The sequence below is a fragment of the Caretta caretta genome, chromosome 2 (genome assembly GCF_965140235.1).
Source record: "Caretta caretta isolate rCarCar2 chromosome 2, rCarCar1.hap1, whole genome shotgun sequence".
NCBI classification, from domain to species: domain Eukaryota; kingdom Metazoa; phylum Chordata; order Testudines; family Cheloniidae; genus Caretta; species Caretta caretta.
The window spans coordinates 20589081-20661169 of record NC_134207.1 but is presented as its reverse complement, the minus strand read 5'-3'; the positions used below and the strand labels follow the sequence as shown (position 1 = coordinate 20661169).

Here is a 72089-nt window from a genome sequence, read left to right as displayed (position 1 = left end):
CACAAATGAGTTTGAGGCTGAGGGCTGTGTCCAGGAAGCAAAGGACTTCCCCATTCCTGCCATTGCTCACCTTGCCTCTTCCCCTACCAGGCCCTCTCAGAGGTCCAGGGAAGCCTGGGCCACTTCCAGATTTTGAGGCCACTAGCCATAATAAAAATAAAAAATGATGACACATGGTCTAATCTTGTGCCATCAGAACCAATATATTTTTATTAATATTTATGAGCACTTTAACTCTTTAAAATGACAAAATCTATATCAGTTAACAAAAAAAAGTATGTCTTTTACCAAATCACATCTCCTATTTACTTAAATTTGCAGCTCTAAGCTGAGAGAGTGTATCACATTTTGGTCCCATAGGGATGCGCATAAAAACAAGTTTTGAAACTTATCAAATGCCAAAAAATTAACAAGTGTCTAAATTTGAGGCCCCCTTTGAGCTTGAGGCTCAGCCCTAATGGCCCCCTTGGCCCCCCCTCTGATTGGCCCTGGCCCTTACATAAAAAACCAAAACATGCTACTAACAAAGCTGCTTCCAATGGGGAAGCCGCTGCTGAGAACAGCTGAGGAGCTGACCCCAAATTAATTTGCTTGTATGTTGTAGACCCTTCAGTGGTGCAAGCAGGATGGTACAGTCCAGTACGCCATACCAGGAAGCTATTTATAGCTGGTACGGCATACCAGAAAGACACAGGAGGAGCAGAACATGGGGCCACCAGGCGGCCCCACACCAGCAGCTCCTCCAGCGTGGTTGTACCACCCCCAGCCCTTCCACGCAGCTGCATGCCTGTGTCTCCTGTCCGAGGTCTATACAGCAGCCCCACCAGAGGACAGGGCTGGGGGTGGGGCTGGAGGCAGTACAGCTGTGCTGGAGGAGTTGCCAGCATGGGGCCACCCAACGTCCCCACATTCTGCTCCTTTTGCCGCTGCAGTTCCCAGGAGAGCTCTGAACTGCAGGACTTGCCTGGGAACCAGAGCGGTGAAAGGAGCAGAACGTGCAGTTCCGGCAGCACATTCCCATCTAGCACCAAGCTGGGGTTTTGGTTCACTTCTCAACATAGATAAAAGAAAACTACCTGCTGGATCATCATCACTGGGGTTTTCCTTTGTCTCCTAGCCACAGTCTCCAGCAAAAAGGAACAGTGTAAATTACAGTTTGCCACTATTTAAAAAAAATCCCCACAGCTTGGTAATTATGTGAAATGTAAAATCTTACTTGAGTATTATAGCATTTTCCAAGTAAACCTTGTCCAGTGTTTCAGTAACTACTGTACCAGTGACTATCAAAAAGGGATAAATCTTCTCTTGCATCTTACTGTTCAGTTCAGAGCATCAGTCTGTTCTGACCCACCAGCTCACTCGCATTCTTTCTTACATTAAAAAGCCAGGTTCTTATTCACAGTGAAGCTAAATTGGTACTAGATGGTAAATAAAGCACCTGAAATTTGTATGTCTGGAAAGTTAACAAAGCAGCAAAAATGCATGAACTGATATAGAGGTCATTTACGTGGTCCCTTCTGGGCTTCAACTCCACGGCTCTATTTGCAACTACAATTATCAGCTGACTTTCTGTTTTATTAAGGACTCAAAGCCACAATAATAATAAAAGCTATCCACTCCTATAGGCATATGGCTCCTACTCAAGCGTTAGTGTTTCTTTTCCAATTTAAACAAGAGTAGAGGCTTCCTGGGAAATCATAGCATGTCTTAAGATCCTGTTAGAATAGGTACAGATTTGATCTTATGATTTCTGGATTCTGCCATTCCGTTTTGGGTTGCTTTCACTCAAAATGCTTCTATATTCAAGTTAAAAATTTGATGAAATTTTCCCTTTTTTTGTTCTTTTTTTTTTTTTTTGCGTATAATTTTTTTTGGAATTCTCAAAACCAAAAAATTGAAACCTAAGATGAGCATCCATCCATTTGAAATAACACTAAAAAACCTCCTTGGTTTCTCTTATTCAAAATCTGAAGAAATTTTCTGGTAGTGAGAGGAAGTAGATTTCTTGTGGAGTATCATAGAATCATACAATATCAGGGTTGGAAGGGACCTCAGGAGGTCATCTAGTCCAACCCCCTGCTCAAAGCAGGACCAATCCCCAACTAAATCATCCCAGCCAGGGCTTTGTCAAGCCTGACCTTAAAAACTTCTAAGGAAGGAGATTCTACCACCTCCCTAGGTAAGGCATTCCAGTGTTTCACCACCCTCCTAGTGAAAAAGTTTTTCCTAATATCCAACCTAAATCTCCCCCACTGCAACTTGAGACCATTACTCCTTGTCCTGTCATCTTCTACCACTGAGAATAGTCTAGAACCATCTTCTTTGGAACCCCCTTTCAGGTAGTTGAAAGCAGCTATCAAATCCCCCCTCATTCTTCTCTTCTGCAGACTAAACAATCCCAGTTCCCTCAGCCTCTCCTCATAAGTCATGCGTTCCAGACTCCTAATCATTTTTGTTGCCCTTCGCCGGACTCCACATCCTTTTTGTAGTGTGGGGCCCAAAACTGGACACAGTACTCCAGATGAGGCCTCACCAATGTCGAATAGAGGGGAACAATCACGTCCCTCGATCTGCTCGCTATGCCTTTACTTATACATCCCAAAATGCCATTGGCCTTCTTGGCAACAAGGGCACACTGTTGACTCATATCCAGCTTCTCGTCCACTGTCACCCCTAGGTCCTTTTCCGCAGAACTGCTGCCTAGCCATTCGGTCCCTCATCTGTAGCGGTGCATTGGATTCTTCCGTCCTAAGTGCAGGACCCTGCACTTATCCTTGTTGAACCTCATCAGATTTCTTTTGGCCCAATCCTCCAATTTGTCTAGGTCCCTCTGTATCCTATCCCTACCTGCCACCGTATCTACCACTCCTCCTAGTTTAGCATCATCTGCAAATTTGCTGAGAGTGCAATCCACACCATCCTCCAGATCATTTATGAAGATATTGAACAAAACCGGCCCCAGGACCGACCCTTGGGACACTCCACTTGATACCGGCTGCCATCTAGACATGGAGCCATTGATCACTACCCGTTGAGCCCGACAATCTAGCCAACTTGCTACCCACCTTATAGTGCATTCATCCAGCCCATACTTCTTTAACTTGCTGACAAGAATACTATGGGAGACCGTGTCAAAAGCTTTGCTAAAGTCAAGAAACAATACATCCACTGCTTTTCCTTCATCCACAGAACCTGTAATCTCATCATAGAAGGCGATTAGATTAGACAGGCATGACCTTCCCTTGGTGAATCCATGCTAGCTGTTCCTGATCACTTTCCTCTCGTGTAAGTGCTTCAGGATTGATTCCTTGAGGACCTGCTCCATGATTTTTCCGGGGACTGAGGTGAGGCTGACTGGCCTGTAGTTCCCAGGATCCTTCTTCTTCCCTTCTTTACAGATGGGCACTACATTAGCCTTTTTCCAGTCGTCCAGGACTTCCCCCGATCGCCATGAGTTTTCAAAGATAATGGCCAATGGCTCTGCAATCACAGCCGCCAGTTCCTTCAGCACTCTTGGATGCAACGCATCTGGCCCCATGGACTTGTGCACGTCCAGCTTTTCTAAATAGTCCCTAACCACTTCTTTCTCCACAGAGGGCTGGCCACCTACTCCCCATGCTGTGTTGCCAAGCGCAGCAGTCTGGGAGCTGACCTTGTTCGTGAAGACAGAGGCAAAATAAGCATTGAGTACATTCGCTTTTTCCACATCCTCTGTCACTAGGTGGCCTCCCTCATTCCCACACTTTCCTTGGCTTTCTTCTTGTTGCCAACATACCTGAAGAAACCCTTCTTGTTACTCTTAACATCTCTTGCTAGCTGCAGCTCCAGGTGCGATTTGGCCCTCCTGATTTCATTCCTACATGCCCGAGCAACATTTTTATACTCTTCCCTGGTCATTTGTCCAGTCTTCCACTTCTTGTAAGCTTCTTTTTTATGTTTAAGATCCGCAAGGATTTCATTGTTAAGCCAAGCTAGTTGCCTGCCATATTTACTATTCTTTCGACACATCGGGATTGTTTGTCCCTGTAACCTCAATAGGGATTCTTTGAAATACAGCCAGTTCTCCTGGACTCCTTTCCCCCTCATGTTATTGCCCCAGGGGATCCTACCCATCAGTTCCCTGAGGGAGTCGAAGTCTGCTTTCCTGAAGTCCAGGGTCCGTATTCTGCTGCTCTCCTTTCTTCCCTGTGTCAGGATCCTGAACTCGACCAACTCATGGTCACTGCCTCCCAGATTCCCATCCACTTTTGCTTCCCCCATTAATTCTACCCGGTTTGTGAGCAGCAGGTCAAGAAAAGCTCCCCCCCTAGTTGGCTCCTCCAGCACTTGCACCAGGAAATTGTCTCCTACATTTTCCAAAAACTTCCTGGATTGTCTGTGCACCGCTGTAGTGCTCTTCCAGCAGATATCAGGATGATTAAAGTAGCCCATGAGAACCAGGGCGTGTGATCTAGTAGCTTCTGCGAGTTGCCGGAAGAAAGCCTCATCCACCTCATCCCTCTGGTCCGGTGGTCTATAGCAGACTCCCACCACTACATTACTTGAGTAATATCCAAGCGAGCCATCGTTGGGTGAAGTAGAAAATTTTCCTACAGCTCATACACTCTTACATTTTCCCAGTATTTGTACTAAGTGTTCTTTTCCATCTCTAATACCTGTTAATCTCTGATCTATGGTTTTTAGTTCAGTAATTATTAAAAAACAAATATCTATTCATATCAGTCTTTAATAAGAAAGGAAGAGGTCAAAACCCCAAATCTGAACAACTCTGACTTTTGGGCAGTTGTGGATTCTGATCCTAACTTTGGCCCAGATCCTCAAAGTTCGATAGAATTTCAGTGGGAGTTAGGCATCAAGATATCTTTTGAGGATCTGGGCTTTTGTGTCAGTCCCCTATCACTATATGGGATAGTGATGAGCTATACATGCCCCACACTGGACAGGAAGAGGTTAACCCCATACACTGGGTGAGGAAGCCTTGCCCCTGCTGGGCATGCTCCAACTGGAACCACAGTATAAAGGGGAGCACTCCAGCTCAGTCTGGGCTGACCACTGAAAAGAGAGGATGGGTGGTGCAGGCTCCTACTCGGGAGCTGCCAAAGCCCAAGACTGCAGAGGCCAGGCACACCGAGACTCAGGTGAATACCTGGCTGCCTGCGGAAGCCAACAAGAGGAAGGAGTTGTCAGGAACTTTGCTGGCCAGCAACTCTAGAGATCCAGAGGACCTGTGGACTACAGTACAGGAAGACAGGGTAGGAAGTAGCCCAGGGGAGCTAGACATTGATCTGGTTTTGAAACCGGAAACAATGTCAGCATGTTTCAGATGGACTCCCACTGACCCAATGGCAGATACACTTGTAGCTGATAGGGTCCTGGGCTTGGACCCAGTGAAGTAGGGAGTGTCCAGGTTGTTATCCTGGATTTGAGGGTTGTGTTACCCCATAATTTGATTAAGCTAATCACACCATAATGTGTGCATTCAGCCACCATTGAAGAGTAAAACAGAACACTACATAGTTAAGGGTTAATTTGGACAAGCAGGGCTTTTGGAGGTAAGGTCAAATACTAACTACAGGGAGGAGGGGAGAAAAGAGTCAAAAAATAATCAGACTGAAAGAAAATAAGTGGATGGAGACCTTGAGTTTGGGCACCTTTGATATAGAAGCTTACTATGGCTAAAATTGTTAGGAATGTTTTGTTGATATTTAGTTTATTGAAGTTAGGAGAAGTGATGACCCAGGAGGAGTCATTATGAGCTATGTGTTTTTTAAAAGCTAGTTATAAAAAGACTAGATAATAGAGGATACTTTGGAGCAGTTCTCTGAAGCTATCCTGAGACATTTTCCTGACACCATATTCCCCAGCAGCGAAGTGACCGGCCATCGCTGACTTGCTGCTAATTAGTTGATACCATCTCCAATTTTAGATAATTATTTGGGATGTTCTAAACCTATTGCTTATGTCTGTGTATGCTTAAATCTAAAAAAAATAGTAGTTTTAGGTAAGAGCACACTTACTTGTATCAATCTTTCATCAGCCAGAAGCACTGTGTTCACATTGATTTATTCCTGACTCCACCTGAAACAGTTAAGTTAGCACTGCTTTGGGTTCTGAAGACCCTGGATAACAAGGTCCCTCTACCCCAGATGCCAACCCACACTTGGGTGGCAGCTCACCGCTGCCTGGCCACTAGGCCATACTGTCCCGCTCAGAAGGGCAGACCTATTGACTTTTAAGCCTAGAGCCCCACCACCCTGCTGTGAAGGGCAGTCCTACTGACTCTGGCAATAGGCCCTACTGTCCTACATGGAAGAGTGGTCCTGCTGACTCTGGCCACTGGGGGCTATACTGCCCTGAATCCAAGGACAGTCCCCCTGATGGGTATACCTGACCTGCAACAGGGACCAAGCCAAAATTCCAGTTCTAAGTATTCTGGAATTCATGGACCATTCAGATCCAAATTCTGCAGCTCAGCCCTTCCTCTGGTTTTGAGTAGGGTTCTACTCTGAAAAATGACTGTGTAAAAATGGGGCCTAATCTGCTCTCTGTGTGCATTCAGAGTTGTATGTCTTGATTTTTAGTGACTAAAATAAATGTTTCACTTCTGTTAGCCCTGCACAGCCAGTGATGCAAAGACAAGGAGTTGACTATTCAGTTTTCTTTTTGTACATCAACAGAATTAAAATTAACAAGTGCCAGTCAGTTACATTTGTGCAACCCCACTGACAGTACTGGAGATTTCACAGGGATCAGCAAGAACATAATCTGTCCTACAAAACGTTTGTTACTGGTGGTGAGGATTATATGCCAGGAGATAGGAACTAGAGCTGGTGGGGAATTCTTTGATTAAGTGAGCTGTAGCTCACGAAAGCTTATGCTCAAATTTGTTAATCTAAGGTGCCACAAGTACTCCTTTTCTTTTTGCGGATACAGACTAACACGGCTGCTACTCTGGAATTTGTCTAATTTGTGACTCATTTGTCAAATCTGAAACTATTTTGAGGAAAATATTCGTTTTGATGAATTTCCCACTTCAACAAAATTTTGAAATGAAAAAAGTTCTTTTTGGGGTTGAAATTTAAAGTTAATTTATATTTTAAAATGTAAAAAATCTCAATGTAAATAAAACATTTTGGAATTGAAACATTTTGCTTGATTGATGCGATTCTCAGTTTCTGAACATTTTCCAGATTTTCACTTGTCATCTGAATTTGGGACTGGAAAAATTTTTGAAATCTTGAAAAAATTTGCCGGAGGGGAAAACTGTTTTCTGCTCAGCTGTAATAAAAACCCATCTTGAAGGGTCAGACTGCAGGCTGAGTTCACAATGTTAGCTGTTTGAAAAAAACATATTCAGACTTGTAAAGTAACCTATAAGTCATTGATAGGCAATAAACATGGAATCTTATATGCCACTTTTTATATTGTCACTTTTTCATAGGAGAGTCAGAGTTTAATAATAACTTTGTTTTTTTAAAAAATCACTTTAGAGAACCTACAGTTTGGGATCTAAAATACCGGACAGTGTCTCTTTAGTCAGTCTTATTCCTCCAACTTTTCTGGGCTGCACAAATGGATGTTTACACTTATTATTTTTATCTCCTCTCTTGTCTTGAATTATACTTGTGTGTGTGGCAATGCTTTAATTAAAGGAAGAAGTCATGAAGTAGAAGAAAAATTCTTCTTTGAATCCTGTCTGAAATAAAACTGTGCTTGGTGCTGCCAGCTTGAGATTAGATAGTTTAATGTATAACAATTATGACTATACTGTAAGTGCAACATGGATAATCCTTAAATGGAAAAAGCAGCCATAATTTGTCATATGTGGGTGTGTATAGCCTGCAGAATCTCTAGTTCACAGTAACTAACTAGGCATTAAATACTGTGTGATAACAGCAACCTATCCAATTCATGCTACAACATGCTGCCCTTACAAACTACTGTATGTCCTTCTTGCATAAAAGCAAAATGAAGGGAATATAAATATATCTGACAAAGTCATCAGGGATTAGAAAACAGAATCTAGCAATAAATATGGTAATTAGGTAATTTGAGTATTAAAGCACAGGGTTCTTTGAAAATGCAATTTCAGGACTGAGGACCGGTGGTGAAATTTGTACCATTAAGGAGAATTATGATAAAATTGAAACTTTTTAATGATATTTAAACATTTTTACGGGGAAGTTAATAACTTTTCTGTCCATGCTAGAGGAGTTTTAATGATGAAGCTGTGTGTAGAGGTTTTTTTACACACACACACCCCCATACATACAATCTCTAGCAGCTGACTTGGGGATAGCCTTCATCCCTGCTGCCAGCAAGCCGATGGGAGACCTATTCCATTAGCAACAGAGAACACGGGGTTTGTTGATTATTAAGAATTCTACTCAACAGCTATTTTTAAGAAATAGCACTCATTAATTTAATGGCTATGAAATGTTAATTATGTTTTGCCATTTCATAGATGGGAGTATTATGTTCTTTATTAATATCTGTACATATTTCAAATGGATTGTGTTTTCCATTATTATAATCTCAATAAATCCAGTAGACTTTTTTTATTTCCAGCATATACACGCTGTAGTTCTTAAACAGAGGTGGGATAAATGAATGAGGGATACTTGGCCTTAGTGCATAATACAGCCGTTTTTAGACACCACAAGTATAATTTCTCTACTGTTCCCCAATGAGGAGCAGAATCTCCTGATCTCACAACCAACGTTAAAAACTCTTTTAATAAAACAGTAGATAGCCTCTTAGGGAATGCACATGGTAATTTGCTCTCAAGGACAAAACATAGATGCTATGTACAGCCTGACAAGAATGTAGGGTTGTGTTTGCAGGATTTCCCTGCAGTGGTCAGGAAGATGGGATCTCTCACTTCAGCCTCAGCAGTGGTACCAGAGTCAGATGCAGTTGAGTTTGCAGCTGCTGTGAGTCTCCCAATGGGTGGGTCAGACAGTGAAAATGTAACTCCATGGATGTATCAGCCCCAGTCTAGCCTGCTTCATTCCCACAATCCCCTCTGAGAGCTGGGTTGGAAAGAGCCCTGGTGGAGCAAAATTCTGAAGCATACAGGCTGGTGTGGCCTACATGCATCCTGCTCTGCTCTTGTACAGCCAAACCTCACCAGTCCCTCTGTGTTCATGGCTGTTAAGGTTTTGTGGGAGTGTTAAATACTAGTGAAAGGTCCCAGAGTGGCAGCCCTTGAGAATGACATGCTCAATGAATCCATAGAACAGGGAGAGCATGGGCAGTGGACACGCAGACTTCCCTGCACACATTACTGCCATTTTGCTGCCACCAGAGAACCACCATTGGCGTGACAAGCATTGAAGTAGCTTATGGGTTGTCTTTGAAACCAGCATGCTTGTTGGCCTGTGTGGTGAGCTGGTGACAATTATTTGCAAGGAGGAAGGTCATGTAGCCTAATCAATGGATTGGTGTTTGGTTAATTTTTTAGACTGCAGTGGTCGATAAAGGTTTGGTCTTCTGAGCGCCTCCAGGTTACCAGCAATATTATTAGAACAAAAGTGTCAAGGATTACACGAGAACCAACTGCAATTTATCACAAGTCCGTTTAGTAACAAATCCACTCATCAGATAAACAATCCCACAAGCACTGAAGTACAACAGCAGATAGAGAAATAATGCAAAGCATTTCGCTCTGCAACTGGCACCACTCACATCTCCTCCTGGGCAACCCTGGAGTGTCAGTCATTATCTTCCTCATCTTCATTTTCATCCTTTCCATGTTCGTCATCAGCACCAGTTCTTGTCATTCTGGCAACTTCCACGGCACACAGGCCAGGTTATACTTTTTATAATGAGATACTCTGATGCCCATTGTGACTCATACATATGTATCAAGGTTTCAATCCCTTTTCCTTATCTTTACTTCCACAACCCACTAATTTTGGGGTTCCCTGTTTTTCATAGGCTAACATTCATTCCCCTTATACTCACTAACATGTATGTCACTTGATCACCATAACAACTTGTGGCTAGCAGATTGCTGGCACCCTTTGGTAGCAAAAATCCACAAAAATATTCTAACCGGCTTTAACTGGTACATTGTAATATCTATATCCTAAATATTTGCATCTATTTACTGTAACAGAACATTTATCAGTCAGCTATTCATGTCAATCTGTCTTTGGGCCTAGTTTGGCTAAGCTAAATATCATAGAATATCAGAGTTGGAAGGTACCTCAGGAGATCATCTAGTCCAACCCACTGCTCAAAGCAGGCACAATCCCCAATTTTTTTTGCCCCAGATCCCTAAATGGCCCCCTCAAGGATTGAACTCACAACCCTGGGTTTAGCAGGCCAATGCTCAAACCACTGAGCTATCCCTCCCCATGAAGGATATCTTACAGGCCTTATTGTTACCATGTTAATCAATACTTATATCTCACCTCTATATTCTCAATATATCCTATCCTTGGCTACAGCCACATTTGCATTTTGAGAGTGAGGAATTTGCTTGGTTGCGCAGGCCACACCCCCATTTCCCATCATTCTCTATCTCCAACACGGAATACTTTTCTGGCATAGGACTTCTTGGAGAGCAGAATATCAGCTTTATATCATTTGAATAAGAGGGACATACTACCAGCCCCTGAAACTATACAGAATTGCAGCCCAGAGAGCAGAATTGTTCAGTAGCTCAATAATGTTCAGATTCTGGAGTTGTACACTGGAAAATAGGGGGGATACTAAGTAAACAACTCAGTCTGGAAAATCTTCCACCAGGAAGAGGGATCAGTGAGGATATTGAATTACATCCTGGCCTGAGAATAATATGTTTTTCCTCAGCTGGATACAACGGGGGATTCATGCTGGTAACAGCTAATGATTCCCTTATGCAGGATTCAGAGAACAGACCTCTGTCAGAGATGGCTTTGTTGAAGGTTTTGGACAAATCATATTCTGGCATATGCAATAATAACTGTCTGCCACTCTGCAGCTACATAAACGTTCACATCATTGTGTGTTTAAAACTAATCCTGAAAGGCATTAGCTTCCATTTCCACACAGTCACGGACGGTGCCAACTTGGCTGATCCTAGACTCAGCAATGAAAGCTATCTACTGGGTGCTCTCATACAGGTTTCAACAGTTTGAATGAGACATTATTTCATGACACCACCTAACCATTCTCTCTCCTTTCCATTTTTTATTTTAAAACTCCCATGAACCAAGAAATTCCAAACACCTTTACTATCAACATATGTGTGCATGAGGAATCCAAATTTGGTATCTGTCCCATCTGTCAGTCAAACCAGTAGTCTATTTGATATTTTTTGGTTGGTGTGTGTTTGTGTGTGTGTGAGAGAGAGAGAGAGAGTTTTTGTTTGTGAAAATGCCATTTTACAAAAATCAGGTGAAATAATGCAATTTTGAGGAAATTAATGGGGTTTAGAATATTTATTTGTATTTACTTGGCTAGGAATAGGATGAGAAATCTGGGCTTCTGTTGACTTGTTGTCATTGTGGGGTACAGTGTGAGATTGTGTCATTCCTGCCTTGTAATTCAGGGTGCCTCACAATGCTTTGCTGTTATAGCTCCCAACCTGGGCCACTCATAAACAGCCTAACAGCATATGGATCACACCTTGAGTGTGTATATCCATAGCCTGGTCCAGCAGCTCTGACCCCAGCAGCCTGTCAGCAACACTCCAGTCACACTCTGGCTTCCACACTAGGTTACTAGTAATGCTGGTTACTACTTGCAAGGTGGCCCCCAACACACTCCCACTCCCGAATTGTCCCCAAAAGGTGTGTTCTCCATTGTCCAGCCCTCTCCTGGGCAGTTCCGATATTAGAGGGTCAATATTCAACAGAAAGGGGTCAATATTCAACAGTTTGCTATTTTACCTGGAGTTACCACCCAGTTCCATTTAAACATAACAACAGATTAGTGTTGATTAAAAAATAAAACAAGTTTAACTACAAAGAGAGAGAGAGAGTTTAAGTGAGTGCAAATATAAGGTATTAAAGTCAGAAATGGTTACAAGAGAAATAAAGCTAAAATGCTTTCTAGCAAGCTAGAGTGGTTCAAGGTAAAATCCACTACATGTTCCCAGCAACTTGGTTGTCCAAATTCTCAGATCAGGATTTCCCCCCAAAGTCAAAGGGCTGCTTCCTGTGTCTTTTTAGGTGAAATAGAGAGAGATGGAGAGCTGCCTTGAGATGTTTTCACCCCTCACTTTAATAGTCCAGTCATCCTTTGAAGTGGATTCTCAAAGCAAAGTTTATTCAAACAGTGAAGAAGGCGACATGCAGTCTGGTGATGAAGGTGGCTCCATCCTTTTTCTTCTCCCCGTGTATGCAGAAATGCAGATTTGCCTTGTCTCCTGCCATTTCCCCATCATGCTGTCTCAAGGACCTTGTTTACTACTTATATGTAAATTGAGGTAAACACACATTCCTTTGTTTAGAACCAACCTGTTTAGCAACTTTTGTCTAGTCAGGGCTGTGTAGGTTTGCACATGTGCTAACAGCATCATAAAAAAGGAATTCATAACTTTACATATAATGTTGCTACTTACATTTCACCATTATTTTATTGACCAGCAAATTATTAGTTTTCAAATGATACCTCAGAAGGCATATTTTATACAAAGATTATTACAAGATTGTGTAAAGTGTGAATACAGGGGTGCTTTCTGTCACATATGCATTACCCATTTCCTCTTGTTTTCCTGGTGTATCATTTGGCTGCTTCTTGTATTTGAATGTTTTATTATGATGATGATTCCCCATGAAAGTACAGGTTCAGAAGAATGAAGCAAAAGAGAACACACCACAAACATAAGCTTACTGGAAAAACCCCTGTCTATGTGCTATCTCAGGTACAGAGAGACCTGTCTGATTCCAGGGGATTCTCACACATACTTTTTAGCTAAAACATAGCTCCATTTGCCAAATCAGGCAGTCTCTAGGGGACTGAAGCTTCACAAACCAATGAATGCATTATGTTCAGCCATTTATCTAGTTTTATCATCTGTGACAGATATAATATGGCTCGTATTCTTTGTCTAATAAGGAAGCCAAGTAGAACATGTTTTGAGAAACGAATGTGCAATTTAGAAATAGTCTGTACTTGATTGAATAGTTTCAGCTCACTGTGTGCAACAGAGCGCAGCACAATGAGAAGAGCTTTTGTGCAGAAGCAGCTGACTTTCCACCTAGAAGCTGCCCCTTAATTTTGCTGGGAAGGAGCTGTATAGCCCCTATGCCCCTCGAAAAGGGTCTCTATGCTGGCTTTGAATAGCCTAGTGTGGAAATGGCAGTGTGGTTGTGGGACAGGAGGGGATGCAGTCAGTGGCCGCTGGTGTGAAGGGGCTGTTGGTGCCATTCCACCAGGTGGGCTGGAATAACAGCCACAATGTTAGTGCTCCCTGGCTTGGGAGCTGGATTTTATTTCCCCATCCATACTGCACTCCCCATCCAGAAAGCTTGAGCACTTAGGGGTGAATTTCACACATTATGGCGGGAAAGGTGCTCGGATACCACTGTGTTGGATGTGACACAAGAGCCTAGATGGAGACCGTAGAACTGCTGAGTATTATAGCTTTACATGCAGAAATGTCTCAAATGAAAAAAAAAGGTGAACAAAGACAGTATCTGCCCCTTAGAGCCAACCCTCTCAAGGGCACTGGGAGCTCGGAGCAGCTCCTTCAAGTTTTAGGGGCTTAAAGGAAACTAAATTGTAGCTGATCCTGTGGAGCACTTATAATTTCATACAGTTAAAGGCATTATAGTGTGCTTGGGTCTGATCCAGTTTCCAGGCAGTCCCAGAAAATTTAAGAAGTTCTAGCAAGATAATGCCAGCTTCTAGTTCCATCATAGACTGGTGCCATCATAGAATACCAGGGTTGGAAGGGACCTCAGGAGATCATCTTGTCCAACCCCCTGCTCAAAGCAGGACCAATCCTCAATTTTTGCCCCCAATCCCTAAATGGTCCCCTCAAGGATTGAACTCACTCACAATCCTGAGTTTAGCAGGCCAATGCTCAAACCACTGAGCTATCCCTCCCCTAATGCTGTGGGTCAATATTCAGCTCCCTTCAGTCCCTTTACTTACCTTCTTAATTGGTGCTGCCCTGTGCATTTCCTCACTGTCTGGAGGCAAAAGACACACTCTGACCACAGTTAGGACCTTGGCAGGGCCATAAGACCTGCAAAAGGCAGGTAGTCTGGAAAGCTCAACACTCCCTAGGACACTTAGAGCTAGGAATAAGAACTGTTCCTACTGAAATCCTTAAAAGTGTCATAGGCTTTGAACCAAGTGGCTTATAGCTCATTTACAATGTGAAGAGCTTAACATTCTGGTGCTGAAGAACTTAACTAGCAGCTCAGCAATCAACTAATTCAAACAGAGAACTTTGAAATCCATAGGACCAGAAACTCCCCTTGGCATACAGTTGTTTTGTTTTTTAATCTATAAAATTCCTATCCTCATTTTTTGACTTATAGTCCAATTACACACAAAAACAGTATGTTAAAAGAACATGACTAAACATGCAAAATCAAGCACTCAAAAGTTAGGAAATACCACAATTAAGGTCGCCTATGCAACACCCACCAGGTTCATTAGCAGGGTTGGAACCTTTAGATCCACCGAACAGGCCTCTGCCCTTCAGCTAATGGAGTAACTGATAGAAGTAGTAGGTTGTTAACAAGGTTCCCAGCATGAGAGGGGGATGAGACATTATGACAGAGTTTCACAGATGTTTGCTACCACAGAGGAATAGTGAGACCCAGGAATCTTGGATTCCATTCCAGGCTCTGGAGGGGAATGTGCTCTTGTGGGTCCAGACTCTTCTGCCCATTTCTCCCAATCTTGACCTTTTCTGGCCTCTCCCCTCAATCTGTCCCTGTCTGAGTCATGTCTGTTCCCCATCCCTGGCTCTTCATCCCAGTCCCATTCTCCTCACATAGCCAGTCCCAGTCTCCACACCTCAGGCTTCTCATCCCAGTCTCCATGTCCAGCCATCCCCAGTCTCATTCACCACTCTAGTATGTTGTCCCCAGTTCCCCACTCCCAGCTCCTTGTCTGATCTCTCTCTCTTCCCTCTTCCCCCAGCCACCAGTCATCTCCATACCCACCTTTCACATCCCCACTGACTCCCAGTCCCAATCTCCCGCCCTGGGCTCCTTTTCCAATCTTAGTCTTCTTCCCCACACCCATCAGTTCCCTCCCTGGATCCCAGTTCCTTGCCCATCCCATACTAATCTTCTGCCGCGAGGTCCCAGTCTCCCCCCATAATTGCAGTTCTAATCTCTTTACCAAGCTTGTCCCAGCCTCCCATCCCAAATCCTAGTCCCTTCTCCTCTCCTCCCACCAGCCTCCACTGCCAGTTTTCCTTCACCCAGGCTCCTTGTCCCCTCTGAATTTAGTCCAGAAAGCTTCCTCCTCCATGCTGCCTTGGTGGCAGCGGGGGGCACTGAGAGAACCAGAGGCACAGGCTCCCTGCTCTCAGTTCTAGTGCCTGGCCTTGGCCTGGCCCAGGGCAGTCAGGAACTACAGTTGCAGCGAAAGGCCTGTTCAGCTCCTATAAGGAGAGTGATCAGGTAAGGTGAGCTATTACCAGCAGGAGAGGAAAAAAAACCTTTTGTAGTGATAATCAAGGTGGGCCATTTCCAGCAGTTGACAAGAACGTGTGAGGAACGGGGGGTGGGGGGGTGAGGGGAGAGAAATAAACATGGGGAAATAGTTTTAATTGGCTCTGTCAATCTGTTTCTTCACTTCAGCAGGTGGGTATTGTAGTTGTAAGAATGCTTGATGGAGATCTTGTTGGTGTTTGTCTCTATCTGAGGGGTTAGAGCAAATGTGGTTGTATCGTCGAGCTTGGCTGTAGACAATGGATTGTGTGGTGTGGTCTGGATGAAAGCTGGAGGCATGTAGGTAAGTATAGCGGTCAGTAGGATTCATTTCTGTTTAATGATGTAGTCCACGTGTTCTGAGATAGTGAGGGATATGTTGCAAAGTATGTAAGTATTATTGTTGTTTAGACACCAACTTGGACTTCCAGTTCATGCACACCAAAACTCAGAAAACATTCTCACCGAAACAACTCTATTTCTACCCCTTTAATTCTCTTTTACATGTGTTTGTCACATGGCATTTGGAGATGTATACTAGCATACTGTATACTAGCATATTTTCCAGATGGAGAACTGAATCATTGGTTGTATGTGGCGTGACATATTCTGTAGCACTAAGTGAGATGACTTCTTATGATACAACAGTTGCTGTAGTGAAAGGGACAGTTTTCTGATCATGTCTAGTACAATTAGAATATGTTGAATGGTGAACATATACCTTTGTATGGCGATGAATATGGTCTTAAAGTATTTGTTCACAGTAACAGAGGAAAATTATATGATGGGGGGGGGATAAGTTGTGAATGCTTTTGTTACGGGGTCAGAGTTCTTTATTCAAAACATTTTAAATACATCTTGGGGTGCTCAGCCCATACTTTGGGCACCTACCCTGTAACTAAAAATTAGAGCATCAAGATAGACAAAGAACTGCCCACAAATATATCCCCCCCAACATACACCCTGCTCAACAGCCATAACAAAGAGGGTGGAAAGATGGGCTTTACAGCCTGCTGGGAAAGTTAACAAATCCAGGCTCTGGTGGATTAGATTGCAAGCCCTTTGGGGCAGGGGACTGTCTTTTTGTTCTGTTTGTACAGCACCTAGTGCCTCCTACATCAATGGGGCTCCTGGCTGCTACCACAATACAAATAATAACGAATGGGGGGAGCAAGTTCCCAAACTGAAGTCCCCTCATAGAGAATGCCTGGCAGCAGCTCCCTCTCTAGTGTCTCTGCTGATCTCTAGTGTAGCAGTATATCACAAAGAGAGAGTCAGTCGCTCACTTAACCCGGTCCCAAACCACTTAGTACTTTGTAGGTTAAAACCAACACCTTGAATTCTTCCTGGAAGCTTATTGGAGACTAGGACAGATCATGGATCGCTGGTCTAATGTGCTCCCTCTGCACAACTCCACTTAATAAGTGGGCTGCATTAGTGTCAGCTTCTAAAGGGTCCCAAGGTGTAGCCCCATGTGGAGCACGTTATAGCAACCTAATTAAGGTGGTCTAGGTGTTGGTCAGTGCAATTCTTCTGCCATTGTTGTGTGTGAATTGGATGTTAAGGTTGGGGCTTTAACTGATCACAACTAAACTTAACTATGCCTCTAAATGCACATTTATAACTCCATCACTAATACAAATATTTCTGCAACCATATGATTTCTATAATGTGTGGTGGATAGGCTGAGAGTTTCCAAATGTGTGCTATGGATCCTGGTTAAGTTTAGTTGTGTAATGTGCCTTGTGAATGTTTGCTTGGTTATATTGTCATTAACCAACTGTATGCTGTAAAAGGGTGATTGAATATGTAATCTCAGTTGGTCGCTTTCGCAGTGTTTAATGCTTAAGGGTGTTTAATTGTAATGTGCTTGTTATCTAGCATAAATATTAGAGTGATCACCAGAGAAACCATATGTTCTTTTTAGTGGGAATTATTAAAGCTATCTTATGCATGACATTCAAGTTACTGAGAGGATGATGTGCCGTATATGGAAAAGACTGTGGCATCTGCAATGGCAAAATGTTGCATACATACTAGTAAATACTTTTGCTGGGCCATGTGCAATTTTTGATTGTAACAGTCACAAACAGGAGAAAAGAAACAGAAATGGAGAGCACATATAACTATACTTTATTTCTTGCTATGCCCTCCCATTTTTCATCGGCTGTAAGGGTGAGCAACATGGGGGAGGGTAGGATTTTGGGGAGAAGAAGGGGTGCAGAAGCAGGGCCTCAGCGAAAGAGGTGGTGTGTGGGCAGTGGGGCCATGGTTCTGGCACGGGTAGCCCCTCCTCCCCACTGTTAGGAAGCTTCTGCTGCCCCTGATGGGGACTAGCAGAAAACAGAGCATGGCTCAGTTTAAATACTTAGGCAGTAAATGGCGTCCTTTCATTTCAGCAACAAAACATGTCCTAAAAGAAACTGGAAAACAAAGGACCACATTTTCACACCGTATAGGTTTGCAAGATGTGCAAACACGCACAAGTGACTAGACTGGCTTTGTGTGCAAATAAGCAGTTAGAAGTTGCACATACAAATGAGACATAAAAACTTTGTGCAGATCGTTTACCCAAGTTGTCTGACAATCTGGTTTGAAGTGTTTGCTGAAGGAGATAACATCTGTACATGTCGAAGGAGCCCTAGCCAATGGCAGGAGAGAATGCAAGGTACTTACTGATAGGGAAAATGCTGGGAGAATAAATATTTTGTGCCCACAAAAAGTAGGAGAAAAGCATTATTTTGAGACTGATACATTGCAGTGAACAAAGTGGTTCGGGAGCTTCCCTTCTCCAGCAATGCAGAAATCAGGCTGCTGAAGTTGAAATAAGCCTGGCTACTTCAGCTTGTATTTTGCCATTGTGCTGATAAGGAGTAGACTCACTAAATCCACAGATTTAGGTCAAAGCACATGGCCAAAGCAAAACGAACAATAGCATCTAGAAAAGAAGAAACTACCTCACCTTTTCTATGAGTCACACTCTTGTTAGTCACCTAATCCTATACAATATGTGGCTCCTTCCCCCATACCCTGAACTGTTTTTTTCCAAACCCATGTGAAATAGATCTTTTACTAAACCCTGTGACTAGGTACACTGAAGTCTAAGGGCCGCATCCTCAGCTGGTGCAAATTGGCATCACTCCACTGAAGTCACAAAGTTACTAATGTGAAAAATATGTGCAGGATTGGGGCTTGTGTATGTATACATACCTCTCTGTGTGTGTATGTGACACACAAATCCACTTTTGGCCTCTTCGCTGACCCATTAATACACTTTTACTACAAAGTTTTTTAACATTCAAATCCCCTGATCAGCTTGAAAGAGCTGTAATTTTTAAAATTAACCTGCTAGAAAAATGTTTACTTCTTTTCCCCAAAACATGGAACTTCCCCCCACAATTACACTGGCCTGCAGCACAGACTGGGTAATATTCAGAACTGCAACAGTGACAAGTTTACCATCTAATATTTCACATGACCTTTGGAAGCTAGAAACAGGGAAATTCCACTGAAAAAAGTGCTTCCCAGATTCCCACTAGAACATACCCTGCTTCTACCTTTGGAAAGCCCCAAGTCAGCATTGGACATTCACATCGATCACTTTTATATGCAGTAGATTCATTTTGGTAGTTTTTAGAAGTTTTTAAATTATTAATCATTTTCCTCTCGCTCTGACCCTACATTTGGAGTCATGGTAACTAAATCAGCTTGCTTCACAGGCAGAGGGGATATGAAAATACCAATAAAAATGTAAAATATAAAGTATATCTATAATAGTTCTTTGTAAAATGATGCATATGCAGAATAGGCTATAAAAACATTCATCTCTATTTTTGGGTGGCTTGTTTTACCACACTGGTAATGCAGTCCGCTATAAAAACCTTTATACAACGCCGTGCGAGCACAGGTTGTGTGTTTAGTAATTATGAGCCAAATTTGAGTGGCTGTACATCAGCAGCAATCCACTAAAGTCAATGTAGCTATGACAATTTACACCATCTGAAAATCTTCCCCTGTATAATAATGCCCACATAAAATGGGTATCCCTCTATAATGTGCGTATAGCAGTGTGAACACATGACCATACTGTATAATATAAGTTAGGATGGTGTCTACTGGGAGAGCAAAAGCAGGGACACAAATAGGAGTAGGAAAATGTGTAAAAGCAACCATCTCTCAAGAATCTGTTTCCTCTCTTGATTGCACGTTGGGGATGTTACCTAGAAACGACCTAGCATACTAGGTATTTATGCATTATTAAAAAGGATGGTACATAAATCCCCCATGAGGATTTAACACAAATGTTCTAGCTGCAGAAAGAGGTTTATGATGCCCACGCTTGAATGTCTCATAAAAGTGACCATGTGCTGAAATCCTGCACCTTTCTGTGCCAGCCCAGTACATGCACTTAGCAGTCACATTGCCCTGCATGCCTGGAAAAGACCCATTGGCATAATACCTAGTTCGGTTTGGTTCTGGAACCAGGCCTAGCTGGGATTTTTTTACCTCTGCTTGAAATCTTTGAAACGTTATTACAATGCAAGTTTTCAATAAAACGTACACAGCAGCTTTCTTCCAAAGCACATGACCAGCACATACACATACATGTTTGTCACATACAAACAGCCCCATTGAAATGCAGTTATGCCACTGCCCTAAAAGGCTGGAGGGAAGCAGCCATAAGGTAGGATACAGGGCACAAAATACAAAGAAAACTCAAGTCCTCCCATAACTGAAGAGAATCACGAGCATTCACACAGAGCAAACGGGATCTTGGTAATGACCTCAGGAACAATGAGTTTCGTGGCACTCAATTTACCTATCTGGGAAGGAAGAAGTGCTGAATTGGAACTTGTAATTCCAAGGAGCCTAAGCAATGTATGACCAATGCCTCATCCACTTAAACACCCCTCTAGCTGAGCTTTCTCTATCCATAAAGTCATGTAGTTTAAAACCAGAAGGGACCACCAGAACATCTAGTCTGACCATCACAGGCCACTAAACCCTACCCTTGCACTGAGCCTAGTAATCTGGATTAAACTAAACTATTATATACCCAGACAAAGCTAGAAAGCAACCCACACCCCATGCTGCAGAGGAAGGGGGAAAAAATTCCAAGGTCCCTGCCAATCTGACCTGGGGAAAATTCCTTCCTTACCCTGAAAATGGCGATCAGGATGAGCTTGAATATGTGAGTAAGATACACCTGACAAGTATCTGAAAAAGAATTCCCTGTGTGGCCACTCAGCACCGGGCCCCCATCTGGTGTCCCAGCTCCAGCCGTGGGCACCACTGATCCCCCGTGGCGCTGCTGAACACCTTAAAGAGTAAAGTGCACGAATTGGGAGCAGGGTGTTTTCAGAGCAGGGTGATGGTGGTACCCATCCACGGGCCAAGAGAGCCGAAGTTTCTTTGCCTTCAGAGTTGCAGAGCCAGTTTCTTGACTTGCAGGGTCTTTCTGAAGGGGTTGCCTGCAAGGTGCTTGTGAGTGCAGTGAGAGGGGGTTGTTTTGTTTATGTTAGTTATTAAGGCATTGGTGCAGCTGATGAATTATAGGTTCTTAAAATTGTTTTTAGCATTTCTGCCTGGAGATTAAGAGGCATCATGTGATAAAATGGGGGTAAATGACACACCCCCACTCTCTCCTCTGTGTAACTGTGTTGCCTTGCTCAGAACTGTGAGCCACTGTGGTAGCCCTTTCCCTTAGCAAGGGTGAGCTTAGCTGTTGCTGAGCTGTGTGGCAGCTCCCTGACACTCCAGCCTGTCTGCCTTGCCAGCAAACTCTTCAGGACTCTGCCAGTCTAAGCCTTGGCTTGCAGCTGACTATTAGCGTACCCCAGTTCCTGAGTTCCCCAGAGACGTCTCCTGCTGTGTCCAGTCCCTCTCAGTGGGCACTCACCGAAATTATTAGGTTTTCTGCCCCCAAAGAGAGAGTGCACACATGGGCCTGTTAAGTTAACTAAAGACTCGCACTTCACTTTAATATGCAGCTGAGGTGGTTCTGTAATAAAAGAAGAAGAAATTTATTAACAAAGAACAGTGATACTAAGCAGGAGAAAAAGAAACAAGACTGGTTACAAACAAAACAAATTATATTTTCCATTGACTAAACATTAATCTTAACAAGTTACAATCTTTGCCTAATTAGTTTTCTTACTCACATCAACTTCCCAGCATCTCCAGTCCTTGATGCCAGGGTCCCAACATTCACAGCATCAGATGGTGCTGTCCTATTTGTTCCCTCCTTGATGGATAACTAAAATGCCTTTTTGCTCCCCTTATATTACTCAAAGTCCATTGTCTCTGCCTCAAGAGCCAGGAAGTATTCTTGGGGTACAGACTCTGTTCCCCAGAGTGCTCCATAAGCTGCTGATAGTTTTGTTTCCCATATATGTAAATGTACTTTCATCATCCTCTGCCTGTTATCAAGCCAGTCAGAGAGAAAAACACACATTCATTTGTCTAGGGCAGGCTAGGTTAATGCACTGCCTCCCAAACACATTTGAGGAACATATTTCTAGAACATATACATAACTCTTTGCACACAACCTGTACATCCCTCACACAATGATTCTAAAGACCAGCATCTCACCGGTTTACATATGATACCTTACATGACATCTTTTAGATACATATTACCACAACAGTGGCAGGGCCAAATTTAGGGGCAGGCGACCCAGGCTGGGGGTGCACCGGGCTCAGGGTGCTGTTTTTGTCGTTAGCTACAAAAGGGAAAATAGAATGTTTGAAGTAAAATGTTTCAGGCATTCCGTATGTGGATTCATCTTTCACTAACCTCCTAGAATGTTCTGGACCTTTGTAGAATCTCATGGAACCTTCCAAACTTTCTGAGAACTGTATTTTTTGAACCCCTAGAATGTTGTCAGCCATGCCCTTGTGGGTATATAAGGGGTGGGGCATTGCCAGTCAGTCAGTGAGATGTAAGAATGAAATGTAATGAGAGCCCAGCTTCGATATGGTGAACCTTGTTTTATTGTGTAATTGTGAAAGTTTGTGTTTTAAGACTTGAAGGGTGTAAGTAGTAACTAATTAAGGGCATATTTAATGAGAAGCCAGAGATATCTATAAAACCTCTATCTATGCAACAGTGCTGTTACTTCTTTTGTCATGCTTAGCACGTAATGTTTAATGACTTTCTAAGATGGCGGAACATAGACTTTTGCTGTCTCTGGATTTTGCTCTCTGTTTCCCCCCCACAGAAAATAAAAGATGCCCCTGAAGAAGCCTTCAGGAGATCAGTATAGGAAGCGAAAAGCTCAACTGCAAACTAGTTTGCAGCAAGGGGAACATTTGATGGGAAAAATATCTGAAGCAGAATAACATAGACCAGGCTTTAGACAGTAGTGATTGTCTCGCAGAAGAAATTGAGGAGTGAAGTGTAAATTATGGAAGTCCTATTACTAAGGAATTAACAGATTTACCTGAATATTAGGGAGTTGAAATGTGAGGAAAGTGATGAAGAATTGTCCGGTTTTCCTGTCGGCATGAAGGAGAGTGTGATGATAAAGAAGAATGTGACTCACATACAAAGGAGAGTAATGACAAAGAAAAATCTGGTTTATGTGAAAAGGAGAGAAACAATAAAGAAAAATCAGCCTCGCATGATGACAAAAAGAGCAATGAGAAAAATTGCACACCACAAATCGGTATATCAGACCCTACTTTATGGCCAGTGATCCTAGACTCTGCCGATATTGATCATACAATTTTGAATGGGCTGGGGAAAATCGAGGATACGACATTTCCAGTAAATGAGCAGAAGTGACACTTCTGAAAGTCACATTGTGAAAGAGTGCTCGAGAATGGTGAGAAACTGAATTGCCGTTGGCTAGTTTACTCAAAATCAACTGACAAAGCATTCTGTTATTGTTGCAAAATATTTGACAAGAATGCCAAATTGTTGCTTGTGCTTTCCACGTACAGTTGCTGGCATAACTTAGCTGATGCTCTGAAGCAATATGAAAAGTCACCTGGCCATTTTATGGCCTACTCCATATTGCCTTATATGACAAGTCAAGCTGAATAAATGCATAGATGCAGAAAACCAGTGCATTATTAATATAGAAACCCAGCATTGGTGGAACGTACTCAAGCATCTGATCTCAATTACCCTCTTCCTTGCAAAGAATAATTTGGTTTTCTGGGGCTCAATGGATAAGTTGTTCACTGAACATAACAGTAATTTCCTCAGTTTGCTATAGCACCTTGGGAAATACGACGATGTCATGCATGGGCACCTACATCGAGTAGTTCATAAAGAAGCTATGGACCATTACTACAGCAAAACAATTTAAAATGAATTGATTGACCTTATGGCCAGGAAGGTGCTTGAAGCTCAGCAAAGCAAAGTCCTACACTGTAATAATGGACTGCACTCCTGTCATTAGTCACAGTGAAAAGATGTCATTTACCACAGTGGTTCTCAAAGCTGGTCCGCCGCTTTTTCAGGGAAAGCCCCTGGTGGGCTGGGCTGGTTTGTTTACCTGCCACGTCCGCAGGTTCGGCCGATTGCAGCTCCCATTGGCCGCGGTTCGCTGTTCCAGGCCAATGGGGACTGCAGAAAGCGGCGTGGGTCAAGAGACGCGCTGGCCGCCCTTCCTGCAGCCCCCATTGGCCTGGAGTGGTGAACCGCAGCCAGTGGGAGCTGCGATCGGCCGAATCTGCAGACGCAGCAGGTAAACAAACCGGCTCAGCCCGCCTTTCCCTGAACAAGTGGCAGACCGGCTTTGAGAACCACTGATTTACAGTAAGATTTGTTGACGACGAGAACAGCTGTATCCAAGTAAAGGAACACTTTTTCTGTTTCTGGTCTGTGGATGACTCTCCTGGAAAAGGCCTAACAGAACTGTTTATGAATGTTTTGAATTAACATCAAATAAAGCTTCAGGACTGCCGCGGCCAAGGCTACTAAAACAGCGCAAACATGAAGGGAAGTGGCATCTGGGCAAGGATCTTTGTTCTGAATCCAAGAGCTTTCTTTATGCTTTGTGACTGCCATTCTCTCAACCTGGTTGTGTCTAATTCAGTGTCACCTTCTTTAGATTCAGTATCTCTCTTCAGAGTACTGCAAAGGATATACATCCCGTTTTCAGCATCAGCTCTCAGGTGGAAGATCCTCACAGACAATGTTACAAATCTGACCATGAAGCTGCTAAGTGGCAGTCTCTGGAAGAGCCACAATTACAGTGTAAAGCTAGTCAGGTACCAAGTGACTGATGTTTATGACGCCCTGATGGAACTGGTGCAGTCAAGTAAAGCTGAGGCTGGAATCTGACACCAGGCACAAAGCCTGGCAAACCAGATCACTGACTTCAAATTTCTGGTCTCAATTGTTTTAATAAAAAGAAAAGGAGTACTTGTGGCACCTTAGATACTAACAAGTTTATTTGAGTATAAGCTTTCATGAGCTACATCTCACTTCATCAGATGCATTCATTGAATTCATCTGATGAAGTGAGCTATAACTCACGAAAGCTTATGCTCTAATAAATTTGTTAGTCTCTAAGGTGCCACAAGTACTCCTTTTCTTTTTGCGAATACAGACTAATACGGACTAAAACGGCTGCCAATTTATTGTCTTATATGACAGGTCTAAATCATGCATGCAAATCGTGCACCAAAGTCTTGAAATGGGCTACAAATGCAATAAAAAAATAAGGTGTTCAAAAGTTTAACAAATGGAGGGGGGTCACCGAAGACTCTCCTCACTTGGGGCACCATTTGGTCTAGGGCCGGCCGTGGTCTCAGGCCTGAAGTGAGTTAGAGTAGGGTGGGTCCTCTGCTAGTTGGTGTTGAGGGTCCCAGTGACCCAATGGAAATACACTGGCTTAAACCTGGGGTAGTGGAGTGGATCACTGTACTCGAACGGGAAGGTTTTAAGGGGAGGCCCCACGGTGACTCAGCATCGTGGGTGGTGGTAGTTCCAGAAAGATGAGACGGCAAAGCGCCTGATTTTCCCCCACCCACCTTTGGGAAGCTGTGGGGAGGAGACATAGACTGCAAGAGTGGTATGAGCGGATTTGAGGAGAGGAAAGGAGAAGCAAATCTAGAAAGACTTCTGAAAAACCGGTGGGGGAGGCAAGTTTGAAGCAGACAGATAGATAGATGGAAACCAAGGAAACCCAGCTTTATGGAGTGAGAGAGTGAACAGAAACATAGCTCGCTGGTGACATGGAGATAAGCCACTTAGGCCGTCTGCTCATGATTTATTCGTCAAGTCAATTCACCTTAGATATGCTCAGTAAACCTCTGCTGTTTGGAGGTTTTATCTTCAATACAATCTCTTTGGGAAGGTTTTTTTTTTTTTAAGGCTTTAGGAGGAAGCATCTGCTCCAGCCAGTGGCTTGTGTGTTTACTTAACAAGTAGAGGTCACCTTTCTACCTGAGCAGATTTCTTATCGAGCTTGACGCCTCTTTTCCCAGTTAGCAGCATGACAAGACAAATTGAGTTGAAAGTTCATGTGAATAGAAAGGAAAATAATGGGATCTGTGGGATACAGTTAATCAAACAGGTAAAAAAAAATTTTTATTCCAAACCTAAAACCGCATTTTGTTTGTGGCCCCTTGACACAACCAGCACCACTCAGTGGTAATACTAATGATGGCTCTGCAAATGTCCTAGGACAGCTTGTGTTCTGTAAATCGCTGCGCACATGTTCTGTGGTTTTTACAAACCACTATCCATCATACATACAGACTTGACTGTAAATGATATAAAGTGTGTATATATACTTAATTGATAGCTTCAAAGCAATATAGCTGTTGCCTTCTATCAGACCGCATTAAAGAAAAAAAAATCCCAGCCATGACAAGGGCTGAGTCATCTAGAATTTGGACCTTACCAGAAATATCTATAACCTCAGTCTTTAAATTTCTCCCTGCATTGAGGGAGGCTGGAGCACAATTTGGACAATCTCTGAAGCGATTAAGTTGAATCCATATGCAAAGACAACTGATTTTTATTTCTGTCCTGTGCTGCTGCACATTTCCTGTATTCTGTCCCTTCACTGGCATTGGACCAATGCCAGCAAATGTAATCAGGGCCCTTCCAAAAAAATCACAAACTGCTATATGGAAAATGCAGCTTAGCAAGTATGCTCAGTACATGGAGTTGGCATTTCAGGTGGGGGGGGGGGGAGGGGGAGGGAGACAGACTGAAAAGTTGGTGCCTTCTTCTAGCCATCCTACCTGAGAACTAATAAACCCAAGGGGAAGAGAGAACAATGGTTAACAACTTGAGATGAACTTAATTCTTATTGTTATTGAAATAAAACTTTGTGCTTCCACCATGTCTTTTTATTTAAGGAGCTCAAAGGCTACCACAGATATCCCTAAAACTTGCCAATAGCATTAGCTAACTAGATAAGTATTTGTTGTTAGATAACATTAGTGCAAGGTATTTCTTTTGCAGGGGAAGACTGCAAATACTTAGGTATCCTACTTATCTCTGGTAAAATTGGCAGGTGTTCAAAGAAGAAAGCACTGAAGAAACCATGCAAGTTCAATGTATTAGTCACAATATAACTGCAAGGTAAAATGGTACCTGTTTTACAGATGGAGGGAGATACATGGAGGTTAAGGTCCAAACTTTTAATAGTGGCCTCCAATTCTGGGTGCCTCTGTGTGTGGGAACTCAGCATTAGAGATGCCGAGCACCCGCTGCTCCAGTTGAAGTAGATGGGCCCTGTAGATGCTCAGCAGCTCAGAAATCAGGCTCTCATATAAAATTAGGGATGCAGAATTAAAAGGAACTGCAGGAAATGTGGCTCCCAATGATTTGCCTAAAGTTACACAGTAAGTCAGTGACCTAGTGAACCCAGGGATCCTGCCCACCAGTCTCTCTCTCAATCAGAAAACCACACTAATTTGGAAAGCCATGCAATATACTTCATAAAAGGGATTCCCTCTGGAAAGGTTCCAAGGTACTGTTGAGGTATCACAGTGAAGTAAGAATCAGTGTCCTGTGACTTCACAAAAAGAAGGTCCGTGTTGAGTAGTTTGTGTGCTGAAAGCCAGCCCCGCTAGCCTGAGCAGTGAGTACATTTGTCACATTCAGCTGTGCATTTTACTGATCAGAGCACAGTTTCATTTACAAACTGTACATATAGCATGACTGCAATGCAGCTACTTCTGGAGTGGAGAGTGCCTACCATCCGGCATGCTGACCACAGCAGAGAAAAGGAATTTTTTTGCCCAAGGACACTGGAGGAGCAAACTCTGCACTTCTGAAAAGTGCTGTAAGATCTCTGGTATCCAAACCAAACTTGAGCTTCATTTTTAAGCTCATCTTTCAAAGATTCTCATGCTGAAACCTGCAAGGAACTGAAATTATTTACCTTACCAGGCTGGAGTCTCAGAGCCAGATCATCAATTGGTATAAATCTGACTTACACTAGCTGAGGATCTGGCCCTAGGTGCTTAGAAGGCTAAGACCTCAACCAGATTTTTTTATTCTTTAACTTTCAGTTTATCTTTAAAACCTTTGGGCCTGATTCTGCCATAATTTACACTAAGGTAAGGCAAGAGCAACTCCATTGAGTAATACAAGTAAAAAAACAATGTGGGACTGGAATTAGGTCCTGCATTATCAAGATTCTAGAATCTACATCACGGTTAGAAGATTATTTAGCCTCATTAATTTGTGACTGCTCCTTTCTTTTCACTTAGAAATGTATTTACAGGGATGCTGTCAAAACCTAAAAAATCCTAGTTTCAGAAATGTATTTCCTTCCCTGTGCTATTCATAACCTTGTAGATTATTGCACTGAAAGGGTACTTTAAATCTAATTTATTTTGCCACTAATGCTGATTGTTTGTTTGGATGAAAGGGAAAATCAGTGTTGGCAATGGAAACAAATGGTGTACTTTCACCCTTATTGCCAATCAGTGTCTAGTCAGTTTCACTTTCAGGTTCTCAGACACACAAACTGGTGCTACAGCGTTTGGCTTGCAAAAGGTATGTGTAAATCCAATCAACAATGCTTTTTTGATGGAGTTAAAAATAACTAAATCAGGGGATCTTTGTTGTTCTAGGAAACAGTGGTTTCTTTTATAAAACCTTAGTTTATCTGCATCTAAAATTTGGTATTGTGTCTACCTCAGTATTCCCTTAAACTGATAAAAGATATTTGTTTTAGGTATCCCTGGATTTTAATTGAAAGGAGATTCTAATTTGTGCATGATATCATGTCATAATTTACCAGCATATTTCACACAGTTGTAATTTGTTCTCTGCTACAACTCAGCAAACTGAAGAATGAAATCAAACTGTCCAAGCCATCCTCAGTCAGCTCTAACCAGCACAGGCCAGCTGGGCTCATGCTAGCTAGCCACAAATGAGAAAGAAGTTGGCTAACCTACTACAAACAGTCACAATGACTCCGAACTACGCAGGCAGTACCATGCACACTTAATTCCACATGGCACATTCCTCATACCATTGTTATCACCAGCCATTAACATTTACTTACTCCTAAATTAAAAGATGCCAAGGAATGCTTGTTAAAGAATGCCAGGATAGTTATATTTGGCATCGGAGAACATTCTGGTTTCAAGTTTTTAAAAAAGCGCCTCTGTTTAAAACGAACACTCTCCTTAGCTTTGAAAAATCAACTCTTGATAAAACTTTGTCCAAGCTAACAGCATGCACCTGTGACTAACTGGCTGAAACTATTCCTGCAGTAAAGCCTCTCAAAAGAAAAGGTTAAAGGCATCCCATTTGTTGAGTACTTGACACACATAAGGGAATTGCTTCCCTGGCCTAAATTTTTTCCTCTGGATGGTACCTGAATTACAGTGAAGTACTTCAGTGTTAGCTACAGCGGAGATCAGATTACAAGGCAAAGTTAGTGCCTTAGGCCCAGTTCCTTATTCAAAGGCCAAAATATTTTTAAAAATTCATCACTGTAAGCTTAAACTTTATGAAGTTTCACCAAAATAAATGAGTGAATTTTATAACAGTTTATATGCAAGCTAGACCCTACTCAGATAAGATGTAATTGCCTCTTAATTTGAATAAGTCACTGATAGTTAAGGATGTAAAATGACACAAGACTTTTCAAATCATGCTAAGTAGTGCAGACCTGTGACCACTGGACTGCTCTGAAGTAGCTGGACACGCCAGTCCTCAGCCTGAAGCTTAACTCCTGGGTGAGGTGCTGTGTCCTAGCCCCACCCCACTTCCATTTTGCAAATGCTCCTTGTATAAACAACTGGGACTAAGGCCCAGATGCTCAAGGATATTTAGGTACCTAACTCCCAATAGTGCGGGACTATTTTTTAATCCCTTTCCTGTCCCATCCCACAATTCCCACCCGCTCTCCTCCCACCCTGCAATACCCATTCCCACTCCTACTCACTCCCGCATTGTTTGTTGATTTTTTTATCCCACTCCCGCTATTATAGCAGCATGTCCTGTGGGACCCATGGGCTCCCAGTCCCATTGCAGGGCTCTAATCTGGGCCTAAGAAACCAACTTTAGCCTCATGTTCAGGTTGCCATCTGGTCACTTCACAGCAGCCCTAAACACAATGAAATGTAATAGGCAGCTCTAAAAGACCACACTGTCCCAACTGCCCCTTCCCCTTAGTAATTGCCCCCGTATAACTGCTGCTAAAATACACAATCTACATTAGGCCATGGATGGTTTTTTTGTTTGTTTGTTTCCCATAAGAAATGCAGATGTGTCATAAACCACAAGCATGAGTCCTACACAGTATCAGTGGTAGAATGCTGTATTAGTTAACGAAACCTTTTGCAGGGGTCATCTAGGATTCTGCGGAAGTATAAAGCTGATGTTAATTATCTGAAGAAGCAACTGCTGCTTTAGACCAGCCTACAGCTTGCAAATTTCATCCATTCCTTTCCTGAACAAGAAGGGGGGAAAGAGACTTGTTTTTATTGTATGAACTTGCTTCCCGCACCATCATTTTAGCTGTGCGTCAACAGTAAAAATAGAATTAACCTCAATGAAAGATACTCTGGGATCTTGCTGTTCAGTTTCTCCAGCCTTTTCCCAAAATTTTGCGATGAAGCTGAAACAAGTTTTTGCAAACACAAATCCCCAAAATTGTCAGTATATAATTCTGCCCAAATGTATAAGGACCCCCTTGTTTAAAAACAAAAACAGTATCACTTTAGCCCTAATGCTGCTGCATAGACCTTGTCAAAGTTCCTTCCCCACTCTGAACTCTAGGGTGCAGATGTGGGGACCTGCATGAAAACCTCCTAAGCTTACTTTTACCAGCTTAGGTTAAAACTTCCCCAAGGTACGAACTATTTTACCCTTGGACTTCCACTACCACCACCAAACATTTATCTGGGTTTATTTTTATTAGGAAAGTGTCATTTGGAAACATCTCCTCCCCCCCCCCAAAAAAAATCCTCCCAACCCTTGCACCCCACTTCCTGGGGAAGGTTTGGTAAAAATTCTCACCAATTTGCATAGGTGACCACAGACCCAAACCCTTGGATCTTAGAACAATGAAAAAACATTCAGTTCTTGAAAAAGAAAAAGAAACAGTAAAAAGAATCACCTCTGTAAAATCAGGATGGTAAATACCTTACAGGGTAGTTAGATTCAAAACATAGAGAATCCCTCTAGGCGAAACCTTAGGTTACAAAAAGACACACAGACAGGAATATACGTTCTATTCAGCACAGCTATTTTCTCAGCCATTTAAAGAAATCATAATCTAACACATACCTAGCTAGCTTACTTACTTACTAAGTTCTAAGACTCCATTCCTGTTCTGTCCCTGGCAAAAGCATCACACAGACAGACACAGACCCTTTGTTTTTCTCCCTCCTCCCAGCTTTTGAAAGTATCTTGTCTCCTCATTGGTCATTTTGGTCAGGTGCCAGTGAGGTTACCTTTAGCTTCTTAACCCTTTACAGGTGAAAGGATTTTTCCTCTGGCCAGGAGGGATTTTAAAGGTGATTACCCTTCCCTTTATATTTATGACAGACCTGCATGGCTTCCCCACCCCTGCAGGCACAGTAGGGCTACGCAGCTCTTGTGTCTGGACCCACAGTGCAGGTCCTGCGTAGCCATTGCTTTGTATGTCAGCAAGTAGGTGGAGAGGGAGCAAGGAGTAGGTGAAGCAACTGTTCCATATGCCTGGGGCAGGGATTATATAGTATATTCCCCCTAATGAAATAGCAGAACTATAGCAGGTGGTTGTCGCTGTGTGTCGGTGTTTACCTGGGCTGTTTCTGGGTTTGTGTGGTGGTGCAGTTTGGACACTGCTTCTTGCACAGAACTGGCCTTAAGGACACAGTCTAACCCTGGATAAATCTAGAGTGTCAACGGTATACATCCAGCAACATGTTTCCATTACGAACCAAAGCAAGGGGGCAAAGTTCAGGTAGCCCCGTGCAGTATTGAAGTATCATATAGTAATAGAGAATAGGGTGGATCCCTTAATGCTTCATATCCAGAGTTTTTAATGTTTGAGGTATTCTTTTTTAAGTTGTAGACTTTTGGTAAGGAAAAAAAAAAGTAACTTTGGAGAGGTTGGGAGTTGAGTGGAGTCTGCTGAATTGAACATCCAACCTAATTCACTTTCGGAGTTATTTGCGAATTTCCAATACTGGATGTGCTCATTTAGCTTTGGTGTCTGAGATCAATTTTGCAAACTTGAGTGCCTAAAATTAGGCATGTAGGGTGGGATTCACAAAGGTGCTTAGGCATTTGACTGTCATCAAAATCAATGGAAGTTAGGCCCCTAGTTACCTTTGTCAAGCCCACCCCTGCAGGCGTATTTAGACACTTAAAGGTAAGGCTTTACTCTTGCAAACACATATGCTCATGTGCATAAAGTTAATACATGTGTTTAAGTATTTTCAGGGTCAGATTTGGTGCCTGTGAGAGTTGCTGAATGGCCACAATTCCTGTTGACCTCAGTAGGAGCTGGGGGTGCTCAGACCCTTAAGTCCAGACCTCCTTATACTGGCAATCAAATTTGAAAAGCTTGGCCACTGTTTATTCAAGCTGAAAAAATGTCCATCTGAAAGGGGTTGTTTCAGTGGTTCTGCAGTAGCTGAGGGCATTCTATGTGGATGAGATGGCTAAAAGATCCAAAAAGTCCTGGTACTGAAAGAAGAATGAATTTCTGGTCTTGGGCAGCAGGCTTGAAAATTTCAGGGGCTGGTTTAGTATTCAGTGTGCAGTGAGCTGAAGAGTCAGAACGTGCTTTAAAAATGTCAGTGCACAAACATGCTTGCACGTTCTCCCAGGTCCTGCTCGGCTCTTCAATAATGCAGCAGGCAATGATTAGGATACAATTTTATAGCTTCACTAACCCCAAAGGATCCCCAAAGTGCTTTACAAACTGACATTCTGTATAAGTGATGGGCTGGGCCATCCTTTCTCCTGCATGGTCCAGAAGAGCAGGCCCTACTAGAACTACCAGGCAAATCTACCCAATAAGTATAGAAGCCATGGAACAAAGCTAAATTGGAATCATTCCTCCCTCCCCTCAAACCTACAGAAGCTGCTTTGTCCATGTCAGGCCAGAGAGGGATAGAGTTGAGGAACAATCACTGCAGCTGAAATTGTGTGCTAGGAAACTGGTCAAAGCCAGCAGGAGGGGAGATGTGTTTCACTGATGAACCAACTGATCACCTTGTATATGGTAACGCTCTGATCTGGCAAAGGCTTGGGCATGTGCTAACCGTATGACTTCAGTAGGGCTATTCATGAACAAATGTTAAGTATGTACTGAAGTGTTTGGAGGATTGGTGCTGTAGTGTGTAGAAACTGAGTCATGTGAGCAATATTTGTGAGCTCTTTAATGGCCCTGTCATTAATGGCCCTTATTGTCTCCTGTAGTCCAGAAGCCATCAGAACCCTAGCAGAGCAGTCGTGTGTATATGTAGCCTATGCTTTGTATGGTGCATATAGTTAGTAAATATGGTTATCTGGTCTCCAGTGTTCCCAGGTGGTTCCTCCATATTATATATGTTGAATAAAAAGTAAAAGATAGAACAGATGCCTTACGCCCTGCTCCTTTCATGAGCTGCATGTGGGTTCACCCCTATGCCAGTGCATAGCTCTGTGGAAGTGAATGAGCCTCTGTGGGGTCCAGGAGCCTGCCTGTGCAAAGCACCCCATACATTTGAGGCCCACATTTAGAAACCACTTGTGCTCCTTCAGAATGAAAGGTGATTTATAGAATGGAACTCTGACTTTATTGAAGTCAATGGCAAAACTGCCATTGACATCCATGGTGCCAGGATTTCACTCAAGGTCTCTTAAGCCTGTAGTCTGCACCAGTAAAACAGAGATCATGGCTGCTTCACAGAGTCCCATCATCTTCAACAGGACTTTGTGTGTGAGTGACAGGACCACACTTACAGATCCCTCTGCAGCATCAGGGCCTCTTTTATTCTCCAAACAGGGACTGCCTATTTTCATCATCACTGAGCACATCACCAGTGTTTAAGAAAATAGCATTCTTAATAAAATCACCATTTGATTTGTCATTAAGAAAAATGAAGATAATTAATTTTATTGAAATCTAGACTTCCTCCATTTAGGTAGAAATATATTATATCCACGTCAAAAATGGGTATTGAGTAGAAAAATTACGACACAAAATACAACTTGCAGTTGTTCAATTTTTTTTTTTATGGGAAATTAGATTGTTACAATATACAGCGGAGATCTCTGAGATGTGTTTAGTCCATTGTAGTGCGAGCCCCAGGACTAGACCGTGGAGATGGATGGAACTCTCCGTTTTTTCTCTCTGTAGTGGAGAGATGGTGAAAAGGCAGATCTGGCCGGCCTCATTTAAATGAATTATAATGTTCTTTACCCATAATTCCACCAATTGAGGGTTTTTTGGGGGTTGTTGAAATGTATTTTTTATTTGATAAGTAAAAGTGATAACAGCTTATAATTACGAAACTCATGAAAGGGCATTGGAATTGTGCAGGATTGGCCCTGGGTAAGTGGTCAACATGAGCAATGGACTTTGGTTGGGTGGGAAATTTTAGGCTCAACAAATGGGGTTGGGGGCGTCTCCTTTTTTGGAAATGAGATGCTCCAGTGTAGGGAGCAGGGCCTCTGCCCAACAATCCTGTTCTGGGTTCCCTAGCTGGAGATTTGGCATGTTGTGGACGAAATTGTGGGTGTGGACCTGTAAAGACAGAGTTTGACTCCACAGCAAGGCCTAATTGAACCAGTAGAGGTAGTGGAACAGAGCCTAATTCTGCAGTGAGGCCTGAGTGGACCAGTGGTGGTGGCAATCTGAACTGATTTCAAAGAGCCCCAGTCCACATGACTGTTGGAAGCAGAGTTGAAATCCCAGAGCTGGGCCTGCAGAGTAGAACCTGGTGGAGCAGTTCTGTCAGGACTGGAGCAGGCCAGCAGAGGAGAGCCACCACTAGACACCCCTTGGCTACCACTGAGACTAAGTCAACCTCTGAGTGGGTGGCGTTTGTGGTGAGGCAGAGTTTAGGCCTCCCTCTATAAGATGGACACTTATTCAGGACTGGGGGTTGACCAAAACCCTGAGATATTGATTTGGGTTGCTTTGTTTCTTACACACAAATTAATATATTCTCTGCGTTTTCATACAAAGATACTTGTGCTCTTGTGAGGGTCTGGTCACAACATCCAGAACTGTAAGGTACTGTATTACTCCTCTGCCTTAGCAAGTGAGGGCTTTGCTGCTGCTAAGTTGTGTGTCAGCTCCCTGATACCCCAGCCCATCTGTCTTGCCAGAAAACTCTTTGCTACTCAGCCAGTTTAAACCTTGCCTTGCAGGTAACAATCAGTGAACCCCAGAGACAGCGCTGTGCAGCATCCAGTCCTTTGCACTGTGATGCTGTCAGAAATTATTAGGTTTGCTGCCTCCAAAGAGACAGTGCACACACCAGTCTGTTAGGTTAGCTGAAAAGACCCTCCCTTCACTTTAATACACAGCACTGAGATGGTTTTATAATAAAACAAGAATAAGTTTATTGACAAAGAACAGAGATTTAAGTCATACTAAGCAAGGGAAAAAGAGACAGGTTTGGTTATAAGCAAAACAAACACTCTTCTTAGTGACTACAACTTAATTCTTGGAAGTTACAATCTTTGTCTAAAAGAGTTTCTTACTTACAGCAAGCTGTCAGCAGCTTCTGCCCTTCAGGCCAAGAGGATCCAATTTTGAAAGGCTCATAGAGTGCTGTTCCCTATATCCCCTAGGTGCTGGATAAATAAAATGTCTTTTTGCTCCCCTTAGAGTACCCAAAGTCCATTGTCTCTGCCTAAAGAGCTAGGAAGACTGTCTGGGGGACGCGGACTCTGTCCCCCGGTTTGCTCACCAAGCCGTCACGTGATGGCTTTTTATTTACCCTACATGTAACTGTACTTTCATTGTTCACTGGTTTACAAAGCTTGACCCTGACAAGTGAATCCACATTCCTTTGTCTAAGCCAAACTTGTTTACCAAATCTGCCCCCCAAACAGTTTAAGAATTCCAGCACACATACACAACTCTTTACAGACCAGCTGTACATACATTAACATTCATGACCAGAGGATCACTAGTTTTTAGGATACCTTACTTGATGCACTTTTATGGTAAAATAATATTGTACATAATCAGTTGATTCAATTGTTTATTCTCTGGGGTTTGGACCCCTGTCCTCCCCATGGGTTGTGTGAACCTTGATTGTCTTTGTTACGGGTCTCAAAGGCCTCTCAAGAGCTAGTGAGGGAGGAAAACTTAGTTGCAAAGATGACTAGGGAGGTTTTATTTTAATCTCCCAGAGCCAGAAGTGGGGACTGGGACTGGGTGGGGACTCGACGCATAGCTTTATGTATTTTATAAGAGGAGCCCTAAACAGATCAAACCCAGCCTTTACTGCTGCCATTGGCATCTGGCAGCAGGGTTACAGTAGCATGAACATTACTCAGCATCATGTTATCACAAAACTGCTAACCCTCCAGCATCGGTCACCTTATGTCACTGTCTCTGTAGCTCCATGTATTAACCCAACATGGTAAAATAAACACTTGACAGACATATGTCATGTTTCCCAAAGGGCTTAAAAATGTGCAGTGATGCATAGATGCAGTGAAATTTTAAAATAATATCCACTGACATTTCAGGATGACCACTGAGTATTAGACAAACAGCTGAAATATCCAGGGCTGCTCTCCAGACCAAGCACTTCATTCCCTGTTATGTGAAGTGAGTTTTTAAATGTTTTTATAGGCACTGTAAATGGTGCTATAGGCATGTAACAAAAGACCCTTTTCTAATTCACAACCAGCACAGAGTTAGGTAACTATGATAACTCTTAACTCTAAACATGTTCTGGTACATTAACTGGAGAGATGCATGGTCTAGCAGTCTGAATACAGGCTGAAGAGTCAGGACCTCCCTGAGTTATAATTCCTGCCCTGAAATAGATTCCCTCTCTTGCTTTGGTCAAGAAGGAGCTGACCGCCTCCTGAGTGGTCCTGAGTGACCTCAACTCTTTAAAGACAGTGAGATAACCATTCAATGGCAGATTCCTCATCTGTTAAATGGGGATTCCACCACTTACTGGGGCAGCTGTGAGGGCTGACCTGCTGTGTGACTTTGGACAAGTCACTTTATTCTGTGCCTTGGTTTCCCTACCTGGAAAATGAGGATAATAGTTAACTAACAAATATTAATATATGAAAAGAACTATATGAGCCTGATTCAAATCCCATTGACTTCTCTGGGCTTTGGATGAGGCTCTGTAAAAGCCCAGTAATACTATAATGTGCTGTAAAGATGAAACATTATTATTATTATTATTATTATTACTACCATAAATGATCTGGAAAAGGGGATGAACAGTGAGGTGGCAAATCTGCAGATGATACAAAATTACTCAAGGTAGTTAAGTCCAAAGCTGACTGTGAAGAGCTACAAAGGGATCTCACTAAATTGGGTGACTGGACAGCAAAATGGCAGATGAAATTCAATTTTGATAAGTGCAAATTAATGCACATTAGAAAACATAATCCCAACTATACACACAAAATGATGGGGTCTAAATTAGCTGTTAGCACTCAAGAAAGGGATTTTGGAGTAATTATGGATAGTTCTCTGAAAACATGCCCTCAATGTTCAGCCGAATGTTAGGAACCATTAGGAAAGGGATAGATAATAAAACAGAAAATACCATAATGCCACTATATAAATCCATGGAACAGCCCCACCTTGAATACTGCATGCAGTTCTGGTCGCCACATATCAAACAAAATATATTAGAATTGGAAAAGGTACAGCGAAGGGTGACAAAAATTATTATGGGTATGGCACAGCTTCCATAGGAAGAGAGATTAAAAAGACATGGACTGGTCATCTGAGAAAAGAGACTGGGTGATGGGGGTATGATAGACCTCCATAAAATCATGAATGGTATGGTGAAAGTGAATAAGGAAGTATTATTTACCCCTTCACATAACACAAGAACTAGGAGTCACCAATGAAATTAATAGGCAGCAGGTTTAACACAAACAAAAGGAAGCATTACTTCATACAACACACAGTCAACCTGTGGAATTCATTGCCGAAGGATGTTGTGAAGGCCAAAAGCATAACTGGGTTCAAAAAAGAATTAAATAAGTTCATGGAGGACAGGTCCATAACAGTTATGAGCCAAGATGGTCAGGGACACAACCTCATGCTCTGGGTGTCCCTAAACCACCAATTGCCAGATGCTGGGACAAAACAACCAGGGATGGATCACTCGAAATTGCCCTGTTCTGTTCATTCTCTCTGAAGCATTTGTCACTGGCCGTTGTCAGAAGACAGGATACTGGGGTAGACAGACCATTGGTCCAATCCGGTATGGCCATTCTTATATTATGTATTATTGAGGTGGAAGGTTTCACTACACTATGCAAGTGAATTATACTTACACTATACTTCCTCCTCTGTCCCTTTAACAGAAGCAGTGCAGTTCTCCAACACTCTGTGAGACTGTCTGCAAAACAGGACTTATTTATTGACAGAAAGAGAAATTCCAGTAGGGAAATTTCAGAGAAAAATTGTCATATCTCAGGCAAAGACGTTTGAAGCAAACCTCTTACAAAAGCTATATGTCATGAGCTGTAAAATAGAAGGCTTCATTTTACCATAAAGAATTATTTCCCTACTCTTGCTGTAAGCTCTTTGGCTCAGGGCCTACCAATGGGGTTTTCAAAAGCATCTGAGTGAGTTAGGAGCACAAGCCCCAATGCCTTTCAATGGGACTTGGGGACCCTTACATTTTTATTTACTCTCTGCTGCATTGTGATCACCTATTGTACTATATATAAATGTTTAATATGTATCGTGGTGAGGGGCCCTGCACAGTAACAAGGAACCATATCAAAGGACAAAATTATGCTAAGCATATATTTAAAGGTTTTGTTGACTCGGGGCCCAAATATCTGCCCGCATTTTTTCCTCTCTCTGATGTGGGTCTCCTATGGATCTAGATATGGATCCTTTGCAGAGCCATACTTTAGAAATACATAGTTGATAGCTAGCCTCATACCCAAGGTAAGGAATTTGCACTAAGTCAAGGCCTCTTGCTCTGGCTTTAAATACATCAGATGGGCTCCTTAGTTACATTCCTGAATACAAGTAAATGAATCAGTTTTCCAAGTGGCAGTGTCTCTCCCTGGAGCCCCACAGGAATTGCATGGAGTAAGATAAGATTGCCCTGTCACCATTATCTTGCTCTGGTGGCATGTTTCCAAGAGGTGACCACATGCCAGCTTTCTTCTGGCACTGGAGTCTCACACAGTTCAGCTGATTCAATTACAAATATAATCAGACAACTGGTCTTCTTTTCATACAGAATAAAAATAATATGTCTAGTGTCCAGGGAGCAGGACCATTGCAATATATACAATAAGGCACATTTGTAGAGTTACCCAGTCTTCATCTGCTGTTAAGTATTTCCCCCTGCAGAGTCATTTCCAAGTCTGGAGGCTGCTGATGAATTTAAGTTAATATTTAAATTTAATTATTTTATGCTGCTTTTTTCCTGTGTTTTGTGTTCTAATTAATTCACACAATGTAAATTCATTTCCACTTTTCTAATTAATTCACACAATGTAAATTCATTTCCACTTTTCAGACTTGGGCACCCAAATCCACTGAACACCTAAATCTGTTTAAGTGCTAGTGTGAAGACACAAATGTAGAACTGGGCACTCTCACTTTTAGACACCCACATTAGAGTGCGGGGCTGTGCCTGCCTTTAGCTCAGATTCGAACAGGGATGATCACCGACTCACTCTCCAGTTGGTGGGCGTATCCTCTAATCTGACGTGTAGTTTAAAAAAAAACCACAGTTGTATTGTCAGTGTCCCCCATCCGTGCAGTGTTGTGGGCCAGGTTCTGCCCTCAGTGACAACTCTGTGCCCAATTCTTCCCCCAGATAAAACAAGCATAGCTCTGACTAGGCCACATTTTTCCTTCCAGCTCCCTTGAAACCAATGAGGTCCTAAGGAAAGAGAAAAAAATATTGCCTATTGATTTCAATGGGAGGTGCGTGGATGTGTATGAAGGCCCATCTTGCCCCAGTGCATATTAGCACCATGCAAGCGTCCACACAGGTGCTCTCCATGCACCTTACGCATGACCTCTAGCATCTAATGTCTAATGGTTAAGCAGGGAACAAGAATGCTAAACTGTATTCCTCAGTTAATCCACATCCCGTGACTTGGGTTACCTGTTCCATGGTCCAGAACATCCTTATTACTAGGGGCCTACTAAGTTCAGTCCATTTTGGTCAATTTCACCATCATAGGATTTTAAAAATCATAAGTCTCATGATTTCAGCTATTTAAATCTGAAATTTCAGCGTTGTAACTGTAAAGATTCTGACCCGAAAAGAAGCTGGAGGGGGAGGGGGGAGTTGCAAGGTTATTTGGGGGGAGGGGCGGTGTTTGCAGTTTTGCTACCCTTCCTTCCGCGCTGCTGCTGGTGACGGCGCTGCCTTCAGAGCGGCGGCTGCTGGCCGGGAGCCCAGCTCTGAAGGCAGAGCCACCACCAGCGCAGAAGGAAGGACGGCCTGGTGTGGTATTGCCACCCTTCCTTCTGCGCTGCTGCTGGCGGGGCGCTGCCTTCAGAGCTGGGCGCCCGGCCAACAACTGCTGCTCTCTGGCTTCACAGCTCTGAAGAAAGCACAGAAGTAAGGGCGGCAAAACTGTAACCCCCCCCTAAAATAACCTTGTAAAATAACTCCCTTCAATTCCCTTTCGGGTCAGGACCCCCAATTTGAGAAACTCTGGGCTCCCCCACGAAATCTGTATAATATAGGGTGAAAGCACACAAGAGACCATTTTCACAGTGGGAGACCAGATTTCACAGTCTGTGATACGTTTTTCATGACTGTGAATTTGGTAGGGCCCTACTCATTACAGTTCTTCTTTCCTCTGGCAAATATGATTTTTAATTATGGTAGCACCTCAGGGCCCCAGCTGAGATCAGGATCTCCTCATACCACTGTACAGAGTAAGAAGCAGTCTCTGATCCAAAACTGCTTCCAGTCAAGAGAGACAAAAGCAAAATATGGGAGAAAGGAAGTATCATCCCCATTTTAGGGCTCCCAGACTTTCAGTAAGATGTAGGCTCCTCAGTGCTTATGTCACTCTTCAAAATGGGACTTCAGTTCCTTTGAAAATTGTACTCCAAGGCTAGGGTTGCCAACCCTCCGGGATTGTCTTGGAGTCTCCAGGCATTAAAGATTAGTCTTTTAATTAAAGTTTGGCATGTGATGAAACCTCCACTAATATATCCAGTGTAAATTGGCAACCCTATCTAAGGCCCAGATACTCAGAGATATTTAGGTGCTCAACTTCCACTGATTGCAACGGAAGTTAGGTACTGAAATACCTTTGAGGTACTAGACCTGAGAGACTTGCTATTGCTATAACATGAAAAAGCTGTAGCAGAGCTATGAATTGAATTCAGGCCTCCTGAGGTATAGTCCAGCACCATCCTTCCTTAAACTGTTGCAACCCCACGTTTTTCATCATATTTGTGATTCTTTATGTAGACTGCTAAGGGCCCCTGTGATGAGGTTTCTGTTAGTGTGCTACAGAAAACACTTGTTGTGTATAAACTTACTCTGGATGGCCTTTTATTCAACAAAACATTCTTGTATAACCAGACTCAGTCCATTTGTGCAAGACAGAAAGAACTTTTTCAAGCCAGGCACTGGACACCAGGAATAAGTACATTTGACTACTTAAAATATTTTTTTAGTAGCGTGTGCAGTGGAGGACATGACAAATTGTAATAAGAACATTCACCCTAGGGATAACAAGGCTTATTATTATGCCTAGTCCTCATAACCTTCACCATTAAACTTTTTGTTCCTGATCTGAACTCTTACCGGAGAGCAGAATACAGATCCCATAAGACCTCCAAAGTTTCAAAATCCATGACATGACACGTTCAGTTAGTGTGACAGCTGTGAAGATTTCATGTGAACTCTCAGGAAGTGCCAACATGCTCCTATTTCTCACAGCTATTGGCAGCCAGGACACCCATGGGTGTCAAGAAATAATGTATGATCGCCTGCTGATGTCATTGCCACCTTTAGAATTAAATTATGGGCCAGATCCTCAGATTCAATGGAGTCACAGACAATTAGACCAACTGAAGGATCCGGCCCTATGTAGAGAATGCTCTTCTCTCCCTCAGACCTAGAGTGTGACCAAGCGTGGTTTGATTTCCATCTGAAATCTAAAGGCAGCTGGTTTGTCAAGTGTTTTGTACCTGCTACATCCACTTTGAGAGAGATCACTACAATTTCCCAAACAACAAGAAGAAAAAAATTTATAGTTCAAATAAGGAAGAGATTTTGAAAGATATAAATTTATTTCATTTTAGTTACTATGCAATGCCCTTCATTTTGAAGGAAATGGTACAATCAGGAGTCTGTACTTCTTTCTCAGGAAAAGAAGTGATATTAGCACTAACAATTCAACATTTACTGACAAGAGACTGCTTACAGAAAAAGGCTCATGGAGGAAAAAAAATCACTTTGCGATTACACTTGTTATTGTGATGATTTCATGGAGTGCTGCAATGTTAAATAAAAACTTCAGGTACGTACAGAGAAAACTTCTAATTCAACATTAATGGAAAAGAATTGTCTAAACCACTGATGTTTGAAGTTACCCTGATTTTTTTTTTTAAATTCACAAGGTCTTTAATAGCATAAAACTATTCAGCAGTGATGTGACCTCATCAGATTTTTTCACTGCACTTCAGTTCATAAGACTGGTCGATTCAAAAGTATGTAAGTGATACAGTAGATTCCTTTAAGAATAAGAAACTGCCTTTCGAAACTATGCAATTCCCTACCTTTACTTAATTATTCATAGCTGATCTTTCATATAAAATTAAAATTCTGCTTTCAAAAATATTTGTTCCCACATGGCTGTAATAATTACGGTTGGTGCAGCTAATTGTCAAAAAGAGCAGGTGGCAAAGCACCTGACAAATAAAGCTCACGTGCACCAGGGACAAGTCTTTCATAAAGACTAAAGAACTTTCACATTTAAAGTTTGCATCTTACTAGGAGAAATTTATTCCATTCGGTTACCTATTTTAGTACTGAAAGAAAACATTGAAATTCAATCTGAATACTATAAAAAAAAGACATTGCATTTCATTTATACAAAATTGTTGTGTATAGCTGGGAGTTCAGATCCCCTGTCTGGATTCTTCCACTCTGACGAAAATGTTTTTTTTTTCCAGGTAAGAAAATAGAGTCTCTGAAATTGCTAGGTTTTTTTTTTTTTTTTTTAAACCAAGCAGACCATCACTCTGCCTGACTGAACTTCTGAAGAGTTGCTGTAATCAATACTTTGCCCTCAAAGAGAATCGGGAATGGGTAACCTGAAATAGTTCTAAGTGCGTTTATTCCCTCCCCCAGAAGGTAATTTAATCAAACAATAGTCAGAGGTTTTATTAGAAGGCATTTTCCAAAGGAAAAAAAAAAAGACTTATTTGCATAAAAAACCATTGACAGCCTGGGGAAATCGATGGCTCATCTGCATTTCCTAACTGGAGTCATATTTACACTTCTGGGGCCTAGTCCGGCCAAGACTTAGTCTACTCTAAGTATACATGTAACGATCCTCTCAAGAGTAGTTCCCTCAGTGGCAATAGGACTACTGATGTGAGTAAATTCACATACATGGTTAAGTGTTTGCAGAATCAGAAGGCTTTTAAAAAAAAAGAAGTTGTTAACTTCAGTGTTCAAAAGGCAAAGAGAAGGGTCTAACATGACCAGACAGAAGAGTTTGGAAGATATTCTACAATGTTAACACTCTAATTTACAATTGTAAGTTGCTGGGCAGACTGCTGCCCTCTGCTGAACCCGTGCCATCCACTGATTTCACGGTGCAACTGAGGGCAGAATTTTGTCCATTCTGTGCAGGATGATCCTGATTCCCCAGCACTCCTCAATGGGACTTTTTCCCCTTGCTTCCCCTTCCATCCCTAAACAGATCAGCAGCATCAGGTCTTCTCCTCCCACTGTGGGTCAAAGTGTAGGACAGCAGGCCCTGAGATTCAGCAAGGAATTTAAGCATTGATTGATTTTAAGGGAGCCTACTCATGAGCTAAAAGTTAGGTGCATGCTTAAGGCCCTTGCTAAATCAGGATCTTAATGCAGCTCAGTAGAAGGATCAGGCCTGGGATTTTAAATATTTTATATATTTTAAATGGGACCTATAGAAGTGGGATTCATTTTGTTCCCTTCTCTTTGCTGTATAACAAAGGCCTGAAAGGCTTGAACAAAAGTGTTTTCCTGTTTTTTGTTTTAAATATAAACACTAGAAATTCCGGTCTAGTTTACCCTGGAAGACTCTGTGGCAAATGGAAAAAAGTCACAGGAGACTGAAAGCTGAGTAACTATGTTACTTTGCCTGCTGTGAACTCTTAGCACAAGCAAACCAGATTTAAGCAGGCCAGTTAGCATCTATTTAATAACATTGCCTATTCAACAGTTGGGAGAAAAGATGTCTAAGTTAAAGATTCAACAGACATCCCTTCAAAGGTGTGACTGATCATAATACATATGTGACCCAGCCCCTTTCCAAAGCAATCCTCTAATACTACCCAGGAAAAGCAGACTTGACCTTGCTGATCTTAGTAAGGGAAAGCAGAAGCAGCAAAAGCTTTAACACAAAACTTTCAGTCATTCTTCACATATTATGAAGCAGCAGGAGAGGGTATAAATCCCCTCTCAAAAATCCTTTGCAGGTCACATTTATGTATTCCAGTAACACCCATTCTCTAACTGCATGTTTTAATGCCAAGCAAATATTTTAGGTGGAAACAGAACACATGGGATGTTCTATATTTCACAGCATAAGCATCACTGAACTCAAGAAAGAAGGTGAAAAGTAGCGGTTAAGGAATACTCTGTTATGTTTGACTATTAGGTGAACTTTCCCACTCAGCTGTATCACTACGTCTCAAGCTTGAGTCACAATATCTCTGCCTGTGTGCAGATTTGTACCTAACTGTGTGCTAGGTAGAGGTGTACATTAATAACTACATGAGACAAGAAAATAGTTTCATGTAGATCTTAACAGGCTTTGCTCTCAGTTCTCAGCTTTTGTCTTGTTTTTATAAATAAGAACAGACTAAATGTCTGAGAAGAAGGAAGAGAGGTTTGAGCGTTCGTTCTGAGGTTTCAAACATAAAAGGAAAACATTTTCACAACCAACACACAATTTAGTACAACATGTTTGATATCTACAGCAGTTTCCATCCTGTAGGACCTAGAAACTTTAGATCACTAATGACAAAAATAAATCCATTCAGAGGCCATCAGAATAATGTACATAACTTACTTTCAAAATGTAAGAGTCTCATAATGGAATTATTTTTAACTTTCAAAAATATTTGTAAGAAAATATTATTTTACATACATATATTACATAGTGAATAAACTTTGTTCTATACAAAATTTCAGGACTAGGAACAATAGCTAAACATTTATTCATGGTCTACGTGATCTTAAGTCTGTTTTATCCTATTCAGAATAGCTGATATACAGTTTAGGAATACATCAGTTACAATCTTAACCAGTTAATGGTGGCTGAACAGAGAAATAGCCACATGTTAACCTTATCACAGTTCAGCTATGGATAGTTTTCATGCTTTCTGAGCAACATTGCATGTTTAACGATCACAGTAACTGGAGTATGACTCAACTGTATATTGAGGAAAGATTTCATCAGTACAAAAGCCTGAGCTACAACAATCAAAAGGAGCTTTATGTTTAACAAATTCTCCGTAGGAGAGCCAAGAATTCCACATCCTAAAATTAAAGCATAGAAAGTATTAAGGGAAAAGGTACAATACGTTTTAAGTGTGTAACCCCGTAAATTGATCCTCCCCTCAATAATGAACAAGATTTGTCTAATGGGGGGGGAACATAAACAAAAGAAACCCTTCTCTGCATTGTCCACTTAAGATTCACAACAATGGGAGTCTATTAGGCGCTTATGTTCCTTTCTTACAGGTGAAAGCTGCTTCATGTAGTCTTAATTACTCCAAGGTTAGTATCTGCTTATTTATGATTGATTGGTTTCTCACCCTAATCTTAAAAAACACAGAGATTGTAGAGTAGAATTAGGCTGCAAGCAGTGAAGTAAACAACTGCAGGGAAAACAGAGTCATTTTAATACACCGCTTAATTACACTGCAGGTTTACTTTAAAATATTGATTTCCACTATTTAAATTAACTCTAGCTCATCCTCAGGTTAGCTTCACAGCTATTGTGTTTTAAGGGGCAGGGAAGTTTATATTAACAGACCATAGGAAAATATATACTGAACAGATTAAGAATCCATGATGATCTGGTATTACGGTGCATTGAAGACTAGGGAAAAAGTGATCCAGTTCAAAAAGAGTTGCTACTTTGATAGGTAATATTAGATACATGTAGCACCTTGCCCTCCTCCAAATGCATTAGTTGATGGAACTACTCAAGCAACCTTCATGAGATAGATCACACAACAAGAATGACTACTCCCTCTTTCCTTCTCTAGTGACATCGCTCAGCAATGTACCAGGAAAAACACAACAAAAACAAAGCATCACCTTGAACTTACTCTTCATTAGGGATTTATTTGTAGCGGGAGAACACAGAGAATTTCCCCAGCTTTGAATTTTCAATAACTTCCGAGTCAGGGAATGTATTTCCTTCCCCTCTATACTGGTCTTCTCCCCCCCGCACACACAATCACTTCCTGTTACAGCACTGTATATCATGGTGCAGAGACACTGTGCAATTTCTCCTGACTCTTACTTCTAGGAATTTTACCAGTTAATCACTAGCCCGTATATTCCAGGCAGTGGGATTCAAGACATGCTTTATTCCCCATGATTAAGCAAACAAATCAAAGTGCTATTTGTAGTATAGCCTTAAAACAAGACTGACGCAGTACTGATACTGGCTAGAGGCTTCCACCTCTGCTGGGGCTTAGCCAAAATGCTAGACCACCTCTGCCAGGGTTAACTTATCCCTAGCTCACCCAAATGCACTAAAGCACATGAAGTAGCTCCTTTTACAGCCCAATCCTGCACCACAAAAGTCAATGGGGACTTTGCAACTGACTTCAGTGGGAGCAGGATCAAGCCCCCCAATGAATGCTGATGCAGTTAAGCTTGGTGATAGTGAGAGCCCCCAAAAGATTTCAGTGCATTACAATGCATAGATAGCAACCTGATCACAGCTAACCTCCACTTCAGGTCATTTCCCACCCCCATCAGGGCAATTTAGCCCACTGTACATAAAAGGAAGCCACACACAAACAGGCAGACAGGGATTCCCCCAACCAGTCTGCAAGTTACTTTAATTAACATGATACTGTGCATGTCAAACCCTATTTCACAAAGTTAACTGTGGTTTATCCCTTAAATCCTTTGAGGACTGGGGGTTGGGTGTGAAGTCACAAAGGTCTTGCTGTAATACTAACAGGAACCACAAGATAACTAGGTGGAGAGGAGACAAGGGAAGGTGGTGGGGGAGGGGGTGCGGGGAGGGAAATGAACTTCCCAGCTAGGACAGTCAATCATCCACTTGAGAGCTAAAGGACCCTATCCTACAAGGTGCTGGCTCCTTCTTAATGATGCTGAATGCCCTCATCTCCCACTGAACTCAATAAAAACTGAAAGCACTCAGCACCATGTAAGATCCATACCTACTGGCAGCCAAGGGACTGATGGTTTGGGGATGAAGGTCATAAATGGGGGTGGTGGAATCTCCCCCAATTTTATCCTCTACAAATAAGTCAGAGATTTACCAAGCACCGAAGGAGTTAAGTACTAAAGCACAGACACTTAATCAGCTTTCCCCCTTCCTTTCACATGTGATTGGAACGAAGCTGCACTGAAGCAGCCCAAAGGGCTTATAACAGCTCAATTTCGCAGCCTTCAGTTTTAATCCCCATCACCCAGCCTAAGCCGCATGATGGTGCTACTCAGCAGCAGTCTGGGCACCTGGATCCTCCTCCTCCTCTGCAGCTTGCAGATGGCTGGAGAGCTCCTGGATCACAGCAGCCCTACCGATCTGGTCATTCCTCCTCTTCTCCATGATCAGATCCTCCAGGCTCTGGAATTCCAGCGTATGGCTGCGTTTGTCCCCCAGCCGGATCCGCAACCGGTAGGGCTGCTTGCCTATGCGGAGCTCCCCGCCAATTTTAAATTCCCGTTTGCCATAGCGGCACCAGGCAGCAAAGCACTCAGAGTTCCTCCAGCTCAGCTCCCGATCCTTGCAGCCCACCTGCTCCAGGGCATTCCGCACCACCATAGCCGGGCTCAGGGGCTTGTAACGGTACAAATAGTTGGCAATACGACCTCTCCTGCCCTGGCTGGCATCAGTCAGGAAGCTGTTCACCACCTCCAGCCGCTGCAGGTGCACTACCTGAAAATCCCCAACATACACTGCCCAGTGTGGGTACTGGGCCTGGCACACAAATTCCACCAGGTCGCCTGGTTTACATCTGTTCAGCAGGTTTTCCGGAGTGTAAGTGCTCAGCTGCCCCCCACCTCCATCCCTCTCATCTGGTGTGGTATCATCCCCAGCAAAGCTCTTCTGGTAGATACACTCATCCCGATAATAAACCGAACACTCCACCTCCTGCACCTGGGGGTCATAGAGTTGCGGTACAGGGTGCTCGCCTCCCATATCCTGAGCCACGGAGTCCTGCTGCTCCAGCTCGTCATCGTCGCTGGAAAAGATGTAGGACACCCCGATCCTGGGACCCTCGTCTCTGTCCATGCCCGTCGGGTCGGCGGTAGGAACTTCCTTGTAGTTTAAGTGGGTCAGTTTCTCCACCTGGTTCCCCATGCCCACTGCAACCATAAGCAATATGCAGCCATCAGCAACAGGCACAGCAATAGCCAAGTGGGTAAGGATGAAGGAGACAGGCCTGTACCTCCTCCCCCAGACTTTACTGCCCTGGCGGTGGTCTTCTCAGGGCAGTGGCAGAACTAGTAAGAACTCTTTCCGCAGCTCGGGTAACGCCTGCGGCTCCCTGGCCATCGCTCTGGGAGCAAATGGGGGAAATCTGGGAGCAAACGGGGAGCGAGGAGGCACTGGGTCCCTTTGCTTCGTGCGCCGGTTGCGATGGCAAGGCGGCCGAGCCCGGCGGCCCCCCGGGAACACGCTGCAGTTCCGCTTGCTAAGCGTAGAGGGGGCACGAGGCGAAGGGGATCAGGGCCACCGGCCGATCGGATTCGTGCCGTCCCTCGGCAGAGACAAAGGCAGGGGAGAGCGCGGCGCGCGCGCGGCGCAGCCCCCGGGACCGGGTTAGGGGCAAAGGAGGCGCGAGCCGGACGTGGCGGGCAGCCCCCGGCTGCTGCGGCGGGGAGCGGGGCTGCCAGGGGCACGCACGGGAGGGGACGGGCGAGGGGGGCACCTGTTCGCGGGAGCGGCACTAGCAAGGGAGGGTGCGACTCGCACTTCCACCTGTTGGCCGGGCCGGGGCGGGGAAAGGCGCGGGAAGAGCGGAGCGGGGAGGTGCAATCCCACCTGTTGGAGGCTGCCGGGAGCAGCGCCGCCAGAAGCGGGGGCAATGCTTGGCTTTGCAGCCCCAACCCGGCTCAGATCCCGCCCAGAGCCCCGCGTTGGGGTTGGGGGCGGGGGGGGGGGGAAGAGGAAGCAAGCTGCCAACACTCACCTCCTCCACCAGCCGCAGCCCGGCCAGGTGCGCCCGCCCTCACCTGCTCCCCCGCTCCCGCCGGCTCCTCCTCCTCTTCCACCTGGGCGCCCGGAAACTTACCGTGCGGAGAAGGGCTCGGCTGCTCCCAGGGCGCGGGGCTAGGGCCAGCTGGCTGGGACAGCAGCCGCCTCGCTCCTAGCGCTGGGCGAGGCGTGGCGCCGGCTCATGTCTCCTTCCCCCCGCCCCGCTCTCACCTGGCCGCCGCCCCCCAACGCGCAGTCCGGCCGCAGGCTGCGCTTCCCTCCAGCCGGGCTGAGCAACAAGCGCTGGAGCCGGAGCGATGCGAGGTGGGAGGGATTCTAGATCCGGCTGTGGACTCCCCGGCGAGAGCTCAGCCCCCAGCATTTAAAGAGACCGCTCGCCTTTTCCCTTTGCCCTCCCGCTCCCGCGCACACCTCGCTGTGCCCGGCCCCTGGGATCTGGGCTCCCCCCGGCCGCCGAATCGTGACCGGCAGCCGGCTGACCGCCGTGCGGGGGCTGGATCCGGTGGCCGGGACTCGCCTGGGCCGCTGGGGGGGTTGGAACAAGCTGTGGCTTTAAGGGCGGGGCGCCACCGCACAACCTGCCCGCGTGGGGGAAACTCACTGGGATCTGGAGTTTGCCTGGGACAACCAAACTCGCAGCAGCCGGACATTGATTTCCCCTCCTTCCCGATCCTCCTGGTTCCCAGCGCGGCTGGCAGGATCCCTGGCTCCTTAATGAGAAAAAGCTCCTGGCTGCAGCCCCTTTAGCTGATCTGTTATTCTTCAGATTAATATTGATCAGCTTTTTTTACCAGTGGGGCTTAGCTGTAATGGTGATAAATACCTCTGGTTGCAATGGGCTATAGATTGCTGTTTGGAAGGGAGCCCTGCCTGGTTCGAGGCTCCTGTGTGCATTCTCAGGGATGTCTCTATGGGGTGTGAGATCCTTCGGTGTCAGACCACACATGCTCTGCTTCTGTTTTGACACAGCCCAAAATAATAACAACAGTTGTAAAAGAAATAACATAGAAACCTCTGCTCTCCTGGGCTAACCTGATTTGTTAGATTCCACCACTAACAGTACATATTTCTTCTTCTTATATTTACTTTCAAAAGACAGGACACCTTTCTCTATTTCAGTGCAGGGCATTATTGATCTCTCCTTCTAGACAGAAATAATCAGTGCTGGTGGGAATATTCCTTTTAATTCTGCCTGTTGAAGGAAGTAATACAAGATTCTTCTTTCTTATTAGGTGGGGTTTTTATTTGTTAAGACTTGCTGGTAAATATGGTAAATGCTGGTAAATCTAATCCCTCAGACAGAACTTTTAGAGGAAATATTTGGGAGCTGAGAGTAGAGCTTTATTGTCTTGTCATTTTCAAACCCAGATATTCAGCTCAGGTTTATAATCTGAACCAAAATGGCCCTGCAGTACTACAGTGATGGGTACTGTATAAGAACCTGAATAGAATAGTTCCTTCAAATTGCCCACATCTCTGATTTCAAATACACAACTGATGTTGGGTAAGATTAGCTGCTTCTCCAGGGCAGCTTGCATGGGAGATGAGAATTGTGTTCTTCATAGAACCTTCTGGAGTTGTGTATGTCTGTGTTGGGGAAACATGCTAAATCCAGGAAGGCGGGAGATGACCATGGATAAGCTCTCTGGGTAAGGGACCATGGGTTTGTTCTGTCTGTACAGCCCCTAGCACAATGTGCCCAGGTTTATGAGTGGGGCCCCTAGGCACTATGGTAATACAAATACTGCAATGAAAAAGTGGGATCCTAGCAAAAGGGCTCTGATCCAAAGAGACAAAACACTTTCTTCCAGTCTGATCATGAAACTATTAGCCAGCGTCCAGCTGGTTGTAACTTGTTTAACTAGCACTTACCTACAAATTCATTTTTGGTCCCAAGGGATTGGCAGTACCATTTTAAGGGCCATATGACCACCTGGATCAGGGTTTATCATCTGAATCAGCTTCAGTTCATGTGTGGTTGTACTTGTGCAGATGTACAAAACTCATTGCTGCTCACCTCATACCTTTCTCCAACTCTGCACTCATCTCCTCCTACCTGGCTCAGCAACTCACACCAACACTTGTTATTTTTCTTCAGCCTTCAGCACCTTGTCAGCTGGTTGTTTGGGTTTGTTTTTTCCCTTTGATCTCTTTGCTGGGAGGTTCTTTCCTTTCTGAGCACCCAGAATCCATAGTCTTTGCTGCATCTGATATTTTATAGAAGAAGGGCAGAGAATCCTAGACAGATGGTAAAAAAATATTAATATGAGAGCATCGTTATTGTAGTAAAGGCATCCCCTGTGGGTTACAGATCTGGGTGACAGGAAGAAAGTGGATTGATAGTGGAGCATGATTAGTGTTATTGACACCAGGTGTGCGTGGAGCTTCAGCGACATAGAAGACAAGTGCCAGATCCTCCAAGAGATTTAGGTGTCTAACTTCCATTGATTTCAATGACAATAAGGCTCCTAAAAACCTTTGAGGATCTGAGCCAAGGGGCTATCTCCCTCAAGAAACTTACAATCTGATTCAGAGAGCTAACCTAGCTAGTTTTCAGAGTAGCAGCCACGTTAGTCTGTATTCGCAAAAAGAAAAGGAGTACTAGTGGCACAAGTGAAGACATCAGACCACAAAGGAAGCTGAGAGTGTTGCGAGCTTGGTGTGAGTGTGAATACACTTGGCTCCAGTACATGTCTGACATCTCATTAGAGAAGAGTTGATAAATTGGGTGAAAAGGAAACGGGGTTCAGAACATGTTTGGAATAAAGCTATGGGTTATTGAGTCAGGAGAAGATCAAAACTACAAAAGGAACTGTAAAGACTGCTTAGACATATGTCAGTTACTGGATAAATTTCCTTGTGATGATGTACACATATGAGAGGCTTTACCCCTTTGAACATAACAAGATATTCTTTTCTGAACATCTGGAGTCTATTAAATACACATTCTCATTAAAACAAGTCCGAGGTTTATATGTACTAATTCCTGTTTTTTACTTTATTGCAGCATATCCCTATCTACATTTTTATAGTTTATTTCTCCCTTTATGTGTTTCCATTTTACCATATTTTTTTACCTTATTTCATTCCTAATGAAATAATTGATTTCTCACACACAATTCTGGCAAAAATAGTTTATCTATGGATTTACAAGATATTAATGTAGCCAGAAATAAACATTGAAAATCTGTTTAAAAAAAAACCAAACAGAAACCAGAAACAGAAACCAGAATCTCTAATTATTTGTAATAATTAGGACTTTGTCATAGATCTCAAAGCACTTTACAAAGAAGGGTAAGTTTCACTATCTCCATTTTATAGGTTGAGATCCTGAGGCTCAGAGAGATTAATTGACTTGCCCAAGGTCACACACCAAATCTGGGCCACAACTGGAAACAAAACCTAGCTTTTCTGCCTACCAGCCCTGTGTCTTGTCCACTGCTTTGCTGGTGGGCATGAACAGTTTGCCATGTCCAACCTTGCACACACATTTCCTGCAATTCTTTTAAACTAGAGATTAAAAATGTAGGTCTTGGTTTGGATCCAGATTTAAAGTTCCTCCCAAAGTTCAGGTCTATTTGGATTTGGGGATCTGGTCTCACATTAATATTTATTAATTATGATTATTTTAAGGAGATGCATTTTAAGGAGAAATATCACTTCCGTTCATATCCCTTCAGTTCTTTTTCTTGAAGGCCAGAATGTCAGGCCATGACTACAGTAGACATCTGCATCATAGCTATGTGAATTGGGTGTGAAGAAGTGTGATGTGTGACTGACATAGCTTTGCCACCAAAAGCCCGGGTGCAGACAATTTTACCAGCAAAAGTGCAGTTTTGCTGGTATAACCTGTGTCCGCACTAGGAGCACTTTGCTGGTATCATATACTGGTATATCCAGACCAACAAAATGCTCCTAGTGTAGACATGGCCCCAGCGCAGCAAGAGGGTCCATAAATCTGTTGGTTTTTGCAGGTATCCCTCTGGCCAATGGCTATCACTGCATGTAGTTATTTAGCAGGTTTTATTTCTCTTTTCCAGTAGAGCTCTATGAGGACTGACATTAATTATGCTCCAGTGGGCACATGAACATCCTGACTGTACCTCTGCTATGCATCAGATGAGCTTCCACACCACCACCATCGCAGACTTAGGGGCAGCAGGCTTTTGGACACAGGAGTCCAATCCGATGCCTACTGAAGTCAATGGGAGCCCTTCCTTTGACTTCAGTGAGAGTTAGATTGGGCTCTTAAAGTGGTCAAAGCATGAGCAGAGAGAGATGGTGCTGCACTGTTCTTCCATGATTCCAAGAAGTAAGGCCAGATCCTCAAAGGTATTTAGGCTCCGAACTCCCATTGGATGTTAGGCGTGTTATATACCTTTGAGGATCTGGCACAGTTCTCACCAATGGCACAGCATGGGAGTAGGGCTTTGGGGGAAGAAGCAGTGCAGGGGCGAGGCCTCGGAGGAAGGGGCAGTGCGAGGGCGGGGGTCTTGGGGAAAAGGGACAGTGCGGGGGGGCAGGGCCATGGTTCAGGTGCTCATGCCCTCCCCCCCCCTTGAGAAAGCTTCTGTCGCTCCTGACCCGAGGTGCTGACAATCCACGGTGAGTGTGGAAACCAGTAGGCTATAGGGTGTGAGAGGACTGGGGGGCACCATCAGGATCTGATCGGGTAGGCAGCCTCTGGAAATGCCTACTGGCTCAGGCCCCACAGGTGAGATAGGCAAGGGAACACCTGGTTTCAGCAGCCCGCCATGAGTTAAGCACCAACCAGCTCAGCAGTGTTAGGGCTTAGGCAGCATTGTGCATGTCCACTGGCAGAATTTTAGGTGCCATGGGGACTTAATTGGTGGAAATTTAATAGGCTTTTAGGGATAGGTAGCAGCTGAGTAGGGTTTTGAGGAGCTACATTTCGGACCTAGGAGGCTAACATGGCAGTTAGATGCCTAAATCCCTTTGTTGGTCTAGCCATAGGCACTTACCTGAGAATTTTGGTGACCTTTAAAAATCTGGCCCTTTTTGCTTCACCCAGCACAGCTAAGCCACCATGCTGTTGCAGGGAAGATCTGAAAGGGAAAGGCAATACAGATCATAGAAGTCAAAAACAGTCCGAATGGAGCCTCTAACTGCCATGTCTATCACATCAGCAGATATCAATTTTTCTGAAAGTCCTGCTGGAAGTGTAAGACTCTGCTACCTACTTTCCACATTGTAATTTGTGACTAAATGCGACCTGTGGGGGCAAAATAAATTGCTGAGATTGCCGAAGCCACAAAGTTTTTGACTCAAGCATCCAAGTTGTATCTCAGCGGCTTCACTGGAGATATATATATATATATATATATATTTAATTGGAGCATTGCAACAAATGAAAATGAAGCAAATCAAATACAGGGTGTAGCAGAGGTCTGGGCACTTAGGAATGTGGGCTCTCTCCACAGTGTGTAATGCCATCTGAATCACCTCCTGGTGTAGTCTTGGTGAGATAGCTGTGCGGTCTAGCAGCTGCAGGGGATTCAATACAGACCCAGCAATCAAAACACCACTGCACCCAGACTGGGAGGCCCCAAACAGAAAATATTCAGCAAAGGAAATGAGCTGTCTCATCTCTCATTTCCTTCTTGTTAGTTAAACATGAAATATTAAAGCAATTAAATATTAACTAAACTTTAGCTTATTAATGAATCCTTACAACATGCCTGGGAGTAAGTCACCCAATGTTATTGTCCTCATTTTAAATATGGGGAAACTGAGGTACACAGTAGTGAAGTGACTCGCCCAGAGATTGAAAGGGTTTCAGTGGCAGAGATAGGAATAGAATATAGTTCCTGACTCTTCATCTTGTACACTAAGCTCTGGAAAATGCCTCTCCATTTTCAGACTTGGAAAGTAAAGTGCTTTTCAAGCTGAGGCTTTGAGGTCATTTCCTTTCTCTGTCACAGACTTCCTGTGCAAATCACTTAATCCCAGATCCTCAAAGGTATATAGGCACCTAACTCTCAAGGGCCTTAGTCTCTCAGAAACTCTCGATCCACAAAGGTACCTAGGTGCCTTACTGCCTATTTAGGTGCCTACGTCCAATATTTAGGCACCACTGACATTCTCAAAAGCGCTTCCCAGCCCTGTAGGCGCTTAGTCCCCAAGGCACATGACTTTCCACCTGTGGTCATGCACAAAGCTACCTCGCCCTCATGCCGCCTCACAAGTGATGAGCTGCGTGGAGCTCACGCTGAAGCAGAATTATCAAATGAAGCATTCCCCGCCTATCTCCCCAGCAGGGCCAGACCCAGTGGGCATTCCCCACCTGTCTCCCCAGCAGGGCCAGACCCAGTACACACACAAGATCGGACCTTGCACAAGAGGCAGCTGGGGACAAGCAGGTTGTGAATTTGTTTTTCAGGGTGAGGTGTGTGTCCCCAGAATAGGCCAGTGATTAGGACACTCATCTAGGAGACCCTGCTTCAGAGCCTGCTGCCACCTCCCAGCCCCAACTACCAGACTATTGGTGGGCTCTCTCTGAGTCCTTCCTGTTGAAGCTGTTCCAGTTTGTATCAATAACTAAATATTTAGTGGAGCAGGGACTTGAGCCTGAGTCTCTCAAATGCCAAGGCCTATTGTGTCAAATCTCTCAATTTTGCTCTCCAGCCCAATGACTGTTTAATTATTTAATACAAAGTGGGACAGTTTAAACAGGAGTAACTGAGACAGCTGTAGCCTAGTAGTTAGGCACTGTCCTTGGAGGTGGGAGATCTGTGTTCAAGTCCCTGTCCCAGAGCTACTGGCTATAACGGGATGGAGGGGAGGGGGAGTCTCCCTTCTTCACCTGATAAAGGGCTAACTGGCTTAGGTGCCCAACTTCAGCCCAGTGCTGAAGGCCCAGATCAATTAGAGTTAAGAGAGCTGGGCCTAAGCCTCATCCCTTTCCTCTGCATTCCCCCTGGCCGTCTAGGTTAGGCAGCTATTCACTCTGCTTGGCTTCTGAGGATCCTTTCCTTAGGCATTTATCTCAGCCCATGCATTGCATAGGGAGCCAGAGTGCCTAACTCAGGGCTGAGGATTCCACTAGGCACCAGGGGACCTTGTGGTTCAGTGGTGCAATGCAGAGCCTAAGTCCCTCTGAGGATCTAGCCCTCTGTGTCTCAGATTCCCATCTGTCAGATGAGGAGAAGATCACTTCCCTTACCTCACAGGGGTGTTGTGAGGAAAAATAAACACATTTAAGATGGTGAAGTGCTCAGATATCACGGTAATGGGGCCCATAAATGTTCCATAGATAGGTAGAAGAACTCCTAGGTACAGCCTATTCCAGAGATGGGAACCTCAGAATTTGGATCAGCCCACTAGCTTCCACCAAATTCAGGGTGGTCTTGGAATCTTTATTCAGGCCCATCTCCAATAGTATGTGGTCCTGGCCACTAGTGCCAACATATCGGACAAATGCGTATTTCTGTGGGGCTGCAACCCTCACTGAGTCTGCAGCTCGATAGCCGTGGTGCCATACGCTCAGACACCGCAAGTGACTAATAAGGACAAGCCACCCCTATGTCACTTGGGAAGATTTACTCATCACTGCAACTAACTAATGACAATTTTCTACCTCAGTTAAGCTCGAGTCTGGAGACAATCAGCTTGCTTTCTGACACAAGGCACCGTGCTCTATGGCTGCTGTGTTAAACAATTACCATCCCTTTCAAGGGGGCACGTGATGGGGAAACAGCACGAGGCGCAAGCGAGCAACTGTATTATCCATTTCTCACAGTAAAGTCTTGCAGCACGCACTTCAGGGAGCAGTGGCAGCTGCAGATGGATATTCCTCCAGCCCTGGGAACTTGTTAGATGAAAATCATCTCCCTGGTAGAATCTACTGTAGAGGAAACTGCTGGCCTGCCTGATGGCTCTGAAGGATTGGATTTACAAAGTAGTCTGCGGATAATGATGTGTGTGCTCATAATAATGATTTTAATACCTGTTAGAACTGACAACTGTACACGTTCTCCTTTCTGTAGACAGATGTTCTTTTGCCTGGTGATGTGAATTGATTCCAAGTGGAGGAAGGGGGCAAGAGAGTGAGGGAGACGCTATCATTCATTTCTCTCTTTCTCTCTCTCTCTCTTTTTCTTTTACTTTTTGGGCTGTCTGCCAGACAGGAGTCTGACACTAGTGCATCAGCAGCTGCAGGGAAGCCCTCTAGCCATTGCAGTTCATCCTTCTCCACATGCTGTCACAGCATAGAGATGCAGGGCAGAGCATGGCACTCCTCTCAGCTCAGCTGCGTTCAATGAAAGAATTTTAATGCATCTTCCCCCTAGTTTACAGTACAGTGGAAGGGAAAGGGCTGCCCTGCTCTGCAGACTGGGCTTGATGTTCATACTTACAGGCAGTGTTTAATTTCAAACAGTTCCCGTACACAGGCAAGTTGCTGTCTCCCCACCAGATCCTGTTTCTTTGCAGTGTGCTGTTATTTCCCCATGATTTAAGTGCTTTGCTGAGGTTCCACACGGGGGAGATAACATAATGTGCAAGGCTGTGGGTGAAGATAAATATTCTGTATGGGAAAAATGGAGAACTCTTTATTTTTGGAAGGCAGCAAGCCCACATCACAAAGGGAACACAAAAGTGTTTACCACAGTAAGTCCTTGCAACAATCAGCTGTTATCTTGCCTGCATCGAATTCCTGCAAAACAATTCCAATGGAAAGCCAGGTTACAGCGCATTTTTTAATTTTAAAAGGGACAGTAAGAAGAAACCCATCAAAGTAGGAAGTAGAATATCATTTTATCAGCATATGTCCTCCAGACGAGGGTTATGAACCAAATCCAAATCCTTTCACAGTCAATGGAAAGTCTCCCATTGACTTTAATGGGAGATGGGTCAAGTTCTATATCTTGCACTTGGAAGGATGCATTGATTCAATGATCTAACTCTAATAGGTATTCTCCCTTTCTAATAGCTATGATCTCCTGATTCTGCAAGAATCTGATCAAGGTTAGGCCAAATATTATTTTGCTGGGGGTGCAGGTTATTGTTTACTGACTGACTGTCAGTACAAAGGTTTAACAATAAAACTCAGGAGAAACTAACTGTCAAGCGTAAAATGTCATGGATCATAATCTGGTTGCAGCCGTGTAAATGAGATGAGAAGTCAAACTCATACATTCAAATGACATGCATCCATCCACGTGTCACGGATAACACTTTGGATTATTAATGCAACTGATCTACTTTCATGGAATTCAGGTTGGTATGTACTTTTTTGCACTTCACTGTTAACTTGCCCAGGGTCTCTGGCTAGGTTCATGGCCTGTTTAGAGTCAGTTTCACTTTTGCTTTTAACATGGTAAAGAAATCTTGTCATTTTTAGGGTTACTAACACAGATTAAGCAAAGCCAGGAAAATAGTTTTACGCCTAATAGGCATACTAGATCTGCCTATTAATAATGCCTAACAAACCCTGAGGCTTTTACTTCGTCCTGAGTCTGAGTCAATAAGAGCTGAGTAAAATCTAAGGCCTTTCTCACATTAAAACCCGCAGGAGAGGTAAGAACATAGTTGCATCATTTCTTACTCACCAGGCCTTCAAGAGCGAAGTGGTTGTCTGGCAGGGAAGCTGCTCAACCCTGTGGATGCATGGGGAAGGGACCTGTAGAGGGAGGGGTTATCTAAATGGACATTAAATCATAAATGTGAAGACACTCTGCTCTCATCCCCTGGTGGAGTGCAGATTCCAGAGCATCACTCGCATATAGGACCTTGCATGTGCACTGCACATCAATTAATGTCATCCTTTGTGTATTGTTTAATAACTTTGTATACACGCCCTGGTGATAGGTGTGTATAATAAGTCTATACGTACAATAGGTGTGTATTATAAATCCATAATAAATGCATACTTTAAGGACCAAATTCTCCATCCCTTTCTTGTTGATCTTATTATGACTATTCCCAGAGTAAGGTGTGTGTCAGTGTAGGTTTCAGCTCACAGAACCGGGCTTTAGTAAGTAAAGTCCTTTTTGTAAGCCATTGCAGTTGGTACTAGCAGTAAGGGCAAAAAGAGTGCCTTTACTCGGTGATGCCATATTTTCTATTTGAAAGAAGCCGCATTGTGTGGGACATGTCTGCGCTCATCCATCTGCACTGGAGCAAAGCCCTCATTCTTTTCCCAAAAGAGGCTTTGAAAAAATTATTGCTTAGGTTTTAACTTTTCCAAAAAGTGGTGGGTTTTTGTTTTTTGTTTTGTTTTTTTGCTCAAAGCTCCTGGTCTAAAATGCCAAATCCTGTTGTTGCTAAGATTAAGGGTTTTTTTTTTGCTCCTTGGATTTGGTTTACAAGCAAAGACCAGCGCCTGGATTATTGCTTTCTTTTGCCAAATGGAACAAAGGTGCTTTTAGAACGTTGTGCTTAAAGTGGGATCAGAAATTGCATGTGATTTTATACAACATGGTGATTTGGGTTTTTTTTTTTATTGCCCATGGCCCTACCCTACCCGCCCCCCAGCCATGCAAACTTGTAAAAATCAGTTTTAAAAATCAACTGAACACCCTCCTCTACCTGTTCTAAACATACCTGGTCAAAACAGCTACAATGTGGGATCAATTTAAAATGTGATTTATCTTTTAATTAATAAAATATTCAGATATGCACACTGATCAGATTTATGGGTTTACATCCCATTTTACGTGTTTTTATGCATGCACTGAATTGCTTCATTTCTTTGTTTTGTTTTATTTTTTTCCCCAAGGCTAATGCCATATACAAAAATAAAATCAAACTAATTAACTCAATGCTGGCGAAGTTATAAAAACCAGGCAGAAAACAGAAGATTTTTGCTGTCACAAGACAGCGACCTCAGCCTTACCCTGGAAAGACCATGTGGTCTCTAAGGCAGGAGGATGAATTTCATAACCACGCTGTGTTAGTTCCGAACGTATAATGAAACACAGATCACAGATTGTGTCTAATTGTACATGGTGGTTTTATGATATCCATGGCTATTGAGCCGAGACACTGATGTCACATATGAGTATATCAGCTATTGTTAAACCCCTTCATGTACTGTATGCTCTGTTTCCTTCTTCTCCTCTCCCACCTCCAAGTTGTTATGTCTTGGATCATTACCTAAAGTTCATTTCAGTTAACTGCTGCCCACCCCTATTAAACCTCACCGTTAGTGTGCATGACATATTAGCACCATATTGTCCCTGCTCATAGAAAAACGGATCCAACTCTCACTGAACACAACAGGAATATTCCTATTGATTCCAGTGGGAGTGAGATCAGGAGCAGTTTCCTTTTGACAGAATTGGTCTGTCTGTGAAACGGGAAGAGCGTTCTTCTGCCTGAACACACAGAGGTTTTAGAAGTGGCTTGGATCTTCAGACACCTGCCAGGGATTAGAGCCATGCTTGTGACAAATCTGTGTTTCCTTGTTCCGGGGTGGCCAACCTGTGGCTCCAGAGCCACACGCGGCTCTTCAGAAGTTAATATGCGGCTCCTTGTACAGGCACCGACTCTGGGGATGGAGCTACAAGCGCCAACTTTCCAATGTGCCCGGGGGTGCTCACTGCTCAACCCCTCGCTCTGCCCCCACTCCATCCCTTCTCTCCCCCTCCCCTGAGTTTGCTGTGCCCTCGCTTCTCCCCTCTACCCCTAGGGCCTACTGCGTGCCACAAAACAGCTGATCGGGAGATGAGGGAGGGAGAGGGAGGCACTGATCCGTGGGGCTGCTGGTGAGTGGGAGGTGCGGGGGTGGGAACAGATGGGGGCCTGCTGATGTATTACTGTGGCTTTTTGGCAATGTATATTGGTAAATTCTGGGTCCTTCTCAGGCTCAGGTTGGCTACCCCTGCTTTGTTCGTTCCGGCCTCAGGCACGGTTCCGTGGCCTGGCCACTTGTGTCTGCTCCTGGATCATCCTCATGGGATCCTTGCATCAGAAGGATAATAACCAGTCTGACTGTTTCATTTTGTGTTCTTAATTAGTATTCCTTCATTTTAAGTCTTTTCAGCATTTGTGTACCATTCCGCATTTGTGTATATTGTGACAAAGTTCCTCCTCTCCCTTGGTGGGTCTTGCGCTTATTGGCAGATTTGCTGCCCTTGGAGCTTCACAACAGCCCTCAGTTTGGCTGTTTTCATGAACCCACAGTCCAGGTCAACTTCTCCTGTGTCTGACCAGGAGTTGGGAGGTTTGGGGGGAACCCGGGGCCACCCTCTACTCCGGGTTCCAGCCCAGGGCCCTGTGGAATGCAGCTGTTTAGAGTGCCTCCTGGAACAGCTGTGCGACAGCTACTTCCCCAGGGTCTCCTCCCAACACCTTCTTTATCCTCAGCATAGGACCTTCCTCCTGGTGTCTGATAATGCTTGTGTAAGCAGAGTCAGGATGAGCTCCAACCTGACATCTGGTGGTGAGGTGTGGCAAGTTGTGGAAAAGAACTTCAGGGGCTGATCTCATTTGCATAGGCACACCCACCCCGCCTAGAATGAGGCCATAACTGCCCAAATGGTCACTTTGGCTGCTGTGGGATCCCCAGTGTCTCTGTTATTGGGGCGGGAAGAATAAATTGTTATTACCCTGATTATGGGAACTGTGCTTGGAACTGTACTGGGCCTTTTGTTATGATGGAGGGACTCACCATCAACTAAGTAGCACTCGCTAGGCAAGGGACATGGGTTCCAAAACTCTGTGAATTGAGAGAGGCTTGAGACAGGTATTAGTACTTGGTGGTGTGGGCCCCTTTGTGAGGGCCTGAAACACCAATTGCACCTCTGTCTCTCTCCACTGTGGAATGTCAGAGCAATTTTGGGTCTATTAAGAGTCTTGCTACAGGTACTGTGCTGAATTCACTTTGGCCTTATGGTGCACCAGCACTAAGGCTCCCACTACTATGAGCTGGAATCACCGAGCACCGTGTCAAGTAGTGGGGAGCCAGAAGATCTAGAGTGCAGTGGTGCTGTTCATGAGACGGTGAGGTGAGCTGAGCAGAGCTGTTCGTGAGACAGCGGAGTGTTTGTGAGATGGCGAGCTGAGCAGAGCTGTTCATAAGACGGCGGAGTGGAGTGTTCATGAGACGGCGAGCTGTGCAGAGCGGAGCCAGTCGTGGTGGAGCAGAGCCGTTCGTGAGACAGCGGAGCGGAGCAGAGCCCTGTGGGGCAGTCAGCTTCAGGACACATAAGGTGCCCCTTACCTCTTTCCCCCCACACACAGGCACATTTTAGCCAGACTGGGCAGTAACACTCTGCAGATGAACTTTTGAACTCTGGGGCTGGACTTTTTGGACTTTGGGTGATTTGTGGATTGCTGGACTCAAGAGACGTTTGGGTTCTGGGACTCAAGAACCCGAGGGAAAGGATGTGGCCCAATTTGCTGGGGTGGTTCTTTGCTCATGGTTTGGTTAAGGAACACTAGTTGTGGTGTTTCCCCAATTTAATGCTGATGTCGTTTACCTCATGTTATTAAAGATTCTCTGCTACACTGAGACTCTGTGCTTGCGAGAGGGGAAGTATTGCCTCTTTGAGGCACCCAGGGGGTGTGTAAGATTTTCCCAGGTCACTGGGTGGGGGCTCGAGCCAGTTTTGCATTTGCTTTGATGAGAGGGAACCCCTGTGTACTGAAACCGGCCCTTGCTGCTATCAACTTGGCCTGGCAGAAGGGTTACACTTGTACTCCTCAGTCCTCTAACAGTCTGCGTTCTCACTCTCAGCTCCTAGCGCCTCTTGCTCCCAGCTCCTTACATGCACACTACAAACTGAAGTGAGCTCCTTTTTAAACCCAGGTGCCCTGATTAGCCTGCCTTAATTGAGTCTAGCAGCTTCTTGATTGGCTGCAGGTGTTCTAATCAGCCTGTCTGTCTTAATTGTCTCCAGAAGTTTCCTGATTGTTCTGGAACCTTCCCTGTTACCTTACCCAGGGAAAAGGGACCTACTTAACCTGGGGTTAATATATCTGCCTTTTATTACTCTCCGGTAGCCATCTGGCCTGACCCTGTCACAATATGTTTACAGTAGAAGATTTGAAGTGTAGATAAGCTACTTATTTACAGCAGAATATTTCAAGTGTGGATAGGCTACATATTGACCAGCTAGGTCACTATGAAGAGGAGATTTGAAAGTGGTGCAAGCAAGAGACAGTGAAAACAATTGAGTGAAGCAGCCAGTAAGAGCTCAAAGCCAAGAACTTCATTTCTCAACCACTGGAAAACATGCCTTACCCAACAAACAATGCTACAGGTAATGAAAACTCCGCAACTGCAACAGGTGATATTTCAATGCCAATACCTGAACATGAAGACAGTAGTCAAGAAGGAGATGTGCAAACTATAACAGATGCAGCCAAAGATCCAGTGTACAATCAAGAAAATCAACAGCCATAGGAAGATGTAGATCTTACGCAGCAAGAGCAATTCATGAGTACTACAGGTTTGACTGTGACTGACATTGGAATTATTGACAAGAGCATTGAGGCCCAAATGAAATATTTTCTTCAAATTAGTTTTTTTGAAATTCCAAGTAACATTCCACGAGATGCTGATAATCATGCTTTCCCTACTCATCTGCTGACAAAAACTCTTCCAAATGGTGAGACCTGCACAAGAGACTGATTATGCTGGACTACGGAAAAACAATCTCTGTACTGTGCACCTTGCTTCATTTTGAACAAAAGTGCTGCAAATGCATCAGTTCTCTCTGATCAATCAGGAAGGAGCATCAACAGAGGTTGGAGGAAGTTGAAAGACCGAATACCAGCATCTGAAAGTTCAACGTCACACAAAGAAAACTATGTTGTATGGAAATCAGCCAGTAGGGCAGCATCAGCTGAAAGTTCAGTTGAGAATTTATTTTTGACTGAACTCTCTACAGAAACTAATAACTGGAAAAAACTTCTTGAGCGCATCCTGAATGTCATCCTTTTTTATTCTGAGCGGGGATTGGCTTTCTTTGGTTCCAGTCAACATATTGGTGATCATGCAAATGGAAAATTTCTTGGCATAGTTCAGCTCCTCAGCAAATATGACCCACTTTTGTCAGAGCATGTTAAATGTGTTCGAGAATCGCAAGAGAGTCAAAAGTGCATGCAAGTCCATTATCTCTCTACACGCATACAAAACAAGTTTATTGAACTATGTGGGTCATTCGTACAAACAACAATTCTTGATGAGAATGCCAAGTATTTTTCAATCATTGTTGATGCCACTCCAGATTGTTCTCACAAGGAACAGACCACTATGATTATTCGATATGTTAAGATTGTAGACAGCTCAATATTTTCAATTGAGGAAAGGTTTATTTTCTTTGATAATTTCACGACAAAAACTGGAAAAGAAATTGCTGCTCGAGTACTAGCAATTCTGAAAGGTTTTACGTTAGATTTTCAAGTCTGCATTGGTCAAGCCTATGACAATGGGTCTAATATGACTGGGAAGTACGAAGGTGTACAAGCAGTTCTGCTTGAGCATAATTCAAACTGTATTTTCTCCAGCTGTGGAAACCACACACTAAACCTGGTAAGTGTTGATTTTGCTGAATCATGCAAGGAGGCAATTACTTAGTTTGGAACTGTTCAACAAATGTACAATCTCTTCAGTAGCAGTCCACAAAGGTGGGAAATTCTGAAGCAATATCTTCCTGTTTCACGGCATGGGAAATCCAAAACTAGATTGTCTGCATGGATTGATGGTGTTCAACCAGTTGAGCAGCATTTGAATTCAGTGAGAAAGGCTTTAAATGAGCTTGACTCTCTCAATCTCACTGCACAGGCTCAAACTGAACTTCAATCTATTCAAAAGCACATGTCCAAATTTGAATGCATTCTGATGTCATCTTTGTGGATGAAGCTACTCACAATGATCCATCAAACTAATCCGGTAATTGAAGCACACAACACTACACTTGATGTTGAGAGGGATAACACTGAAAGTCTTATCAATGACATTCAACAGATTCGTGAACCACGGGATGCGATCCTGACTGAGTCCAAATTAGTAGCACAGAATATTGGCATTTCACCTGAGTTCTCCACCAATTGCAACTTACCTACTGAATGCAATGCTGAGCAGCATTATAGGGTCAGTATCTTCCTTGTCATCATTGACTATTCAACCAGGTCTTACACGTCGATTTGAGTCACTGCAACTAATTTGTACCCTTTTGGGGTTTCTTTGGCAGTTCAACAGACTGAGTAATGAAGATCTACTTTCTGCAGCTGAACAATTTCTGCAACAGTACAACAAAGAAATCTTAAAAGATCTCAGTGACGAGGTCATCTTTCTCAAACGAATATATTCCACGAACTTTAAACTGGGATTGCAAGCCAAAGGAATTGCTTCAAGAAATACTCGAACTTGAACTCTCTGGGGTGTTTCCTAATATCACAATTGCATTGCATATTTTTGTCAGTTTGCCTGCATCAGTGGCATCAGGTGAACGCACCTTCAATGTGTTGAAGCAGGTAGAGAACTATCACCGTTCAACTATGGGACAAGAGCATTTGACTGGGCTCACCATGCTTAATATCAACTGTGACTTTGCACGAAAGCTAGATTTTTCCTCAATAATTAGTGCATTGATTTGCACAGAAAAAGGCTAGAAAAACATTTGTTAAATACAAAAATATTAAAATTATGTCTCACTCTTTTTTTTTTGAGGTTCCTTATTTTGTTTTCATGTGTCATCATTTTTAATTTTTATTATGGCTAGGGGCCTCAAAAGCTGGAAGTGGCCCGGGCCCCTCTGGACCTCTGAGAGGGCCTGACCATAAGAAGTCCCCTTGGAATAAATGCTACCCAACATGAGTGCAGGTATAGCAATCTGGTCCTATATATTTGGAAAGCGACTAACACATTGTTGGAGAGTACTGCAATATAAACAAAAGCAACTTCCAAAGGCCCCGCATCTGCTGAAATAAATGGCAGAACTCACAGTGACTTCAGTGAGCAGGATCAGGCCCTCGGTTATCTGGCTCTTAAGTCTCCAGCATTATTGAAAGAAAAAGGGGTTTTTAAAATCCAAGACTGTATAAATGCTGCTCTCAGGGCCCAGTTTCATCTTTAAAACATAAAAGCTCAGAGTGCAGCAATTGTTTGTGCGCCGTGCACCGTTTGTTGCACTTATTCCTGGACAAGCAAATTATAATGAAAATAATCATTGTCAGAATACTAATGTGATGTAAACTAATGTAGGGATATTTATTCAATGAAATACGATTACTAGGAATACTCTATTTTCTGAAGAGTGTGACTGAAATCCAATTTAGCTTTTTTAACCCCTGGTGATTTTGTTTCAGTTTGTATTGTGATAGGCCGAAAAACAGGCTGGGGGCAGAGGAAGGGGAGCTAGCACCCCATGTAATCTGAAATCTTAATGACTTGACTAAATCTACATCACCACAGGGCAGTTAGTGATGACTGTGCTGTTAATTGAATGAAAACCAGAGTAGGTTCTGTGCTCATTTTATATTAGTATCATTTCATTTTCTGATGAATGAATATTCGCCAGCTTAATCACTGACATTTCATCATAGTGGGCCTTACCTTAAACCTATCAGTAGGGCCATGGATTGCAGACAACAGAGGAAGGATCTTCTGAGACACAGCGTCAAGTGACGATGGAAAGGTACAACACAGGATGCATGACTTGGTCAAATGAGCTCAGCTGCAGCAGTGTTCTTGGTGGGTGAGGTTGCAGCAGTGTCTGATGGGAAGAGGCCAGCTTCCCTCCTTCGGAGACAGAAGGCTCATGGGAGGAGAAGGGAGGGGCAATTCCTTCCAGAGACGCTGCTGCGGGTCATTAGGAGGCTCAACACCGAGGACCAGATTTTGGTACGTTCCTTCAGGTTGCATAATTCCTTACTCCACAAGGAATCATGGTGAAATGAGTGGTGCCACGGTAGGATGGGGGCATTATTCAGCATGAGTAAGGGCGTCAGAATCTGGCCCATAATAAAATGATATACATGTGTGAAAAATGTATTTGTAATTGCCTAAGGCTGGACTGCGGGAACACTGTGACCCAGGGACCTCTTGATACTAACTGAGAGGGCATGGGGTGGGGGGAGTGCATAAGGACGACAGGGATCTCCTGGGTCTGACACTATACAAAAGGTCATAAAGGGTGGCAGGTAAGTTCTCCACTGAAAGCCTGTGGTACACCTGTCATCCTAGTCATTGTGAAAGGTATGTCTGGATAATATGTAGGGAGTTATATATATACTGAAAATTATGTCCTTGAGAATCATAGAATCATAGAATCATAGAATATCAGGGTTGGAAGGGACCCCTGAAGGTCATCTAGTCCATTGAGGTCTGTGAGTTGGGGCTGGTCACCAAAAGGGGAGATGTAGGTTGCTTTGGGCAGGCAGGAGGTACTTAGCTATCTGTCTGGCTATATGGAAACTGAATATTGTGTCCTTCACAACGGCGGCCTATTGACAGACTAAGCAAAATGCCACTCAAGAGACTATGAAGTCTGCAGGTGAGATTTTCTACAAGAAAAATTATGCATGTATGTGAAAGAAGACAACAGCATGTCAAAACTAATTGGAAGCCCAGAGAAACACCCTGCCTGCTTCACCTAGGGGACAAGCTGCCAGAGCACTTGCCTTGTGAACAGAGGGTCACAGCCAGCCTGGTTGTTAAATGCTCGGGGAAAGATTTTGGGTGAGCTAAACTTCATTAGACAGGAAAAAGCCTTACAAGTTAGGGCTAGGCATTAGTATACATGTTATGATTTTGTTTTACATGTAACCCTTTATTTCCAACATTTCTACTTGCTATCAATTTAATGTCTCCTTTGTTAAATAAACTTTTGCTTGTTTTTACTATCAACATATCTAAGCTCTATGTGTTAAGCGGCCTGTGATCTAAAGGTGTAGCTAGTAAGGCTGTACTGTTCCTTTGGGAATATTGGCTCTGGGTTTTCTGTGAGTGCCAAGTGGCTCTGGGATTGAACACTCCTGGGAGATGCTCCAAGGGCTCAGGGGTTGGAACACGCCTATCGCTAACCGGTAGAGGGAGAGAGGGGACCACATTGGCCCAGAGGGGAGTGCTTGTGTTGCCAGTGGCTGGTGGAATCAGGGAGCTGACCTGCGGTGTGCACAGACAAGGTTTCCTCCCTCTCAGAGCAGGTGGTAGTGAGGTGCCTCACCCCGGGGAAGCGTCACATATGCAATGGTGGGGAAGGCCACAATGGTTGCTTCTCCAGTGCAGAGCACCTGCCACAGTGACAATCCTTACATTGAGCTGAGTGCAAGGACTGCCCCCCAACTAGAGCATACCGGCAGGCTACCCACTGCAGAAAGCTTGGGGAGTGGCAATGGAAGGGAAGGGGTCTGGGCTGACCCACCTCACCCCCATGCACTGGTCAGCAAAGATGGCTGCTCATCATGGAGAGGAATATATGCTGCATCCCAGCTTTCGGATGTGTATTACTGATCTTTGTTTTACCAGGCCTCAGTATGGAAGTAGATACATGACAGGAGCATGTAAAGAGATAGAGGGCTGACAATCTGCTCTGAACCTGCAATGAAATGCACACAGACAGGCCTCAGTCACTACAGAGAGGCTCCACATGGGCACTGTCATGCTCAGGAATCACTCTGGGCTCAAGGTGCTTGCAAGAGATCCTCTTTATTCAGCGAGGCAGTTCCAAGTGCCTCTGCAAAACAGAACCTGAGTTTCTGCTGCGCCCCTCCCCCACCCTTCCCTCTGGGAAGCTAAACCCATTAATGGTCCAGTTCCCATTACCACAGGCACAGGGTGCCACCAGCATGGTTCTCACAGCAGAATATCTGAGGTGATGGACAACAGAGGGGATGGAATGAAACAGGACATGGGCAGGGTCCCAGTTTTGGCACATGTACCTCTTGGAACTCTGCTGATAATACAGAAAGGGAGTGGTTCTCTTGTTTGGTTGTTTTTTTGTGTGTAGCAAAATTCATGTTCCCCCTTCTTGCACGGGACACTGGGAAACAATGAACCTCCTGGATACACAGTGCCGCCCACTGGAGCAATGGATGCCATGCAATTGTAGGACCCTTTGCCTTCAGGCCAGTGAATCATGTTACCGCATAACTGTCCATTGCAGCAGTTTCCCATCTTCCTCTGAACCATCTGGTACTGGCTACTGGCGGAGAGAAGATCCAGCTCTTGATAGACAAGTGGTGTCAGCTGGTATTGCAATTCTTCTGTTGTCCTGCAGAGGACCTTGCTGGGAGTTCATTATTATGAATTAGTTGTATTGCAAAAGTGCTTAGAGATCCCAACTCCTCTGTGCAAATAGAGAAATAAAAGTGGTCCCTGCTCTGAAGAGCTTACACTCTCTGAGACAACAGGTGAGTACAACAGACAGATGGCAGGGGGAATTACAAGGTAACATATGTTTGATTGTGACCTATGAGATGAATAGCGGTCACTCAACTTCAATAGGATTTTTTCATGCAAAAGGCTTGCAGAATCAAGCCCTTAATATCTCCAGCAGCCAAATCAGCAGTAGCATGAGTGAGACAATAGAAGTTGTACATTCTTAGTCCCTGCTGAGCTGTTTGTGTTTTCCCTTTCCTTTTTAATATAATGTCTTGCAAGTTTATGTGGGTGTTTTTGCCCATCCATTTACTGTAAATGCGGTAGGGACCCATGACAGAATGCAGCTTGGGCTTATGCCATGCTAGGTAAGGAAGTAGAGAATTTTTTATTAGTCTATACTTAAGTCCACTTGGATTTAAATTACATGCTGCTGAAGGGTTTCAACAAGAGACCTGTAGCAGCGGAAACACCAGCAGAGCAGAATTTCAAGATGACAAATTCTGTCTCCCTGGGTTAGAGCCTTCTCACCTAACAATGATTTTATTCCATTGACTGCAGTGAAGTTACTTCTGATCTATACTGGTGTAAGCGAGAGGAGACTCAGGCCCTTTCTTTCCTTGACTGGGAAACAGGTACACAACACTAGGCTGTAAAAACAATCTGGGAACATGCTAGCCAAGCACCTTTTCTTCAAAGTGGGATTCTATGAATAACAGTCTTCATGGCGATGAGCAAAGCAAAGCACCTACACAATCTATGAAGAGCCAAACCATCTCTGCAATGCACCTTCTTGTACCATTGACCTTTTAAAAGCAGTTGTTCTATAGCAAAGTCCAGTGCTGATTTCGTATCAATTCATATGAACTTTGAAATGCAGCACTGTCTGGAGAAAAATGAGTTTCTCCGCATTGGAACACCATTGTTCTTGCAAATCAATGGTATGGATTTTGCACTGTGACATTTAAATGAAATAGTTTTGAGATGTTACTGCTGACTACTAAAAGAAGGTGCGGAATAGAGGCAATTTTGAGGAGATTCCTGCTTAAATGACTGGGTACAGACTGTGAGCTAATTGTGTCAGACCCTTTTTTCTATTTGTTTGTACAGTGCTGAGAACAGCAAGGTGCCAATCTAAACCGCAGTCTAGTGACTGGAATAGGAGATTTATGGATTTTCATTTCCAGCTGTGCTGCTAATTTTATGATTAATAATTATTACTAGTACAGCAGCCCCATTACACACGTAATAAAAAGATCGTCCTTGTCTCAAAGATCTTACAGTCTTTGCATGTAACAAGAGACAACTCATGGATGCAGCAGATTATAAAGGGGAGCTGAGAGGACAGTGTCCAAGGAAGCAATCATGTTTGGTATATTTCATAGCAGTGTCAGCACACCAACAGCCTACCATAACTTGATCTTGGGCAAGTCATTTAGACCCCAATCTTGCAAACCCATAGGAACATGTTTACCTTTATTAAATAGAAGTAGGACTCAAAATAGTAAAGGTAAGCAGGCTTCTTACCTGTGAACCTGCAAACAAGCATGTTTGCAGGATCACAACTTTAACTTTGTGCCTCAGTTTACCCACCTGTAGTGTAAGTGTAATAATGCTTACCTTTCTCACAGGGGTGTGGTCAGGTTTAATTAATGTTTGTAAAGTTATTTGGGATCCTCAGCTGAAAGGGCTCCCTATAAATGAACTGTTGTTAAGACATATAAGAAGTGTATAACTTGCATTGTGCAAGTACTATATGACATTTGACTTCTCATGTGCCACACAATTACAGATGCTTTTCTTTTCATATATGAACTCCCAAAGCTCCTTATGACTCCTTCAAAACAACCTGAAAAGGCAAGAAAGAAGCAAAAGAGCATAACTTTCACTTCTGCCATTGAACTGGTTGGAAATAAAGGGCTGCAGGGAAAATCTTCAGGGATACCCAGGTGCA

The 72089-nt window shown here is 43.6% G+C and overlaps 1 protein-coding gene across 6 annotated transcripts; it reads right to left on the bottom strand.

The window, feature by feature from the left end:
- Positions 1-42464: 42464 nt before the first annotated feature.
- On the bottom strand, positions 42465-50588 carry LRATD2 (LRAT domain containing 2). 6 transcript variants are annotated; one of them, XM_048841620.2, is made up of 2 exons: positions 50447-50588; positions 42465-48992 (listed from the first exon to the last, which is right to left on the bottom strand). In XM_048841620.2, the coding sequence occupies exons 1-2, from the start codon at positions 50493-50495 to the stop codon at positions 48115-48117; spliced, it is 927 nt and encodes a 308-aa protein (XP_048697577.1). In that variant the 5' UTR covers positions 50496-50588; the 3' UTR covers positions 42465-48114. The 6 variants fall into 6 exon arrangements, with proteins under 6 accessions (XP_048697577.1, XP_048697580.1, XP_048697576.2 ...); XM_048841623.2 differs by lacking the exon at positions 50447-50588 and adding an exon at positions 50257-50359; XM_048841619.2 differs by lacking the exon at positions 50447-50588 and adding an exon at positions 50056-50241.
- Positions 50589-72089: the final 21501 nt, after the last annotated feature.

Bases quoted from the DNA above. Each gene is read 5' to 3' on its own strand.
- LRATD2 (XM_048841619.2), bottom strand. From the start codon at position 50,206: ATGCTGGGGGCTGAGCTCTCGCCGGGGAGTCCACAGCCGGATCTAGAA. The intron at 48,993-50,055 runs GTGAGAGCGGGG...TTATGGTTGCAG, and splicing joins CGTTGGGGGGCGGCGGCCAG to TGGGCATGGGGAACCAGGTG.